Source organism: Mixophyes fleayi, chromosome 11, assembly GCF_038048845.1.
Source record: "Mixophyes fleayi isolate aMixFle1 chromosome 11, aMixFle1.hap1, whole genome shotgun sequence".
In the NCBI taxonomy this organism is placed as follows: Eukaryota; Metazoa; Chordata; class Amphibia; order Anura; family Limnodynastidae; genus Mixophyes; species Mixophyes fleayi.
Window position 1 is genome coordinate 53,656,549 of NC_134412.1, and position 72,089 is coordinate 53,728,637.

Here is a 72,089-nt window from a genome sequence, read left to right on the forward strand (position 1 = left end):
TGAGAAGAACAGGTAGGAGAGAGCAGCACAGTGTGTGAAATGTTGTGATTCTAGTAAGGACAATACCAATTTTTGGTGAATGTTGTGCCCAATGTAAGGTGTAGGCCAAGACTGAACTGTTTGTGTACACACTGCATTGTTTGTATACTACACTGTGGTGGTAGATGTCCTGAAAGTCAGGAGTGCTTGAACATATGTGACGCTCTGGCGAATTGAGAGCCTAGTGGTTTTTATGTTAGCCACGCCCCAATGGCACGTTTGCCACGCCCCCAAATGCATGACCACACCTCCCAAAATTTTTGCACCGCCATTTGGCTAGCCACGCCCCTGAATGTATGACCATACACCTAAATTTTGGGTCTTACTTGAATATGAGGGGGGCCCCATGAATTTGTTGTACCCGGGCCCTGAATTCTTCTTGGCAGCCCTGAATATGATCTCCCATTGGGCCAACTGTAACTCATAACCCAGGTCCCTTTCCCACTGTAACTGACATGGGGACTTAGAGGGCTCCTCTTTCACCGTTAAGAACTTATACCAGCAACTGATAGCTGCTCTATTATCTCGTTTCGTCTATTTGGCCAGAAAGAAGGGAGGGGCTTGGTGCAAGGAAAGTTGACAGGAACTAAAGGATGTAAGCCAATGTATAACTTGCAAAAATTTGTAAAAGTCACAAATCGGGAGGTTAAATTGTTCCTCAAGCTGGGTGAAGGACATGAGGTTCCCCGCGTAATAAAGAGACTGGTAATCCCGTTATTGGACCAGGAAGAGGGACTAAGATCTGGAATAAATTTAGCCAGTGCCAAGACCGAGATATTAGAGGTGGGGAGACAGATGCCCTTATCTAATGCAATGGCTTTATCCCAAAAAACCCATAGTAAGTTTGGGCAACATTCTCACGGGACCCACAAAAGGTCCACCATGGAAAAGGAGGGGTTAAGGACTTTCTTGAGATCCACCCTGGGTTTATAGGAGGCCGGCAGATACCAATCTTGCAGTTGGGCCAACAAAGATGCCTCCTGATGCCTTGCCAAGTCAGGGAGGGCAAGACCCCCCAATTTTCCCTCGCAGGTCATCCCGGAAAAGGCCATACACCATAAGCAAAGGAAAAAGGCAGAGAAAAAGGCAATTTACAGAACCAATACATATTTTTCGTAGCAATGTCATTTTAAATACAGCAACTGTACACAGTCAGAAGACATCATAGCACAACCCTGATGAAGTGAACTTAGATAATTGGGTTAAAAGGGGAGAATAATTGACATCAATCATAGACTAAACAGGTTGTAATTGAGATACTTAGGTAGACCAGCGAAGTAAACTTCCAGGAGTAAGTAAAATTTGCCTTTAGCCGAACTAGGGAAATGAACCGCTAGAGCGTCCGACTTTGATGTATTTAATTTATAGAAAGAAGCTTTACTGTGATCATCTAACACCACATGGATGGCTGGTAATGAGGTCTCAAGGCTAGTAATAAACTACACTACATCATTTGCAAATAAACACAACTTATGAGAAGTGTTGCCTATAGTAATACCCTGATAGGTGGGGGTCAGTCTGATCTTTGCCGCTAAAGGCTCAAGAAGCTGCCACAGTAAACTTGTGGCCAACATACAATGCCAAAATGGAAATAAGAATCTCATCCTAAAAGCCAAACCAGCCAGGACATTACGCATAAACTCCCAATGAAGTCTCTCAAATGCTTTTTCAGCATCCAATGACAGGTCAATACCATTGATCACGCATTGCATATTGTCAGAGGCTTGGTGACCAAAATGAAGCCCACTCAGTCTGCATTTATGAGTCCCGGTATGACGCGAGTCTGTTCACTCTCCGTTTGGCAAAAAAAATTATATCTGAGTTCAGTAAGATAATGAGCCCATGCGTGATTCAAGCATCTCTCGTGTAAAGCTCCTGTCACGGAGCCCGAGTTTGGAGTAGACCTCGAAGCCCCGCTCTAGATAGACTTACCCCCAGAGAGGTGCGGACTCTAACTGTAGAGAGGTATTCACCAGGGATCCCCACAAAGGAATATGGACTTAGCTGCTATCTAGCCACATGTCGCGGTCCTCTAGAGATTAGAGCAGTGTGAGATGGAACCGTGGAGTGGAGCAGGACTGCTGGATGATAAATGCAGAGGCTCAGGTGAACAGCAGTGAACTAAAGCGTTGAGGTCTTTAGAAAGCGAATAGCTGAGAACAGGACTGATTATGAGGCACGAGGTTCCTGCAACAATATTGCAGGTCTTGATCGTGGCACAGTTAACACAGGATACCAACTGAGAAGTGGTGAACTGCAGAGAACTGATGCACTCAGATCCCTGGAAAGCAAATAGCTTGAGGACAGTACCGATGATGAGGCACGAGGTTCTTACAATAATACCACAGGTTTTAATCGTGGAACAGGTAACACAGGATACCAACTGAGAGGTGGTGAACTGCAGAGAACTGATGCACTGAGATCCCTGGAAAGCGAATAGCTTGAGGATGGGACCGATGATGAGACACCAGGTTCTTGCATGTATACTAATACAACAGTAAAGTAGACATACACATATAGGTTACCAATGCAGGACCCTCAGAAAGCCCAGTCAGCACACCTTTACATTGTAGAGAGCAACCCAGCCACTTCTCAGCTGGAAACGTGAGGTTGATTCTCGGGCAGATGATGGTCAGGAACTATTTAAAGAAGTAAAAAAGTACATAGAGGGTCTTGCTCATCAAGCATAGAAAAACCTAAATAAAAAGAAACGAGACTACTGCAGGTCAATCTCCAGCTGCTTTTGAACACTCTCTCTGACTGTCTAACTAAGAGCCGGTGTTATGATTCCTAGCGATTCAGGAAGCGGCAGCAGAAGTATAGAAACCGAGTATGTTTATTTATGCAAAATATGCGAACAAGGATTCAGTTTGTGGAATATGCAGATTTCAGGTAGCAGAATAAACAGGTATACTCCAATACACAAATATGAACAGGTGTGATGAATGGCAGGAATAGTCCACAGAAGCAACATGTTCCAAGCAATTACAAATACAGTTAAAATGCAGGAACAAGTGTATTGAGTTACCCAATTGCCAGGAGGCACGAGGCTCCAGAATAAGGAGGCAGGGATCAGGATTCCAGATTGCCAGGGGCACGAGGTAGTCCAGACTAGCTGCGTCCAGTGACCAGGCAGATGTCAGGGCAATAAGAGTTCAAGTAGAATCCAGTAGCCAGGCAGAGGTCAGGGTCACAAGCAAACAAGCATAATCCAGTAATCAGGCAGCGGTCAGGGCAAAAGGCAAACAGGCAGGGTCTGGTAATCAGGCAGAGGGTTACAACAGGAGATCAGAAAGCAGCAAAGCAAAACTGGAACAGGGATAAACAAGAGACAAGTATAAACAATGAACTGCACAGAACACAGATTGAGGCAGGTACATAAAGCTGTGAGATAGGTGCTGGTAATCAGGTAAGGAGACTAACTCCTATAGGCAAGGTATAAAGTTCAGGGGCACAACAGCAGCACTTCTGCTGGAATTTAGGTACTGCAGCCACACACAAAATACAGGCAGAGCCCTAACAGCCGGATCAGGAATAGTGATCAGGATTTCGCAGGATCATAGAAGCTGGATTCCATCTTCCACAGCTGAAATGATATGAGTGGAGTTGTTGCGGAGGATGATGAGTTTAACCGGAATGCGTAATAAGGTCGCCAGAACGGGTGGAAGGGGTAGGCATATACAAACTGACATTATCATGATGGGAGCTTTTACTTTTAGTGGAACCAGAGGCTGGTGATGAAGTTTGTGGCTTGAAAAACTGAACAGAAAGAGCTGATTTGAGCATCTTAATCTTCTTGGCAGACGTGGCTCTAGACCAGAGGTTGCCAACCCGCGGCTCCCGAGCCGCATGCAGCTCTTTTAACTTGCAAACGCGTCTCCAATGCTGGCAGTGGCAGCTGAGTCCCCTGCCAACGTTCCGTTGCTCCAGATGCCGGCAGGGGCAGTTCGGTCCCCAGCCAGCGCAACTCCCTGGTCATGTGACCTCCTCTGCACAATGTAGGAGGTCACAAGTGTAATCAGTCCAATCACGGTAGGAGGAGGAGACAGTGGAGAGTGCTCTCCCTCCTTTTTTTTCGCGGGATCTAGGCTGTGTCTGCTGTGTGTAAGGTAAGTAAAGGGTAGTAATGTCAGCTTTAATAAAATTTGGGGAGGCTGATGGGCATGTGGGAGATCTTATGGCATATATAGGGTGCTCTGATGAGGTTTGACGGTATATAGGGGGCATGTGGTGTTGTCTGATGGGGCATCTGGTGAAGTTTGACGGTATATAGGGGGCTTGTGGGTGGTCTGATGTGGTGTATGAGGAATGTGGGTAGATCTCATGGCATGTGGGCAGGCTGAGTGGCATGTATGGAGCATGTGAGGAGGCTGATTGGCATGTGGGGAGGCTGAGTGGCATGAATGGGGCATGTGGGGAGGTTGAGTGGCATGAAAGGGACATGTGGGTAGGCTCAGTGGCATGAATAGGGCATGTGGAAAGGCTGAGTGGCATGAATGGGGCATGTGGGGAGGCTGAGTGGCATTAATGGGGCATGTCGGGAGGCTGAGAGGCATGTGGTACGGCTGATTGGCATATATGGGGCATGTGGGGAGGCTGATTGGCATGTATGGGGCACGTGGGGAGGCTGATTGGCATGTGTAGGGAATGTGGAGAGGCTGATTGGCATGTGTGGGGAATGTGAGTAGGTCTCATGGCATGTGGAGAGGCTGATGTGCATGTAAGGGGCACGTGGTAAGGTCTGGTGGGAATGTGAAGAGGTCTGAGGGGCATGTTGGCTATTTATGTCTTTTTTTATCCCCACTTGAACAGTTTTCTCCACAGTTATTGTGAATACAGAAACCGCATGAGCTACTGTAGAGAGACTGTAAGTACCCTTTGAACCTTCCTCCGCTGACACAGCAGCAAGGCAAGAGCTGAGTTGATTATTAATTATTATTATTATGAACATTTTGGCAATCCTATGATTTGGATATCCTATTTTTTACTTAGCGAGATATTGTAAATTATATTTTCAATGTATGTGTGTACGTTATGTATGTGCATGTTTATACTGTGCATATGTAATACACACATATATAAAAGGTAGAGTTGGCTTTTTGCCACTCATACAGTCTGCAATCTGTCAGTAGTGGGATTTATACTGTAGTTTATTCTTCAGAGCTATTTCAACTGGACATTCCATTGTTTAACCAATAAGTATTTAATTTGGAGTGTGCACCTCCCGATCACTACTAAATTGGAGTGAGATTTTTAATAGAAATAGTGCTGTTTTGCTATAGATGGTGGATTGTTTTATGTTATAATGATGGTTTATCATGTTTTATATTAATTTAATAAACTTGTTCTTATTACATCGTGGTTGGTTGGTGTGAAGTATAAAGAATATAAGTGCCCTCATGTCCTTTAAAGTTTTGTTTTTTTCTGTTATTGGATTGGTACACACTAATCCGAAAGAGGGCAGCTATTTTTCTCTGTCTATTTTGTTATTTCATTGCCTCCATTATCCTTATTGTATAAAATAAAAGAGTTTTGGTATTCACCTCCTGGCCTATAGAGAAATTGTAATAGATTATTTATAATATCCTCTTCCTATGATTATCAATATTTATATTACCCGTTAAAGTGCCCAATAATTCCCCTAGATACAGGTCTAGGGGTGTTCCCTTTTTTCATTTTTTAAATAGGCTATTTTTGAGTGGCAATTTTATTAGAGTATATTTTATGCATCTGCCTCCAATTTAGCAAATGGCTCTGTGTGTTTATTTTAGGGATTGGATATGTGTGTGTGTCCTTGTTATTGAGTGTATGCGTGCCAATGATTGTTCTTCATTTTAATTTACTTTTTTATCTTTAACTGCCCATGTATCAATTACACTCCTAGGGGTAAATGTATCAAGCTGCGAGTTTCCAGGGGGTTTGAAAAGTGGAGATATTGCCTGTAGCAACTAATCAGATTCTACCTATCATTTTGTTGAATGTACTAAAGCAATGATAACTGGAATCTGATTGGTTGCTATAGGCAACATCTCCTTTTTAAACCCTCTGGAAACTCGCAGGTTGATAAATTTACCCCCTAATGTCAGATAAAGTTTGGTTTCACATTAGAGCATGGCATAAGTAGCTTACAATTCCTTAAGAGAAGTAAAAATATTCTCAGGGCTTTATAATTTACAAAAAGCTCTATATAAAATAACAGTCAATTCAGGTTCTGATTCTTTTATGACTCTAGTTACATAGCCCTTGTTGGCTTTTTTTGGTCAAAATTCAATAACGGGAAATGTCCTAAGGAGGTCTCCTGGAAAGTTTTGGCGAGACCTTTTCAGAGTTCAGGACTGTTTTTCTATTCTCTCTTGCTCCAGACCTTCAAGATTACTTCTTGATGTGAACCTTTGCCAGTGAAATTGCTCTGATACAGATCATGAAGTTCTCCAAGACTGACAAGGCTTCTCCAGTTGTCATCTTTTTGTACATTTTGATTGCAAGAGAATATTTATTATCATGTTATGAGGCAGATAGGTTTCTGCTTCTTCTAAATCCAAAAAGACTGCAATTCCTTCAAGAGAACCTTCATAAATCAATTGTCTACATAAGTTAACATACCTCTAGAATACCAGGAAATGTTGTTAACTTCTTCCTACTTTGAAATAAGACTTGTATCTGGGAGATGTAGTGTTAGGTTCGTGTGATGTTTTGGCGGAAATTTTGACTTTCCCAATTGTTTGGGTTAGAAAAGTTTTTTCTGTATCTCTGGTCTATGGAGTGGTACTTGGAACACAAAAACAACTTCTCTGGGGGCTAAAAAAGTTATTTGTAATGTGGCAATAAGATTTTGCTCTTCACCCTACTTATCTACCAAAGATTCCATTTTTTTTTTACCAAAAGGACCTTCAAAGGGTAGAAAAAAATGTTTGTATTGCATTAGTAAAATATTAGTGCCATAATATCCTTTTGTCAAGAGGTGCTCTAGAGGTCATGCTCAAACTTTTTAATAGACAGATCACATAAATAATTTGACATAATACATAAGAAGGGATTTTAGAATATCAACTGAATAAAAAGGAACATTAGTGTATCTGAAAGCACTGAAAAGCACTTTAATATTTCAATTGAGAAGGAGGTAATAGCTCTTTAAAGCAGTTTTGGCACAGATACTAGTTATATTCTAATGACATCGCTACACAGAGCAGATATTTGGACTCCTAGATTTACTCTTGCGTTTAGAACTCTGAGTCCTCAATTCAGGAAGACATGATGAAGCAGAAAAGGTAAAATAAATACAGCTTTTCCAGTGAACGTGACGTCATTGTAAGCTTTGCTTAATATAGAGGCACATTACACAAACCTATAATGTAACTCCTTACAAAAATAAGCTTATATGTGAGCAGGGTTCTGTTTTGAATCCTGAAAAAGCAGTTAAAAAATATATATGTGTTCCCATGAAATTTTGAAACACTTTTTGAGCAGAGTTTTGAAAGTGCTACTTTCAAAAGCATGCATCCATGTTCATGTACAGTTCAAAAGTGAGGATATACAGACATCAGTGACCTGAAAATGATTATAATAGATGCTAACACCATAGTATAACATATCTAAAAGTATACTGAATTGTGTTTAAAAAGGCAATAGGTATCACACATATAATATTGATACTTTACCTTTTTTTGATTGTCAGAGTATATGTAAAACTCATTTATGAAGCTTAATGGATGGGCACAACCAAACACCTTGGTTATGCATCAGGCACATTAGAGTGCATGCACCTAGGAGAAGCCATAGAATTGGGTCTATGTATGGGGGATATAGTGGAAAAATCTCAAGAGACATTATGTAAGTGTAAACATTGCATCAAAGTCCAGCCTCTTAATACTACCAAACACCCCTTTAGTTAATTAATACCTTTCCTTATAGCATATGCCCCTTTTGTGTTTTTAAAACTTTTCCACTAAAGTACAAATGGAAGGTGCAAAATGCATCCCAATAAAATTCTAGGATGACACCCGCTCTGAGCTGGTGCAAAACTCAAGTCCTTTTGTGGCGTTCAAATGGCTCTGCAATGATTGTCCCCTAAAAATGCACCTTCTATTAAATTTCACCAATATTGCTCTGCAAAATTAAATCTAATTTTCACACCACTCCACAATACTAAGCAAACTGGTATGCTTAATCCATACTTCGTTTTCCCTACGCCTTCCATTAGCTAATCCAACATACTGCTCCTCTGCGAGCACAGCCATCTTTCTCTACCAACCCACGTGTTTCGGAGGAAGTCTAAGTGCTGCACATTGACCAACTCACACTTTGTAAATTACTGTCTCTGTTTACTCAGGGAATTACTTACCAGTTTTGCCTCTAGAGCTGTAGTACACTGCATGATTCCCAAACAAATCATAAACTGTCCTATTACAGCTACAGCAGATGTCTCTAATGGGGTAGAACTCCAATTTAGATTAATAAAAAAAAGTAAAAATACAAAAAAGTGACTTTAAAGTATACCTATCTGTGCTCCAGAAAATGCAACACAGGTATCTCCATGACATTGCATAGAGATTCCATTGGCTCTGCTGTATAATATGATGAGAATGTTGCAGCACAAGCTACAATGAAGAGCAGGAGGACCACATTTGGAAATTAGGTACTATTTTATTGATTTGCTGATTTATAGCTAGTTTTACTTTTTCAAGTGACTTTAACAAGTATTCTTTAAGGTGTTTTTTTTTTTAAGACCAGCAGTTTACTACACAGCAGCATAACCGGCAATGTCGGTACAGGGTTCCTCTGATTGGCCAATCCACAGTTGATGCCAGTTAGGAAAGATTAGAATGGGTACACACTACAGTGTTTTCAGCCTACCCTCGGGTCAATCACCTGATAAATGACTGTTCAGCCCGATATTGCATTAGTGTGTACACTTAGATGTTGACAATAGTCGTTCCAAAGCACCGACCATCGTGTTTTGATTGTTCAGCAGCACTATAAATCTCGTTCATGTATGGCACGACATCCTTCCAATCCTGCAATGTGTATGCACTCACAATCAGGATCTCCATTGAGGTCACAGAGTCATGATCTTTTCAGTCGGCGGTTATGACAGTTGAAGAGCACAGATCTGAGGGAAAATCTTTTAAAACATGTATAGTGTGTACACATGGATCGGTATGCTGATCAGCGCTTTTTTTTTTTTTTTTCAATCGTTCGTAAAATTGTTGTCGATAAAACGTTGTCCAGAAAATTCTGTAGTGTGTACCCAGCCTAAGTGGTGCTATGAGTTGTCATTACGGTTCTTTGCAGCTTTTGACTCCTCCAGTTGCAGCCTGTTGTATTAGAACTTTAGCAAGATGTTACATAGCTAACAAAGACTCTGCAATTCTTGAGTTATGTGTTAGATCTGAGCAGGGCCTGATCAACCACTAGGCTGACCAGGATGCAGCCTGGGGCGCTGGGTCCCGGGGGGCGCGGCGCTGCGGGTATTTATTTATTTATTTATTTTTCTTCATTCATTTCTTTTTTCGGGGTGGGGAGGGGGTCGCCACGGGGGGGTGGAGGGCTCGACGATCAAAAGCATTGGTGGTCAGTGGTTAGCAACACACAGCCAATCACCAGGCTGCCTCTTGCTGTGCAGCAGACAGGAAGCAGGGCGTCTTCACTTCCTATCTGCTGATCTGAGGAGAGGAGCGACGCTGGCACAACTACAGGTAAGTGAAGGGGGGAACTGCCCTACATATCTATAGGGAGGGGTGGGAACTGCCCTGCATATCTATCAGGAGGGGGGGGAACTGCCCTGCATATCTATAGGGAGGGGGGGAACTGCCCTGCATATCTATAGGGGGGGGAACTGCCCTGCATATCTATAGGGAGGGGGGGGGGAACTGCCCTGCATATCTATAGGGAGGGGGGAGGGAACTGCCCTGCATATCTATAGGGAGGGGGGAGGGAACTGCCCTGCATATCTATAGGGAGGGGGGAGAACTGCCCTGCATATCTATAGGGAGGGGGGGAACTGCCCTGCATATATATAGGAAGGGGGGGGGGACTGCCCTGCATATCTATAGGAAAGTGGGGGGAACTGCCCTGCATATCTATAGGAAGGGGGGGGGAACTGCCCTGCATATCTATAGGAAGGGGGGGGGGGGAACTGCCCTGCATATCTATAGGAAGGTGGGGGGAACTGCCCTGCATATCTATAGGAAGGGGGGGGAACTGCCCTGCATATCTATAGGAAGGGGGGGGAACTACCCTGCATATCTATAGGGAGGGGGGAAACTACCCTGCATATCTATAGGGAGGGGGGAACTACCCTGCATATCTAAAGGGAGGGGGGGGACTACCCTGCATATCTATAGGGAGGGGGGGACTACCCTGCATATCTATAGGGAGGGAGAGGAGGGACTGTCATGCATATGTATAGGGAGGGAGAGGGGGACTGTCATACAAATCTATAGGGTGGGAGGGGGGGGCTGCCATGAAAATCTATAGGGAGGGAGAGAGGTTGATATGTATGAAGGAGGGCAGAGGAGGGGGGCTGATATATGTGACTGGGGGAGTTTTGATGTGACGGGGGGGGGATAGCTACAGAGTGGAGGTAAGGAAAATAGCTGGAAGGGGGATGAATGCAGGGTGGGAGGTAAAGAAAATGGCTGCAGCAGGGGTTAAGGAAAATGGCTGTGGGGGGTTGTGGTTAAGGAAAATGGCTGCAGGGGGTATTTAAAAAATAGAGCAGCTTTGGGGGGCAGAATCTCATGATTGTGTGGTGGTCACATGGGTGGTCTCAGCAATCACTAGAAAACTAAATATTAGTGAGATGGGGCTGGTAGAGGTTTGTATTTGATTGACAACAAATATTCAGATATTGCTTATATATGCCTATCCAATGGGGTACTTTTAGCTGGCCATAATGGAGTGTTTTGTTTTAACTAAAGGGCCTAATCATTCAGGGTTTGCATTATAATACATTTTCAAAACAGGACGCCAACTTTCCAGAAGCCAGCGAGAGGATAACAAAGTTGCAAGAGAGAAGAGCAAGAACAGGTAAGAGACAATAGCACAATCTGTCTAAATTTGAATGCTGGAGAATACACCTGAACATTCATATTCAGGAGTGTTCCTATACACCTATATATTCGGAGGAGGGGGGGGGGGCTCTGCGGCCGTATTAGCCTAGGGAGGCCAGAACCCTTAATCAGGCCCTGGATCTGAGGTCCATTACCCTGTCTTTCTGTGTTTTATAAGCCTAAAACTGCTGCTTGGGTTTGAGTTTGTGAATAGTGTGCTGGACTTATATAAGGAGTATTGCAGTTGTGACATAAAAGGAAATATGGATGTGTACCCTGATAAAGTTCCTGCTTATGCCACATTACAGACGAAAACCAAATTCCACAGACTAACAAATATTAAAGATACAAGTACACAACGTTTCACATTTCATTTCTTGTATTTACATTTTTTTTCAAAACCCTTTGCACATTTTCACTGCTTTAATAAAAAAAAATAAAAGAGAAAAAGCCACACTCACAAAAAGATATACAGAGGAAGAGACATCACTGTACAGAGACATTACACTGCACCAACCCATTGCTTCTGCCCACCTTATACATCCCCTACTGGCAATGTCCAGATTTGGTTTACAACTAGATGATAGATAATTATGGAAAGAACAGTGAGGAAGGGTGAAGAGAGAGAAGTTGTTCAGAATATTAAAGATGGGCGAGTCAGATGGTGAAGGTGAAATATGAAAATAAGAGAATCGTGAAAGCTCAGAAAAAGTGATGTGGGAGACACACGAATGTGGGAGACATTAAAAAGACTTTGAAAATTAGAACAAGTCAAGGTTGAAGTGTAACATTAAGGCCTCATACACAATGGCCACTTTCAAACACTTCAAGCTGCACCGTCTTGCATCCAAATTCCAGCCATAGTTCACTGTACATGCCTACTGGTGTTAACAGTGTTCACCAAATGGATCTTAATTTTATTTTTATCTCTGGTGTACAACAGACACTTGAAAAGCACACTTGTGTATGAGGCAAAGAAGTTTTAAGAGATTAAAAACAAAGGATAGACACCTTCCTCCTCACCCTCGTACTTGTTGTAATTGTTATGTTAGATTTGGTTTTATGATTTGTTATACCCACTGTCCAGCGTTGCAGAGTTTTGGAGGGACTTACTATTAAAAAATAATGAAAACGGATTAGACGTATTTAGCTTTTGGAAAGACTAGCAGACAGAGCTGGCACAATAAATGAAAGGTTTATGATGATAAAATGTAATATTGATACAGTACAGGTAGAAGTGAAGAGAATTCAGGGGGACAGAGGAGACAGTAAAAGAAAACACCTTATCAAGGAAAGATTCTAAAGAGAAGCAAGACTAACTGAAAGAACTGGGACAGTGGAGAGGGGACTGAGGGGAAAGGTACTGATCAAAGGAGAAGTTACTAAAGGTTAACCTTTGAAAGTGAATTTTAGCAGGGAGAATGAGGTTGGTGCTAGCGAGTCTCCGACATTAAAATGGTAGGTGTCCAGGTCCTGGGATGTAAGTATCTAAGGATACACTGCGCTGTCTCATTTGGTGTCCAACCATCATGCTTTGTTGTCCATGCAGATGCCCTCCAAGAACACCCTGTGGTGACAACATATTGGCACTCTGTGGGTACATCTCCCCTGACACACTCCGTTGCTTCATAAGCATGAAGTTCTGCTGCGCCATCTGAGGTGGAGGCGCCATTCCTGTCCTACCCATAGGGTGCATAGGTGGCACTCCCAGGGTTCTCTGTGGGCCTGGAAGACTTGGGCCTGAACGACCCGAATGTTGCTCTACCATCATATTTTGCAGGCCAAGAAGGTGCATATTAGTGGGGTGTGGTTTTGGGTGTTGTGTACTTCCTTTGGGAAAGTACTGCAATGTACTACTAGGCTTCTCTGAGGGCATGATCCGGGATAAGTCAAATTCTGGAATACCGCTGGCTGATTGTCGTATTACCTCTCCCAGATCTGGGTCAGTGAGCAGAGATGGAAGACCCGGGCCATAGGGATCTGATAATCTAGGAGGCAAGCGGGGTTGATTTGGTGTTTCATCTGGATAGTGTGGCTGCATGGAACTGCCTCCCCCTCCTTGTGGTAAAGGTGGATTGTGGGGTGTCCCAGGCTGAAGACGTTGTGGGAAGACGAGCTGGTTAGACGACATCATTTGTGACCCAGGACAAGGGCAACAAGGATCCTGGGTTACCGAGGAAATCATCAAGGAGTTCTGAATAGGACCAATTGGTGGATGCATCGGAGGACCAGGCGAACTAAGCATAGGAGGAGGAGGTTCATGGGATAGAGTTGGCTGTCCTTGGAGTCTGATGTTTCCCATTGGGCTTTGTGAAGCATTCAAATTCAAGTGCAGAGAAACAGGAGTATTCATCCCAGGACCTGAAACACATAATATATAATAATATATAGCCAGATAAAGCATGTTTCAACATGTGGCCTATGCCTAGACTTTATTTAAACATTAATTTGCTTCCTTCTCTTAAATAAATCCCCAAACTTATATTATTTGTAAGAAATGTCTTTGGTGAAAATTTGGAACAAAATGTAAACTTAGTTATGAATTGTTGCCTTTAAAATGAGAAGAAAGCATTCTGTACACCGTATTCTAATGTTTGAACAAGGACTATACAAATTTAACATTTTGCACCATAAATTCACTAAGCACACAATTAGTATATGCACTTTTGCCACAGCATTAAGTGAAGAAAGTTGTGTTTCTTCTGATGTTGCTTCTGTTCTTCCTCTGTATCCTACTTATCTGCTCTTCTTTGGGGAGTTCTAAAAGCCTCTCTGCTGCATTGTGTACTATGTACATAATGAGCATAGATCTCCCTAACATTGTATCAAGCTTTAAGAATGTGTTAAACACATATTCCCTAGTTTTCCGATTAATTTCCTCTTGCACACTGACATATACAGTGATAACTCGATGCCCTCACCTTGTAGACTACCTGGTGGAAGAAGAACACGCTCTGGCAATAGCTCATCATCAGAGGTGGCAATCGTTTTGATTGCATTGTGATACAAAGGAGTGGAACTAGGCATGGCATACTTGGACATCTGTGACATCATCAAGGACAGAGGATTCTGGGATGGAGTTCCATCTGAAAAGAAGAGACATCTATGTACACAAGTACAACCATCCACAAAGCATACAGAAACGCTTGAAGAATGATTGTGCAAAACAGCTGGAGGAAAACAGAGAATGGGAATGGAAAATATCTTACAACAGCGATACTTCAAGCACAGGGAATAGGAAATAGGGGATTCCATTGAGGAAGCAGTAGCTTTTTCAACTGCTGTTTTTTTACTTTAGCTATTGTAATAGAGGTTGTTTCATTCTGCCCTTGACAAAGTTCACAGGTGAGACTACGTGGAAAATCAATGCAGGACAGCCTAATAGAATCCACTTGCCTACGTTTCCAAGAGTCACATATACCTGAATAGCGTGACACAACTAAAAATATACCTATACACACTAATTCTGTAAGCAGACACATATTGACACCTATCCACAGATATGTAATTACAAAGTGATGTAATTAAACATTCAGAAAATATTTAATTCATACCCTGTTCAACGACTCCATGTGATGTTGCAGAATTCATGCCTATTCCCTGTTTTCCTTGTGGAATACCTGGACTAGGAATGGCAGTTTTAGGAGATGGTACCCACGCTGGAGAGGGTACATTCATCTGAGGTGACTTTAGTCTGCCAGGGGAGCTGCTGGGTGACCGTCCACTTAAGGATGAGCCCAGTAATTGAGGAGACTTGAGAGAACTTGGGGGATTGGAGGGAGGGAGCACAGCCATCTGACCTCCTGGAGTTTGGGGAGACTTTAGGTTAGCTGAAGGGGATGAGACAAGGGGTGAATTCACTTGTCCAAGTGTGGGAGACTTAAGGTGACTCATAATAGGTGATCCCATCTGATTTACGCTGATTGTCAGTTCTGTTGGTCTGCGACCCATACTCCTGTTGGTAGCCATATGCACTGGTCCAATACCTGCTGGATTGGAGCCAGGTGTTGAGGGCATTGGCATGTGGCTGAGTCGTGTGGTGCTCCCCACAGAACTGTGCTCTGGTCCAAACATGTCTATGCTCATTTCCTGCTGCATGCTGGTATATGGACCCTGCCCTGGGGGAAACCCTGTCTGCCCCTGAGGGAACTGACCTTGAATTACCATCTTCTGGCCACTTCCTGTCATTCCACTGCTGTTTTGTGCTTGTGCTGCCCGCACCAGCTCCTCCGATCCCACTCCTCCTTGAGAACCTATTAGGTCTCCTCCACTCCTCATTTTCTGTGACAGTAGCATGTGTTGGTGGGGTGTCATTTGAAGATTTAGGTTCATATTCATATTGACACTCATGTTCATATTAAGGTTAGCTCCTCCTCCTATTGTTTGATCAAGTTCTCTTACTGGCTGCCCAAGAGTGGGGCTCAGCATACCGCGGGAACCTCCAAAGTCCATGCCCATGGGACGGCCACCACCCATGCTATCACCTTGGAACATTGAAGAGTCACCTTGACGCTGTTGCATCATCATTCGTTCCATATCAATGCCTTGTCCACTGGAAATTGACAATTGTCTCTGCATACCTGCAGGGCGCTTCTCCAATAGCTGTTGTCGCAAGAACTCATCTCGTGAATGAGAATTTAAAAATCTCTCTACTTCTCCCTGACCTCCCCCAGGATATGCCATTCCCCCTTGTGGAAAGCCACCTTGCCCTCCTCCCATTGTTGTCATATCTTCAGGCCACCTGCCTTGTCTCTGCATAACCCCCATTGTGTCCATTGGTAAGTTTTGCATGGCTCCATATCTGCCTGGAAATCGTGAGCCTTGAAATGTGATCCCTCCACCTCTTAGCTGCATTGGCTCCTGCCCCTCTAAGGGTACAGGTAACCGATTACTAATCCACTGTTCACCAGGCTTGCTATGGTAAGGTGGAGGAGGTCCCCTGAGCATCATATCAGGTGCTGACCTCCCATGTATGGACATGTGCTCTTCCTTTCTCCGCTTTTCTGCATAATATTCCTCCTGAAGTTTTCTCCATGCAGCCTGCTCTGGTGTAAGGCTGTCTTGTCCCAACCTTTGCATCATAAGGCTCATCTGATGGCCCATATCAGGTCCAGACTGAGGACCTCCCATGTCTTGTTCCATCCCTGGACCCCCCAAACTTTGGGTCTGAGTGATCATGGACTGCAAGGGCTCCTCATACTTTTTTACTGGGGTTGGAAGGTTTGAAGAGGCATGAGATGGAGGATGAGGAGGTAAAGGTGCCTCTACTGGACTTGGTGTGTGCTTTGAAAATGATTCATTACCAGCACCACTGTGAAGCAACAACCTTTCTATGTCCCTCAAGGTCTGGAGGGATCGTTCCCGATGCTCAAGTTGCTCTCTAGAAAGTCCATCTTGGTTCAGTGTCATACCAGTCCCTTGTGCACTTTTGACAAACCCAGGATCCTCTCCTGGTATTGGAGCAGAAGCTAATGGTGGAGGATTCGAATGGCTACTGACAGGACAGCTACTGCCATTTCCCAGTGTGTTAGGGGTTAACTCTTGGTTTGTCTCCTCAACAACTGATTCAGTTTGCAGTGCAGCAGGAGGGGTCTGATTAGAAGTGGTTGTTGGATGGTTGGCTGGTGTGGGTGAAGCAGAATGGGGTAGAGTGGGCACAGAAACTTCTGCTACTGGATCTGGAGTACTGGAGGATTTCTGGAGAGCATCCTAGATAAATGAGAAATGTTTAAAACATTAAAACCGTTAAAAAATGACCATTCTGAGTTTGAGCCAAATGGCCAGATCCTATAAAGCATAATTAGCGTGCTCAAATGAGGATTGCTGACTCAATCAGATCAGTCATCATCCACCACTTCTGATCATCATCAGATATTTACAGATTAAATTTTGAACAGGATTGATAGTCATTTTGTGCCCATACACTGCAGCCAATTAGTTCTAAAATGACATAAATAGACTGCGGAAGCACCTTAAATTGTTTCAGATGGCTTCAGACACAACATCTGGACTTAGGTTGCAGTCAAAGATCAGAATTTTAACCTCTAATGTTAATTTTTTAATAATATATTACACAATAAACTTCTCAATAATGTAGCTGCTAGTGATTCTTAGCTTGTCCCAATCCTAGGTTTATGTAATCTTTTGTGCATTAAATATGTCAATGCTAACGTGAAAATGTTTATGGACAACAAGATAGGTTAGGTCTATATTTTCACTGCCAATGTAAAGAACAATAACATTTGCTGATAAATTATGTGTATTTTTTTTTTGAATACAGGTAGTCTCATTGCTAAATTAGGGGTTTTAGGAGTAAATTATACTAGCCAAACAGAGCAAGGGGAATTCCAAATTTAGCATACAAAGTCTTCAGTAGTCTGCACTGTGAGTTGCTAATAAACGGCATGTAAGATGATAATGATCTCTTTGCATCACTCTGAAGTGCAATCAAAATAAGCGAGCAACTGTACGAAAAAGTTGATCTGTCATATAATAAACATATATGTAAAGACAAATGAGGACATTTATGAAAACTGGTGCAAAGGAAATTCATGAAAGTTTGCCCTCCCAACTATTGGATAAGGATCGACTACAAAAAATGTGGATGTGTATATGCTATTTTATCACCTTTTTGTAATGTTAGGCTCCTATTCTTGTGCTAATGCATAAGTTTATAGAAGACTGTACTTAGATTAATATGTTTTCCTATTAAAAAGGATGGTAATCATATTTCTGACGCTAATAACACTGACACAAAGAATACCGACACTAAAATGCTGACACTGAAATACTGACAAGTAGGAAATACCCAACGTTGAAAATACGGACATGCAAATATTACCAACAGCCTAAATACCTACATGTAAGAAATCCTGACACAAAATACTGACAGTGTGATTGCAGACAGTGGAAATTTCGACAATCACACTCCTGGCATTAAGAGAACACTGTACAGGGGTTTCCCACACTGTCATGGGAATCCCCGTACAGTATAAAAAGACCTTGCGTCTGTTTATTTCTTATTCTGCGGCAAGATAGTCTTCCATAGAAAACCATAGTGTGCTTGTGTTCTCTTTTTTTTGCCAAGCCTGTTGCAGTGGATTTATTATGGGGTCCTTAATAGACAAGCAGATTTCTCAAGCCACTTTGGATTACAAGTTGGGGTCTTTTGACCAAAGAAAAGAAGATTGTTTACATGGACTTTTGTATACAAAAGGAGGTCTTTATGACTGCAAAAATGATTTTTCATGGAGTTCATGGGGTTCCTTTTGGATTACAAGGTTACAAGATTGCAAGCTTACCTTATAGAAGAAGACATAACAAGGTAAGTATGTGGGATTTATTATCATCATCATCATCACCCTGTATTTATATAGCGCCACTGATTCCGCAGCGCTGTACAGAGAACTCATTCACATCAGTCCCTGCCCCATTGGAGCTTACAATCTAAATTCCCTAACATATACACAGACACAGAAAGACAGACAGAGAGACTAGGGTCAATTTTGATAGCAACCAATTAACCTTAGTATGTTTTTGGAGTGTGGGAGGAAACCGGAGCACCCAGAGGTAACCCACGCAAACACGGGGAGAACATACAAACGGGAATGGAACTCTGGAATTGAACTCATGACTTCAGCGCTGTGAGGCAGAAGTGCTAACCACTTAGCCACCGTGCTAAGTGGTTAGAATGAGGGGTGTGTGATTTAAGGGTTTTTTTGTACTTATTACAGTAATGTGGTATTAAAGAGGGTATTGTGTTTTATTTAACATTTTACTTTGAGGTTCTCCAAGTGTTAGCATGCCCTGGGTATGCTGGTGGTTGTAGTTTTACAAGCACTAGCATGCCCAGACTGTTAATGGCAGCCCTAAAATGGTGTTTTATACTTTTTCATTCTATCCTTTCACTTTATTACCCTACTCCCACCGCCGCAGGAGTGTAGGAAGAGACCTAGTGCTTTCACCACAGGGCTGGTTCTTCCTAAAGGGAGGGCCCTGTACAATTTTTTTTGCAGAACCCACTCCCTAGGGAATCCAGACCCGTGCTGAACAGCCAGGGGTTGGTAGTCATTATGGCAGACGGACCCCTGAGGCGTGTTCCTCTGCTATCGTGCCACCCACCCTTGCTAGTTGGCCTAGTGCTGATTTTCATGAAATCTGAGGGAATCCCACTCACCCCCCAATTTCACAAATACCAGCAGTAGGCGGGCAGCACTAGGGTTAATACTGTTTATAGGGATTTTTAACAGTATATAGCCCCCGGACTCGTTCACATTGCCCTCTTAATGTCGGCAGTGTGATTGTTGGCATTTTCACTGTCGGCAATCACACTGTCAGTATTTTCTATGTGGCAAGATTTCTTACATGTAGGTAATTAGGCTGTCTGTATTTTTTGTATGTCAACATTAGGTATTTCCTACTTAATTAGGTATATTAAATGTTGGCATTTTAGTGTCAGTATTATTTGCGTCGGAAATACATACTACACCCATTAAAAGAGGTTTAGCAGATCAGGGTATTCCTTTCTGAATGTGGGCTAACTGCAGTAATGAACCTAATATTGCTCCTTATTGGAGACAGATTTGTGGGGCGAGATATTTAAGGGAGCTTCAAAGGGTTAGAATTGTGTATATACTGGAAGGCATTCCCTGTTTAATGGGTTGCTCTAGTGCCTTTTTTTATGTCTGCTAAACTACTTGATTTTTTTTTATACTTCCTGGGAGGTGGCCAGTTATAGATATACTTAAGGTCAATTATTAATTCATCTAACAGTATGGCTTTTGCTCCATCCAGGCACATAAACACAGGAAAAGCTCATCTATATTTGCCCATACAACCAATGCAAAAAAAGCTAAATGTCCAAAATTTTTGTCCATATATATTACATGAATTTAATACAGAACCAATATCCCCTCTCATGTCTTAAAGATGTAAGTGAGGCTTCAATAAGCAAACGCTTTCTAGTCCTTTTTCATTTCTTGAATATTGTATGTAATATGTCTGTAACATGACTTCATGACATAACACAATTTTTCATTACTGTCCGCTGTCAGTATGCTTACAATGATATTAATGGATAAAGAAAGCATTTGGCATGTTGAATGACCAGGTTAATATACCTCATCAAGTTTTGCTCGGGGTACATTCTGCTGGTGATAGAGCAGGATGGAATCTGCACGGCCCTGTAAGACAGCTTCGGCAGCCCTGTATGGAAAAAAATTAAGGTAAGAGGAAGCAATGTAAAATGAATATCACTTGAAATTAAAGTGTAATAGGATATATGCCAACAAATGTATCTCCTTTTTTTATTGTGAGTTCCAAAAATACCTTTATTTGTAGGGAAATCACTTCTGAGCATATCAAACATGTTACTAGTAGTTCATGCCTAGCCAGAGGCAATGGAACATTTCTAAAAGTTGTGCACAACAAAAATTGATGTTGTAAATGACGTAGTTGTTGTGGCCATAAGTCAAAAATTGTTAAGCACCTTTATGCTAAACCTGTAACATTAGTGTTGCCACCACAACTATAGCAAATAATGCACATTTTGGGGCAACACTGATTTGGCAGGTGATCCAGTCAGTGTAATGCTATTGGGTATAGGTGACGTACTACACACAAATCTGACAATGAGTGCTGTTCATCTATGCCTCAGCTGAAATCAGCAGCATAAAACCCAATGCTATAGTACAACTCAATGGTGCTTAACAATTTGACTGTGACATGTGACTCATGGCAACAAGACTATTTTTCATCATTTTCCTTTAGGGAAAGCCATTCCAATAAGCAAAATGCCATTAGGTAGGGGTGTGCTAATAATAAAAGCATATGTGGTATTGTCAGCACAACCTACTGTCGTAAAGTAATTGTGCTCAACAACTTTACTTTGGTTTGTTATTTATTGCAACAAAACGATCTTTCATTTTCCTCCTATGAATGCCATACCAAATAGCCAGCGAGAGCAGCTATATAATTCTACTATCATAGCCTCCATGAACTCAGTTTAATTTGGAAGTTGGTGCATTGACACATCTCATAGGAAAAATGTGCACAAACCTGTGGGGTCAGGACCCCAGATGGGGTCTATGAATCTAGTTTTATGGTCCCCTGATTGTTATATGCAATGCATTATACTGGGAACCAGGGGTGTCAAAACAATGGCACAATTATACTAGACAAAAGGGCACACTAACTCTTGGGGTCCCAGGCATGAAGAATGAGTGCTACTCAGGGCCTGATTATCAAATATGCTGGCTAGCTGGCAGCATAAGGAGCAAGGCTTTTGGGGGGCACAAAATATTGGGTTGTGCAAAATTGTGATGGGAGAGGTAAAAAATGAATTTCGTTTAAAAGATAAAAGTTTTTCAACAAAGTAAAAAGAAAACATGGAAGAAAAATGTAGTAAGGTTTTAATCTTGTTGTTTTCCCATGGTAAAGGCTGAAGACATTGAGTCATCCTTGGGCGGGGGCTTGATGATTATATGTGAGTTGGTGAGACAGGCATAGGCTGACAGCTTCCTCCCCTCCACCCTCAGAAGCGCTTGTTCATTCCTCTGTTCCGCTATACAGTTCTGACTTTAACAAAAATGAAATGAGTGACATAGATTGTCATGACGCGGAGTTTAGAAAATACAGGAGCATAAACATTAGTGGGTGGGATGAAGGAAGTCGAATTTTTAAATAAGGTCGAGTTAGATTTCACCTCCAGCGTATTAGCCTGGCATGGAAGGCTAGGGAGCGTTACAAGCATATGAGCATAGGGCAGCCCAGGCACTACAGCCATAGGGAATTGACATGGAGTTGCATTTCAACATTAAGTTACCGCAATCATTTTTTTTATATACCTAGGTGTATACATCTATTTGCTTATCTGAAGCACTGTAAATGTTGTACACTGGTTCAAATTGTGTTTCTGGTATAATGATCCCTTATTATTACTATTCAACTGTCCATAATAAACTATTGATGATATGGATGTAATTAAACTCTCTTAAAAAAAAATGTCTTTCGGATCCTTTAAGTTGTCCATTAACATAGAATTAGGAAGGCATAAACCATTCTGAAACAATCATTGAATTTGAATTGAAATTCATTGACATTCAATTGTTTTATTTATTGATTTAAAATTGTGTCCTAACAGTTTTATTTCTGTATTATTGTATTGTATTTGTACTGTTATTTTACTTGCTGAGTGTTATGGAGGAGATCGCTCTATGGCTACCTAGCAGGGAAAACAGCACTCACGTGTTTGCCAAATATGTTGTGAAGACATAAACATATTGGGAGGGAGTCTTAGATGGGCCTCCTGGCCCTCCTCCCTCACCAAGCAGACTTTGGCCAGCCCCATGTGGCGTGCTGGAAGAGCTGGAGTCATTGAGTCCTGGAAGGGAAGCAGATCCTGATCCTGGCACTGTGGAGGCGGACATCACAGAATCACCAGCATTACAGTCTATCAAGGTGGATAGAGAAAATAATACAAAAGGAAAACAGAGAAGGGACAGGCATAAAGATACAAAAGAAAAGTTAAATCAAATGAAAACAGGTGAAAAAGAAAACAAGACAATTAAATCAAGAAAGTGGAAGTAGATAAAATCAGAGACATTCATAAAAGCATTATAAAAATGGTGGGCAAAAGTATAACACTTAAAAAATATTACAGGGATAAACAAAAGCGTTTGGAAATGAGTAAACAGTAAGGAGGGGGGAGAAAAAATAGATACATGCAAAATATTTTGCAATAGACACTGAAATACTGCCAAATAATATCTCTTTTAGGAAATGCTCATACTAGCCAGCAGATGGCGGCAGTGTTCAGCAACAACTTAAGAGGAGAGACTTTAAGGGTCTCCCTATGTATCAAAGGGAGAAAAACCTGAAGTTTAAATCAGATTTAGAGCTTCCCATATTTAACAACGGTCACTGGCCAGTGAAGACCAATGCCAGTACTATTTTAGACAGGGAATACCCATGCAAAGAGAGTACTAGTAACATCGCTGTTGTCCTATCGCTATTGCCACCTCAGATTGGCAATAGCAGGCTATCTAAACATGAAAAAATGCTTCATTATTGAAATAAATAGCAAGTTGCTTAATTTTACTATTTTATTATTTTAATTTTGGCGAAAGTGGAACTGGAAGCCTGTCCACGCGCATGTGTGACCCATGCATGCTCAGAGAGACACCACACTGGCTGGTAAAACGGCGAGAGGTTTGTCAATGTTGCCAGTCAGTATCGCTGGGGAATGGAGCATGGCTCAGCTGCCCTGGCTAACTTTTACAGTTAAATTTGGCGATAAATCTTCCATAATCGCCCAATATTAATAACTAGACACCTCAATCTAAATATACACTTGTAACTATATGTATACATTATGTTTTAGTTTCCAATGTCACATTTTTACCTTTTATCTAAAAATATTGTTACATCAATTTATAGCACCAGTTGGACTGATAATTTCATCTGTGGAGTTATTTTTAAAAATCACCATTAAATTATTCCTACTAAGTGTACCCATGAAGAGGCAAAGAATTCACTTACTGTGTGGAACCACAAGAGTCTTCTCATCCTCCTCACTGTCTGGTCCTGAGCACCACTCATCTCCACTGTATGGCTGCTTCCGTTCCAAGACACAACGCCTCTTGCTACGGGGGGCTAATTCTCCTGGAACAGTGCATGGAAGAGCTAAACCCATTGAAACAGTAAAAAAAAAACTTAATTACAAGTGCTTAAGAAGTGCTAATTATTATACACAGTATTAGGATGACACCTCCTCTACATGAACTATACTCAAAGTTTTTCTCTCCAAAATGTGTCATTTTTAAGAAGACCCGAAGAAGAGAAATCCTGAAACTTGTTGGCTTTACTAGCCAAGACTATTGTTTTCCTGTATATTACTGTAAGATCACAAAAGGCAAAACCAACCAACAGAATTTTATGTCCCTGCTCAACGTTTTATGACATTCCATGGCTAACCAGTTGTGTAGCTGCAAAGCCACAAGCCTAGATTACACTAGTATTGGTTACATATATCATCAAGTATATATATAGTATCTCAAATGTGACAGAATACCCTGCACTTAAACCATATTTTGTTAGAAAACAAGAAACTGTTACTCTAATTAACATTACAATACATAAAAAGCCTAATACTATAAATAGTTTTATAAATAGGTTTGTCTATATTCAGTACCTAGTCAAACACTAAAATCCCCTAAGCGGCACTTATATTGTGTATCTCACCTTTCGGTTCTGGTTCCACTGAAGGAGTTCCCGGCTCTCTCTGCTCTCCGGCCTCTCCAGCTGAATCTCTCTGCCCTTTGCCATGGTTTGGACCCTGGTTTTGTGTGGTCTTAAGGCCCACACCACTTGGGGACATGTGATTAGCTTTGGGGCCGAGCAGCCCTGTCCCTTTAGGCCCCTGGTTCACATTTGTGAGCTGTGATTGTCCACCATTGCTGGATGCCTTTCCATGATTGGCCAGTTTGCTTTCAGGGTGCATTTGCTTAGTCAAGACTTACACAGATGTCAATGGACGTCAGAGAACCTGCACAAAGAAATGAGAACTCAGCAATATTGTAATATATTCATATTAATTATGACACTACAATAATCTTCCAAATAAATCCATTAACAAGTAAACAATGTAAAATATTGCAGACATAGTATGAAAACATAGATCCTAAAATAAACATGCTACATAATACTACCACTGCTACTAGTACAAGCTAGAGGTGTTCACTGACTCCCGTGTTTGGTTTTGGTTTTGGATCTGGACTAACTTCGTGTTTTGGTTTTGGCAAAACAACCCTTGTGTGTTGTGGTTCCCGTTTTTTTTCTACAAATCCCTTTTTTTTTTTTTTTTAATAAAATCACATAATTTGGCTCTTATTTTATCCCTACATTATTATTAACCTCAAAAACATTAATTTCCAATAATTTCCAGTAAATTTTTGTGAAGTGACAAGAACACTGCTACCCCTCCAGTTTCTGTATGAGCAATGGCATTGGAGAGTGAGAAGAACACTGCTACCCCTGTTTCTGTGTGAGCAATGGCGCTGGATCTCCTGAAGAGGGAGGTACTTATGGAATCCAAAACCCGCAAGATCCGAAAAAGCAACAATGATGTTTGGCCTTGATTCAGATCCGAGAATGCGCGGAGATACCGAGCTGGCTCGCGAGCTTACTCGAATCCCCTAAAGTTCGGGTGGGCTCGGTTTTCAAAAAAGCGAGCCTAAGTATCTCTAGTACAAGCCAGTGTGCCAATTGGCCTATCTGATCTTTCTCTCCCTTTCATTGGTCACTGGTTGTAGCTATATTGGCTACAACCAGTTTCACATTAGACCTGGTGGAAACAGAGAACTCATGAACACATTAAGGGCCTATTTATTAGGCATCCCACCTTTGCCCCATTAATTGTCATCTGTCATTGCAGCAATCACAGATAAATTAACGTGCCAATTTACTATTGAAGTCATGTAGGGACAGCGCATCTGACAGGAAGCTGTCCCTGCGATGACTGCTCTCTAAAGTTAACTCAGAGTTCTGACCCGGAGTCTTTACTGCGCATGCTTGACCCAAGGTTGCACATGCAAAGAGGTAATTTACATAAATGAACACCAAGGAGAGCAGAAAAGCTGCGAACAAGGAACCGATGATCCCTCTACCGAAATGCTCTACCCATAAGATTGAATGGCTAACACCATCCTCAGGTGGCATTGGGCATCAGGTTCAAGTCTCGAAAAGCTAAACTTTTTGGAGCTTAATACATTTGCACATTGAGTATTGTGGGAACTATGGGCCTGATTCATCAAGGTACGCAAACGCATACGCATCTGTGTTTCATACTTTGAGTGACGCAAACCGTTATATTTGCGTTGGAGTTTGAGATTGAGTTGACTTTGAGTGCCGTATCTGCTCTGTTTGCGCTGCGTATGTGGTGTTTTACGTAGCTCAAGTCCCATTTAGCAGATGCGTATGCGTTTGCGTACCTTGATGAATCAGGCCCTATGGTATTAAGCAGTAATTTGCCTAATGCAATAGATCTCCTAAATGTTTTTTTTTTTAAAAAAAATGTTAATTTACTTAAAAATGCCTAAACTATGCGAAAGAGGGTAATTCCGCATGATTTAGGGCTTGATAAATAGGCATTTTAGATCTATGGGCAAGAGGTTTGTTAAGAGTCAGAAAACCAGGACTATCCTGGATACAATGGCTGACCTACTGGTGACCATTACAATCTCACACTACAGAGGAGTATCACAATAACATTTAGCTACTGCATTAAAAAAATAAAAAATATGAATACTATTTCTTGAATTTTACAGAAAGATTACATTTGACAATGTTTGTTATACTAGTTTAGCAATGTCTTTTTTAAACGTCTTTCTTCCTCGGGGAATAGAAGCTCATTTTGTCCTTTATTAGGACCAACCCCACTTAGCTAAAATAGGATAATAATGATGATAATGAAAAATATTATTAAGGTAATGGAATATGTCAAACTTTAAATTTCTATGGTTGAGTAACCTGTTGGGTACACAAATGAGTAGACAGATTAAAGCAAGCACCTTTGTACACACATATATATATATATATATATATATATACACACACACACACACACACACACACACACACACACACTGTATGGACAAAAGTATTCGGATGATTCACCATTACACCAACAAGGACTGTAATGTCATTGTATTCAATATACATATACTTTAATATGGAGTTGTACGCCCTCTTGCAGCGATAACAGCTTCCACTCTTCTTGCCTTTCCACAAGAAGTTGGAGCGTTTCTGTGAGAATTTGTGAACATTTTTACTAAAGAGCATTTATGAGGTCAGGCACCGATGATGGACAAGAAGGCCTGGCTCACAATCTCCATTCCAGTTCATCCCAAAGGTGTCGATGAGGTTGAGGTCAGGGCTCTGTGCTGGCCAGTCATTTTCTTCCACACCGAACTAATCAAAACCATTACTTTGTAGTCATTGGTTTGTGTACTGGGGCACAGTCATGCTGGAATAAAAAACGGGCCTTCCCCAAACTGTTGCCACAAAGGTGGAAGCATAGCATTGTCCAAAATAACTTGGTGTGCTGAAGCATTAAGATTGCCCTTAACTGGAGATAAGGGGCCTAACCCAAACCCCAAAAAACAGCCATTTACCCTTATCCCTCCTCCACCAAACTTCACAGTTGGCATAATGCAGTCAGGCAGGTAATGTTCTCCAGGCATCCTCCAAAACCAGACTCGCCCATCTGACTACCAAGCAGAGAAGCGCGATTCATCACTTCACAGAACACGTTTCTACTGCTCCATAGTCCAGTGTCTGTGTGCTTTACACCACTCCATCCGACGCTTGGCATTAGGTTTTTGTGATGTGAGGCTTGCATGCAGCTGTTCAGCCTTGGAAACCCATTCCATTAAGCTCCCATCGCATAGTTTTTGTGCTTACATGAATGCCAGTGAAAGTTCATAACTCTCCAGCTATGGAATCAGCAGAGTGTTGGCAACTTTTACACACCATGCGTCTTTGCAGTCATTGACCCCACTGTGTGATTTTATGTGGTCTTCCGCCTTATGACTGAGTTGCTGTTGTTCCTAAATTCTTCCACTTTCTAATAATATCACTTACAGATGAAAGTGGAGTATCCAGGAGGAATGAAGTTTCACGAACTGTCTTATTGCAAAGGTGGCATCCTATCACAGTACCATGCTTGAAGTAACTGAGCTCTTCAGAACGTCCAATTGTATCATAAATGTTTGCAAATAAATGTTTGCAAATGGAGACTGCATGGCAAGGTGCTTGATTTTATACACCTCTGGCAACGGCCTCAATTCAATAATTAACAGGTTTGGCCCAATACCTTTGTCCATATAGTGTGTGCGTATATAATATATACACACACATACACTTAAATTTGCATTGTTATTATATCTCTGTGAAGAGCATGAAACTAAAGAAGAAGGATTTCATGACAATACAAAAAATGTGTGAATTTAAAAATAATGCCATGTATTTTTAATGACTTTATAATTTTCACTATTATGTGTACACATAATATTACTTTGATAGTCATTCCTTTAAACAACAATTTACATGAAACATCACAACAGCAGCATTTGAGGGTATAATAATCTGTGTGATTTCATGTTTTCATCTATGAAATCAAAGTTTTAAGATCAACTTATGCATACATCCCCACATTTGGGTATCTGATATCAGGACAGGGAGCAGGGCCACATCATAATGGGGCATGGCCACACTCCAGGGGAGTGCTTAGCCCAGTAGAAGTGTTAGGCTGCCCCTTACTCTCCTCCCCTACCAACACCTCCATTGCCGTGCACAACAGTGCGAGCGACACCCATCCATCCATCTACTAAGCAGAGCAGCAGTGAATGAGTTTTCTACATGTGGGACAAAGCTGTCTGGATCGGGCTGGCAGGACAGAGCCCGCAAATTGGGACTTTGCCCGTCTAAATTCGGTTGGGAAGAATGATTTATGTCATACTTGCCTACTCTTCCAGAATATTGGGCAGACTCCCAAATTTCAGGTAGTCTCCCTAGACTCCTGGGAGAGAAGGCCACTCTCCCACATCCCTAGTTAAGTGGGCAGGATGGGGCTAAGATAATGTGAATTGCATCACCATGCTCCCTGCACTTGCCACTTGAACATCTCCACCAGGATATTCCAGAAGGGAAGTAAAAAAAAAAAAATCAGCAAGTATGAGTCTTGCATATTACTGTATTCAAATACAACTGTTCTGAAACTGTACAAATAATATTTCAATATCATAAATAATTTGTTTACAGAAGTTTCTGGAAAAATTGATTCATTAGAACTCACTGTAAGCATGGTAGGTTAGGTTTAAAAAAATATATATATACACACAGTATATATTTTTATTGACACTTCTTACAGCCACCAATTTTTACGGACATTGGTTTTATAATATAATCATCATGTATCCTCACTAACATAGTCAGCAATGTAGAGGTCTAAGGGTCTCAAACTACTGGATTTTTGTGCTCTATTGCAGTGGTTTTTAAACCTAGTCCTCTAGGTGCATGTTTTTCATATCTTCTAGCTTTAGCACAGGAGTATTGATTACTGACTGACATAGATCCACAGGTGGTATCATTATTTTCCTTGTCATCTGAAAAACATGCAATGTTAGGGGTCCAGAGGACTGGGTTTGACAAACACTGCTCTGTTAGATTAAAATCTTGTGACTGTGGAGGCCATTTGAGTACACTGAACACATTGTCATGTTCATGGATCCAGCTTTCTACTGCAGGCAGCCATTAGAAGATGACTAGACTGTGGTCAATGAGGAATGCACATGGTCAGCAACAATATTCAGGTAGGCTGTGGAATTTAAACAATGTTAAATTGGTATTAAGGGGCCCAATGTGTGCCAAGATAACATTCCCACACCATTACACCACTACCAACAGCCTGCACCATTGACACAAAGCAGGATGGATCCATGCAGTCATTATTACCCTACCATTTACATGTCACAGCAGAGATCAAGATTCGTCAGAACAGGTGACATTTCTACGAACTTCAACTGTTCCGTTTTGGCAAGCCTGTGCCCACTGTAGCCTCAGTTTCCTGTTCTTAGCCGACTGGAGTGAAATTTGGTGTGTTCTTCTGCTGCTGTAATCCATTCACTTCATACCACTATTGTAATGCATGGTTATTTTAATTAAAGTCATCTTCCTGTCAGCTTGAACTAGTCTGGCTATTCTCCTCCAACCTCTCTTACGCTCTTCGCACTCTTCGCTTACATTATCTTTTGGTCTATACACATCAAAGTGTGTTCAATAGGCTTTGAGAGTACACTTTTAACCCTGCCTAAATGAGAAGGATCACCGTTAATACGGTAATTTTGTCGCTGGATTTCAGCTCGCAGCTCCCTGAACCGCGAGCTGAAATCCAGCTAACTACTACCGTAATAACGGTAAATCACCTGTGGTTCTACATGTTGAACTACAAGTCCCAGCAAGGCAATGTTTTCGTAAGTCTACTTTAACAGCACATTCTTTGTGGACAGCGAAATTCACTTAAAGTGGTTTTCTAATCAACAAGTACCTCTGCAAACACAGCTGCCAAATGGCAACTGCTGACTTTCTTTACTCTAAAAGTAACAAATAACTTTTCGCGGCGCGGAAAAACAAACAAATGAACGCACATAAGAAATTACTTTAAACTACACTAAATAAGTTTCTTAAATAATTTGTAAGATCTCCATCTGTCCGTGTCAGTCCATTCTTTCACTCACTTATTTTACCATCTTGTCAGTTTTCTCCATTTCTCTAGTGAGAACTCTTCCCATTTTTAACCTTCTTCTGTTAACATTCTAACACTCTCTTTTTCTGCATTTGAGCCAGTTCCCTTCGGATTTCTTCCTCCTCACAGTTTTATCAACCTCTTTAGTATCCCTTAGTTTACCATTTCACCTCCTATCATCGTCATCCTAGCTATTTCTGTCTCCTGTCAATCTCTTTCTTAAGGTCTCTATATATAGCTATTGCCAGCTGTACACCCCTAGGTCAGACTTTTTGGGATATAAACTAATCTCTGACTGTTCCCGACACTGGTCAGCCAGTAGAAATAGATTTTATGGCAGAGAAAAGTAAATTCATTCTCAGGATAAAATGGTATTTTCCCCTGACATTCTTATATTCATCTGCTGAAATGGTAAATATTGTATGTGCTTATTACATCCCACTTTCAGTAAAGTTAACTGCTCTTTACATAAATCCCATCCTTTACACCAGTGTTTCCCAACTCCAGTCCTCAAGGACCCCTAACAGTGCATGTTTTCCATATCTCCTTGCTGGAGCACAGGTGTATTCATTACTAACTGACACATTTTGAAAGATCCCCAGGTGGTCCTAATTATTTCACTTGTGACCTGGAAAATCTGCACTGTTATGGGTCTCTGAGGACTGGAGTTGGGAAACATTGCTTTACACTATCCAATCCTGACATTTAGATTTATGGTTCCAGTTCATCAAAAGCCAATCAAGAAATGGCAAAAACAGATTTATGTCAGGCACAAGTCTTAAAGTCATTTTCCAATATATTGCTTTCTGTGTTTTATTTATATTTTGTTACTCTTGGATATGACACAAATCTGCTTTAGGAGGTGTAAAAACAATTATAAATGAAAGCTATCTGAAGGCAGAGAACAGCTTCAAGTTATTGCATTAAATCCCAATTGCAACACTCATTGCCCTAGAACCGCAGTAAATCACCTGTGGTTCTACATGTTGAACTACAAGTCCCAGCAAGGCACTGTTTTCGTAAGTCTACTTTAACAGCACATTCTTTGTGGACAGCGAAATTCACTTAAAGTGGTTTTCTAATCAACAAGTACCTCCGCAAACACAGCTGCCAAATGGCAACTGCTGACTTTCTTTACTCTAAAAGTAACAAATAACTTTAGTCAACACCCTCTTTTCTCATCTAGCATAACTTTGGTGATCCACCGCTTATGGGAGGAGGAAGGTTGTTCCTGACTAAGGGGCCTATTTATGAATCATTAAATTTTTTCCCGTAAGGTCGCATCTCTGATCGCTGTTTTTCACAGTGATAAGAGATGCTCTTCGTAGTGTCTCTGATAAAAGACTGCCCTGGCGAAAACTAACTTCAGTGTTAGCCTTTTCTGTTCACCTCGACAAAAGGCAAAGCTTCCAGGTTTCTCCCACCTGCCCCAACACTGTGTATGCGTCAAGTAAAAAGAAAATGCCCACTGCTGAATAATATGAAAAGAAATAGATTCCTTAACAATAAAAAATAAATGGATAAATGCATAATGAATAAAAAAAATGATGACAAAAAAAAAAAAAAGCATGCATGCTTAACGAAAAAATAAAAACATGCCCAGATAGTGAAAAAATTAAGGATGTCTTTAGACAAAAAAAAAGTAAAGAAAGATATGGTGATGACATGGTGATGTGTCCCAAAATTTAGGGACTGAGACATTAAGGGGAGCAAAGCATAAAAAAAAGAATAACTTTGCACCTGGGCAAAACCATGTTGCATTAGAGGGGAAGGTAAAGTTAAAATGTGGAGACAGATTTATAGTTGGGGTAGGGCATGTCCTAGATTATCTTTAAACTTCAGTGTAAAATTAAAGCTATCAAGTATTTGTGTTACATGAAAAAACATCCAGTATTTAACTTATGTGCAAAATAATAAACTCACTTGCACCCCTTACATTGTAACATGGTTTGTCCCGGAGAACATTTACTCCTTTCTTTGCCATAATTTCCTTAATGACTAAGGGCTAGATTTACTAAGCTGCGAGTTTGAAAAAGTGGGGATGTTGCCTATAGCAACCAATCAGATTCTAGCTTTCATTTATTTAGTACCTTCTACAAAATGACAGCTAGAATCTGATTGGTTGCTATAGGCAACATCCCCACTTTTTCAAACCCGCAGCTTAGTAAATCTAGCCCCAAGTCCCTAAGTATTATGTTAATAATGTTACACTCTGATGGTACTACAAACAGAGCAAAACAGCAAGTCAAGCTGAAGTACAGTATATACTGTCATACTGAGACAACTTGACAAAAAGTATGAGTCATTATAAGTTATAGGAACCAAATAAAACTATACAGAAGAAACATAAATGAAGAATTGTATAATTTGCCATATAGCATAGCGAGATATAAAAATCAATCTCTTCCTTTAATGAGAAGGCTGAACATTTGGATGTGCCATGCAAGGCCTTGCTCACTCCTCCTCCCTTATCACACACTCTTCATTTTCCCCTTGTGCCTAGCAGAGTAGCTGAAAGAAAGTGTATGCAGGGAGGTATCATTATGACCTGAAAGTCATTAGAAAACTAATAGCAGAATAGATAAAGGCAAAAAGCATAAGAGGAAAGTACAATCTAAAAGCACTGAAAACCACACACAAGACATTCTGAGATTCATTAAGGAAAGTAAGGGAAAACAGTAGTAAATGTTCTCCAGAACAAACCGAGTTACAATGCAAGGGGTGCAAATTAGTTTATTATTTTGCACATGAGTTAAATACTGGCTGTTTATTCATGTAGCACACAAATACTTGGTAGCTTTATTTTTACACTGAAGTTAATCTAGGACATGCACTACACAAACTATAAATCTGTACCCACATTTTGGGCCCGATTCATTTTCACGCACCTCTCGGGCTGAGAGTAAAAATCCAGGTTAAAATTACTATATTAAAGGTAATAGTACTAACGCCGCATTAATTCTAGACTAACGTGGCTGAATTGAATCTGCCCACAAAAGTTGATCTAGTACATGCTCTACCTAAATTATAAATCTCACATTTTAAGCCTAGAATCCACAATAATGGCAGAACAGTTTATAGTAGTTGAAATACTGTACGGTTTAAAGCATGACCTAAGACACAATCTCAAGACAATCAGCAAGAAAGTCAATCCAGGGCCTGGAAAACGCGTCCGTACAGTGCATTCTATTTTGCACAAATTTGCCGATTTGTCTACCTTGTGCATACATGGCCACGCTCTAATTTTGGTTTGCAAAATCACCCTTGTGATCATGGTGGAAAGAATAAACACATGTGTACAATGTTTCAATTCCACAACTTTAAAAGTTGAGAGGTAAGAATTTGAATGTTTAGGTTTCTGCAAAAGTAATCTAAAAATGTGTTTTACCAAGTAAAGTGCTTCTGGAGAGTGAAGTGAAACAGAGACTGAGTCTCAATCTTTTTCATTTCCAAGGACATGAAAATATAAATTCCTTCTTTCAGGAGAAAAAGGTTGCCAACTGCTCTTCCTGTTGCAGCGATGGTTTTTGCTTCTTAATAATCAACTGAGCATATGCGGTAAAAAAGGCACTATTCAAAATATGTAAAAAGCTCCAGCTGCATAAATGTAAGTTTATAGGGGTACCTGAATGATTGGGTACCTAAAGCCATCCTGAGATTTTAAGCTTTGAATATTGGATAATTTAGCAGTTTACATATTAATTTATGGGGTCTTAATTAAAAAAGGATAAATGGGTAATGAATCCTTCGCAAATACTGCGATGAACATTTTATGGAGAAAACTGAGGTTTCTCCACGTGTATGGCCCATCGCACTTTTGTAGACAGATATGTTTATGTTTTACAGTTGTATGCAAAAATTCCAGCACTTCTGGTCAAACTGCATGTTTCACTTACAGGAATACTTGCCAAAGGATGAAAAGCTCTTTTTCTATGGGGTATAGTGTTTTTTTCTTTATTGGTTTTTTTTCCCCGCTCTCAACATTATTTCCAGCGTTGACGCTGCTTTTGCCAGCAATCACTTTGCATGATCTCCCACCAGGTCAGGTCCATATTTCACTTATAATGCTAGGCTACCAGTGAATAGTAAAATTATTTGGTAGGGCAGGAGTATCTTTGCCGGGGCTCCCAGAGCAGCCCGACATAGTAAATATCTGCGATACATCATTATGTATCGTAATGTTATGCTGCAATATGTGTCTGGGACTATGAAAATCAATTCAAAACTTTAAGTTTAAGTACTACATGGTTGATTTTTGAGGTATGTTTAGCATCGATGTCTTACGGAATATCTATCTTCATCTTAGCTTTAATTTCTTCACCAACTCTGGGACTTCTAGGATTTGTTAATATTTAGTTGAATCCATTATTTCTTGCACCAAGAAAGTATTTCCTGTGCCATTGGCTGCCACACAATCCTAATGCATATGGAATTCACCAACATGCTTAATGGTTGGCCAGGTGTTTCCAGCAAATGTTTCACCTGTTTTACTCCAAAAGCTTATTTTGTGGTTGTGGACAAAAAGTTACATTTTGTTTCATCAGTATACAGCACTTTGTTCCATAGAGTTTCTGGCTTTTCTAAGTATATTTTGCATAGTTCAGACAATTACTTTTTTGAAGAGGGGGGAAGGAAATACTATTGAAAACTCTTCAATGCAGATCATTTTTGTGTAAGCAACACTGTACTGCGTACTTGTGGGCCACTACTCTGGTGTCAGCAAAACCTACCTGCTGGCCCTCTGCAGTGTGGGTTCTGCTTAGCATATTTCTGAATGATGTTTCTGACTGTAGAAATTCCAGGCTGGGAGCATTTAGATATCTTTTTATAGTCTTCCTCTAATTTGTAACAGTCAATGTATTTTAAGTTCTCACTCAGCTGGTTAGAACAGCTCATGGTTGCTGAGAGGTTAGGAGGGTCAGATGATATATTCAACTTTGGAATTGTCCTTACTTTGCTTAATTTAAGGTCTAACAAGTCAATCAAGTTTGAATACTCCAACTAAAGTATCCCCAAACATTGGAAAATAAATAAAACAGTTTATGTGACATGTGCAATCATTTATATTCAGGAAGGAACAGTAAGTGTGCATTAAAATGTGCAGAAATATGTAATGTTTAAGTTTTTATCCTCCTTTTAACTTCTTAAAAGCATGCAGACTGCTGCCATATTTCTGTGAAAGTCTTTTCTGCTACTCTAGTCAATTACTTTAATCAATAAATACATCATTAGCAACAATGTATACTGCATTATAGCTTTTTTTCCCACTAACCGGTTGTTTACATAATGTTTTTTTTATTATTTGAATTTAGCTTCAGGTAAAGCCTAACTTTCCATTTACAAGGTACATCAAATCATCAAACAAAGGGGAATTCAATTCCCCGCAAAGTTTTTCAGAACAACGAGGGCCGTGCACTATTACCGTTACTACGGTAATAGAGGCACATTATTAACAATAGTACGGTAATTCCGCGTCCCTTCACAGAAAAAAATTGCCTTAAAACATTCAAGAGACACATTAACATTCTGAAAACATTTGAAGTCATCACTTGTCCAATTTGGACATAAACTTAAGTGGGCAGATCTAACAAGATCAGGCCATTTGATACTGTGCAGCATGACATCTTATGATGTCACTGGAGCCTGTTATTGCAGACAGAATACAACAACACACAGAGGACTTTGATCTGCAGACACTTTCTGACTTTATTTGCCAACATGTTTTGTATGGTTTCTGAGTTTTATGGAATACTGATTGTATCTATGTACAACAATCTCCTTCACACAATTCTGGCTGTCTGTGTGAAATTCCATATTCAGCTGTCTCCTGTTAAGGACTCTCGGGACAGTGTTGAATTTATTAGTATTGACATGTCAGCAACGTTGAAAAGTTTTATTTCGCAGTGCATGAAGAAATATCCATGTATTTAAATAAATAAAGCATTTATTCATGTGTTACTTCCTACTATCACCATCCTGAAATGGTGACAGCGATAAGGGGACTGTAGAAGTAATTGTACTGCCTGAGTCCATGGTAAATCCCAGCAAAACTGTTCACCGTCAGTGGTAGCTCGCTTTAAGTCCTTGATAGATTGGAAGAAGACAAATCTCTGTCGAAAACACCACGGGCCTGAGTCATTAAGGAAAGCAAAGCAAAAAAAAAGGAGTATATGTTCTCTGGTACAAACCATGTTACAATGTAAGGGGTGCAAATTAGTTTATTATTTTGCACCTAAGATAAATACCGACAGTTGTTTTCATGTAGCACACAAATACTTGACAGTTTTATTTTTACACTGAAATTTAAAGTTAATCTAGGACATGCTCTATCCCAACTATAAATCTGCCTCCACATTTTAAATTTACTTCCCCCTCCAATGCAACATGGTTTTGCCCAGGTACAAAGTAACTAATTTTAATGTTTTGCTCGCCTTAATGACTCGGGCCCCACATCTCAGAAAAAAGGAGTTATCCCCAAATCAGAAGTAGTCCAGAGAATGATGCAGATGAATGCTGTAAGGAGTAAAGATGGGTACACACTACAGGTATTTTTAGACCAATTATCTTGTCAATAGCACGAGAAACGACTGTTAGGTCCGATATTGCATTAGTGTGTATGCTCGCTCGATCATGTTTTATCGTTCCAAAGCACATCGTATCATTTCATTTGATTTTATAAACTGACTAACAGGCTCTATCAATGATGGAACGATGTCAGGCAAATGGCACTCACGACTGGCCAAGTAGGCAGATCTCTACAGAGCATGCAGAGCCACAATCTTTTCCGCAGATGACAGGTGAAGAGCACAGATCTGAATGTAAATCATGTAGGTATGTACACATGAATCTGCATGCTCATCGGTGCTTTCAGTTGTTGGTACAATCATTACGAAAATCGCATCTGCAGTAATTTTCTGTATTGTGCACAGTACCCAGCTTTAGAATAGATAGGGTTTTGTTAAGATAAATAACAGTGTTAGGATAGGTACACAATGGCCCGATGATTGCATGAAAAACCTCCAATCAGCCGACATCAGACCGTTTGATCGGATATCATGTGAGTGTGTATAGTGACACGATGAGCTAAAGTAATCCCAAAATGCCGATCATCGTTTTATTGGGTTGGTCGTACTATTTCATTTTCTGACCAAACACTGAACGATCATATAGTGTGTATGCACTCACGCTCAGGATCTCCATAGAGTTTACAGAGTCATGTTCTTTTCAGCTGATGCTAGCAATGAAAGTCCCGGTGAATAACTGTAGAGAGACAGAATGTTTTGTTTCAGAGTAACAGAAGCTAACAAAATTCGTTAGGACATAACGTATAGCTTTAACAAGGCGTTTTAATTAGTGACAATGTGACAAAAATGAATGAATTAATATTGTGCTGTCATTCTCTGAAGACTAGAGGACCAGATGAAGAGCACACATCTGAAGGTAAATCGTGTCAGTGTGTATGAATGAATCGTCAGTCGTAAGTACAATCGTTTGAGATAACAGGTCGGTCGGAAAATTCTTCAGACGTAGCCTTATTTATCTAGACACAGCTTTGTTCCCAGCATATCCTGTAAAAGACTTCTATTAGCCAAGTGATAAATCAGGGTCAGCAAGTGACATGGCTCACATTACCTTATACAGAGCTGTGTTCAATTACTTACATATGTAAAAAAATGATCATTCACGAATGAGCAATTTAGTCAGTGAATATTCAAAGTGGATGAACATATTTGTGTATTGGTGGTCAAACACTGCATCCAGCACATCATGCCCAAATTTGACAGGACAGGTTACAAACTATTGTCACTGGTCCAATAGTGTGGCCAAATTTTCAAAATAGTTATGATCACTGAAAATGGAATATGGTTTAGCAAGCAAGTCCTTGAGTGTGTGTAATTATTTAAATTAGCTGGACAAATATGATTAAATGAGGACAAACCCCTCTTTTGCTTTGCCATTCCGCGAAATGGCCAATCCACACTATATTTGTAAATTCTGCATATGCTGTATTTAAAATCTATACAAAGAGGTGGAACGCTGATGGTGTTATTCTATTCTGTTCTGTGGTGTGGTTTGATCTCCAGGCAGAACAAACATGATGGGGGAATTCCAAGTGAAACACAAAGCCAAATTCTTCCAAAGTAAAATGCAAAATTCCTTGCCCACAAGAATTTTCCAAAGGACAATTTTTCAAAACTACTAAATCTTTTCTGATAAATATTACTGATCTGACTCCATATCAGTTACCTTGCCTAGGATACACCCTCACTAGCTCACTCACTACCTAAATTTTTTGCAGCAAATTAGGCCAGTGCAGACCTAGTTGGATGAAAATCATATGAGCCCAACAAGACAGACAATCAGGATAGATCAGATATAGATCAGTATGGATGGTAAATCCAGTGTATTTGGTCATCCAACAACGCTAATGGTGTCCCGCCACCTATATGCACTAGATGAAATTATTATACAAGACTGGCAACGCACATGAATTTTATATGACAGTGGTGAACAGCTCATGGGATGCTAACCCACCTAGGGCCACAGAAATATTGTAGCTGACAAGCAGGAAACGCCCCGACCATGTAACAGACAATGCCCAGCTAACAAGCAGAATGGTCTGTAACAGCTGAGGCCATTAACGACCTTACTTCTTCCACTGTTCACGGAAAGCAACAGTTGCTTGTAGCTTCCTGTGAGTCAGCATCAGAAAATGACTGTCAACCTTTGTGTGCAGTCATCTTCTGACAGCCCTAAAAGATCCCAGTGAAAATGAAAACTAATCTTGCTCAGTCCACGTGTTGAATAACTAGATTTCATCACATGAATGGCAAAATTTGACGTTTAACCAGTCACTTAGCCTCCAAAACAGGCCAATCCTCTGCCAACATGGGTTGTTCCATTAAAATATATATTTCTCTTCTCTTTCATACTGAGTTCCAGTAAAATAACTAGAAAAGAAAAGGGATTTTTTTTTTAATAGCACAATTGTTTTTATTTCACAATTCTATTGATCTGAAGTGCTTTGTGCAGTTAAAGTACTACAAATATTGACTCTCCTTTCCCACCTACTTGGCTGACCTTCTGTCACTTATTTGTTTACCATTGTATTCACCATGACTCTCCCATCTACTTGATTCATTAAATATTATTGTCAACAGATGGAATGTCTAGAAAGCAGCACTGCAAGTGTTAACGAGGTGGGTGGAATAGGGACACCACAAGCACACATTTAGCAGGCACTTCTAGTCAAGACACGCAGCACTTCTACAGCACTTACCCTCAGCAACTTAGTAATAATGTTTTGTTGTTTGTTTTTATTTCTGAATTTACAACCACTGTAATTGGCTTATTTTCAGTGGTAGTATTGTACTCCTGGAACATCACATCCCTACTGGAATCCGGATGTAGTGTGACTAATACACCCTGGACATATGGTAAATGCTCATGTGCAGATTTCACACACAAGAAAAGGTTGCACAGTGTTGACAGCAGGGCCACAGTAACACTACAATGAAAAGTTCATACCTTTCCGTACATGCTTCTTACTAATATAATCATGAACATACATTGTCCTGATGTGATTATTCCCATCCAATCTGAAGATGTTTAAGCAATCTGTCACATAGATGCTATTGACTAGACACACAAGGGAAGTTGAGAGTAAACATGTTTATCTGTGCTACTAAGCTGGGTACACACTACAGGTTTTTCAACCAACTATCCTGCCAATCACACGATAAAAGACTGTTAGGTCTGATATTGCATTAGTGTGTATGCTCCCACAATCATGTTTTATCGTACCAAAACACATTGTATAGCTTGATTTGATTTTATAAATTGACTAAGAATCACTATCAACAATGGAACAATGTCAGGCAAATGTGGAAGTGTGTATGCAGTAAAGGACCAGCAGTGTAGGCAGATCTCCATAGTGTTTACAGTAGTCATGATCTTTTCAGCAGATAGTTTTGACAGATGAAGAGCACAGATCTGAAGGTAAATCGTGTAAGTGTGTACATATGAATCTGCATGGTCATCAGAATTTTCAGTCGTTGGTAAAATCCTTACAGATAACTCATCTGCAGTAATTTTCTGTAGTGTTCCCAGCTTTAGTGGCAAGCACAATTCAGCAACAATAAGTTTATGTGCTAATATTAATGGTAATGCTAAGCACATGGCTACTTGCAACAGCTTTTTTAAATAACTTTAATCGCTATATTTGGAAAGTCTATTAACAGACCCTTAAAGGATAACTTTACCTGAAATTCAGTTTTGGGTTTACAATAATGCAGAATATTACAAAACCATGGTTCGACATTCCTCTTTTCCTGGTGGGTCCACTGCCCTCTACTGTAATCTGGCAATGCTCTCCTCACTCCTACCAGCATTGCATCATATATGGAGGACACAGTGCCTCTGCAGTAGATCACATATGCCCTCCTAGCTCCCGCCAAGGCAGGCTTTTATCATACAGACATGGCAACACACTGCCAGAAGGAAGCATTGGTGGACCAGCCATAATGGGTGGAACTCTGAACTACATGTAAGTAATGTTCTGCTTTACTGTGGAACTTATGGGATTCTCCCCCAAAATGAAATTTTCAGCTTTATGGTAGAATAAGCATTTAGAACATTTTAGCACTAGTCACCATCACACACACACAAAAAAAACAACACTTTAGACATGGATTGCTCTTTAAAGTCCCCTATTTATGTACGACCGCATTTCATACACAATTGATTTCAATCACCTTTCCATAAATAAGGGTTGAAATATTGTGCATAATTATTAAAAATCTTCAACAGGAACAGCAGTCACGAAAAACTGCTGTTCCTGCAAAGTTCAAACTCACCTTTTCACTGCCTCTTCTCTCCCGAAGACTGCTGTTGGATCCACAGCAGTCTTGAAAGTCTATGTGCGCATGCCCCGTCCGAAAACCTAGGGCAAGTGCACAAACATATCTCAGGAGGCGTGCGGCATGTGAGAGGGCAGGATCATATGATCCCTCTACACATGCGATGTTCAGCTCTGCTCTGTGGGGCATAGTTGAAAAGTAACATATATGGCTTGAGCTGTCATACATTAACGTGAACAAGTTCACATTTTTGGATCTTGTTACATTGCGGAATATAACAGTCCCCATAGACATCAATGGGGACTGCTATAGAGTTTGAAAAGGAATGCAAAGCAGCAGATATCTGCTGCAAAACACTGTTAATAAATGTGCACGTTACTTCAATGCGTGTCTGTCCCCTGAAAATAGCTGTTTTCTTGGTATTTTCATGAAAAAAAAATAAAAAGAGAACCATAAATAGGTCCCTAACATAATTAAACTACAATAAAAATCACCCAAGTGCTATATAATCTGTCCACAAACTAACACAAATTTGGTCTGGATAGCTTGCAGGCATGTGAATGAATATGTAGTCGAACTGGCACATGTGATCTAAAGAGATCTGGAAACATGAATTGTTGGAGAGGTGCTTTTAGTACAACTCTGAAAACCCCTGCAGTAGAAGGGAGCAATTATTATGAACTACAGATCACTGTAGAGCTGTAAGACAAAGTGGTACAGTAGTAACGATACAGCATGGCTCAGTGACCAATTCACCCACAGTAAATATAAAATAAGCAATGTTCTTAGAACCAGTGACACAAATTTATCAGTCACAGAAAAAAAAGGTGTCTTGAAGAAAACATATGGCACAATGTACTGTACCATATGTTTGTAAATTATATGATCATATGTTTATATATTGTTTGCAAAGAAGCCTAGACAGAGAAGTTTTCAAACTGCTAATGTCATTTCTGGATATATCATAAAACCACATGGTATACAGTATGCGTATTACTATAGTCTCTAAACTTACACTTGTGGGTACTTGTCCAAATGCCTATAGTGGAGTGCAGGAGAGTGCATAGAATTTCTCATATCCGTCACGCATTACAAGGGATGGTAGATTCCAAATACGTGGAGCTGGAGATTTACAGCAGTTATAAAGAATATTTATTCAACCCCTTTGCTGATTTTCACATTTAAATTTCTTACATCCTAGAATCAAAATGGATCTAGTTTTGAATTCTTAGGACTGATCAACAGAAAGTATTTGTAATGTCAAAATAAATATAAAAAAAACAATTGTTTTCTGAATTACAAATGTAAAAAAAAAAAAAAATGCAAAAACTGTATTGCATAAATACAAACAAAAAGACGTCCCTTTTGTTAATATACAGCCAACTAAACCGTGGTGCAATCAGTCACATAACGAATGGATATTGAAAAGCACCAGCGGAAGGATATAGATGATTTTAAAGAATTTTCTATTCCACAGTGCATTACCAAGTCCATATTAAAGAAATGGACAACTGTGAATTTGTCTAGAAGAGGCTCTCCTCCAAAGCTGAGAATCCTTGCCAGAAATGCACTTGTTAGGAACGTCACTAACAGGCCTATGGCAACTTTGATGGAATTACAGACTTACATGGCGGAGATGGGAGAAACTCTCCATGGAACAATAGCCTGGGCATAAATATCATCTTCAAGTAATTGGTGAAGACAAATCAAATGAAATCTCACCTAAAGTTTGTCATACCCACATACCAAGTGGCGGAAGATTCTGTGGTCTGAAGAGAGCACGATTGAACCTTTTGGTATTGATGCTAGATACAAGCTTAACTCTGTGCATCATCAAAAAAACACTATCTCTACCATGAAGTTTGGTGGCCGGAGCATAATAATGTGTGGTGCTTCTCTGCTTCAGGGTCTGGAATACTTGTCAAAATAGTGGTCAAAATGTCTGGAGCGATCTTGGAGGAAAAGCTGCCGTAGTCTGCAAGAGATCTACACTTGGGAGAAAATATATATTCCAGCAGGACAATTACTCAAAGCATACAGCAAAAGCCATGTTGGAATGTTTTGAATTAAAAAAAAAACAATGTCCTGGAGTCAGGATCCAGACTCTAAATCCCAACCAAAATCTGTTATAAAATTGCTGTTCACCATCAGTCTCCAGCCAACCTGAAGGAACTCCAGCACATATTGCAAAGAATGGGACATTTTGCAGTGTCCTGATGTGTAAAACTGGTAGACACTGCCCAAATAGACTCAGTGCTGCCACGGCAAATAAAGATGCTTCTACCAAATTTATATATATATATATTAGAACGACAAACTGTGCAGTTGTTTTTTATGGCATCAGACTATCAGAGTATTTTGTTTTGTAGTAAGAGTTACCAAATAAATCAGTTCTGGGTCCATGAAATAAGTACTCAAAATGTGAAAAAAAAAAGTGTATAAAAGCACAGTCCACATGAAAGTATACAAATGAAAAATGTTTCTTGAACTGCCAATTTTGTAGCATAGGTTACAGTTAATTTTGTTGTCATTTGTGAAAACGTTAAAAGTATTATAACGCGTACGATGCTGTCAGAATTTCTAAACACAATCCTATCAATCTGATCAGTTGTTAAACAAGTTGATTGTTCTATAAATGTAAAATTGCTGATTGGTAGTTATGGTTTGGGTGCAGTTTTGCACTTTTGAGTAAGATGGTAGATATCCCTTTTTGCCTTTTGTTAAAAACGACTGGACGTTACCAGACTAAGTTGGGTTGCATAGACATTATCCAATTTTTAATGCAGTGGTATACATGATGTTCGACTATGTTCACAGCATCTTGCTAGAGATCATTGACCTCTATGAAGAGCACACTGATGTTATACAAATTGTCAATGTGTACCAACAATGAGTTCTCCATAGAGATCAATAGTCTCTATAAAAGTTGTGGCAGCTTTCACCACATGAAGAACAAAGCCGAATGTCGTTACATGCACAGACATGAAAAATCTCTTATGCATACCTCCCAACTGTCCAAAATTAAGCAGGACAGTCCTGATTTGAAGACAATTAGGAGGTAAGACCACAAGTTCAGGCCCGGCCAACCTGTGGCTATCCAGCTGTTGTGAAACTACAAGTCCCAGCAGACTCTGCCAGTTGATAGTTGGCATGGTATGATGGGGACTTTAGTTTAACAACACCTGGATAGTTGTAGGTTGGCCAGGCCTGCACTAGGTGATGCCCCTGGTATGCCCAGCATACTACTCTGTCCTGAGGTATGGGAGGTATGCTTGTGTGTTTTCTAGTCAGAAAAATGTTGTGTTATAAATGACCAAATGCATTGCGACATTGAGCTAAATAAGTTATGTTTTCCTCTCACGCCAGAGTACTTTGGCTATCAAAACTGCACTAGTGACAGCAAAAATGTTCTGGTGTGACAGAGGAACTGATTTTCCAATCATTTTAAGGTCATTTCAGAATTCTAAGTCGCCCTTATGACATAATTCTAATGAAGCATTTTAATCTTGTAGGTAAATATTCTGATGAAAATAAGAGACACTGTAATAAAGTGGAAAAACTTTCTCCTAAAACCCAGCATTTTAAAAGCCAAGACAACTTGAAAATAAAATTGCAACATTTGCTCTACCAATTTAATCAACTAAAGTCTGCCCACTGTGTTTTTACTGTGGGTGAGACTGGTGGATATTCCTAGCACAGTCTTTACGCAAATGACAGATGCATGCTCCTGAGTACTGCTGCATGTGTGGAACTGTGCTGTAGGGCAACATCCCACTAGAGTTGACCAATAACCATTATTAAACTAGTACCTATTTTTTTCTCTAACATACAGTAAACAACATAAGGGACCTAAACAAACAAAGTAGGGGAATACATATCAGAGTATATTTCTGGTAGCACATTACTTCTTTAGAAATAATCATGATTAGTGTCCTGAAAAAGTATGTTTTTGTTACATCTTTGAAAAATGAAATGACTAATTAAAAAAATTATACCAAAGATATCAAAGCAAATCAACAAATCTAACATTCACTTAGGTTGGGTACACACTACAGAATTTTTCGACCAATGTGTTACCTACATTGATTTTACCAAAGACTGAAAAAAAAGTCTCTATCAGCCTGGCAATTCATGCGCACACAATACACGTTTTAAAAGATTTACCCTCAGATCTGTGCTCTTTATCTGTCATAACTGTCGGCTGAAAAGATCAAGGGGTATAGATACCAAACTGCAGGTTTGAAAAAGTGGAGATGTTGCCTATAGCAACCAATCAGGTTCTAGCTGTCATTGTGTAGAATGAACTAAATAAATGATAACTAGAATCTGGTTGGTTGCTATAGGCAACATATATTTAGTTCATTCTACAAAATGACAGCTAGAATCTGATTGGTTGCTATAGGCAATATCTCCACTCTTTCAAACCCGCAGTTTAGTAAATATACCCCCATGACTCTAAACTCTATGGAGATCATGATTGTGAGTGCAAACACATAGTTGAATGAGATTTATAGTACTGCTGAAAAAGCGAAACAAACAATGATCAGTGCTTTGGAACGACTATCGTTCATCTAAGTGTACACACTAATGCAATATCGGGTGGAGCGGTCATTTATTGGGTGATTAACCCAATAATTGGCTGAAAACACTGTAGTGTGTACCCAGTCTTACAAATAATAAAAAAGGTGCTTTGTCTTTTTTTAACCAGATAATAAAGAATATAAAAATGTGTCTGGTTTCGAGGCAACAAATTACCACAGTCATTAAAAAGTTCCTGATGCAATGGTGTTGCATTAAACACCATTTGTCAGCCGGTGCTTGCACTTGCAGGGGTCAAAGGAAAATACTCATTTTGTTCATTTCGGGTGAATGAAATAAAAGAAGCAGGCATTGCCAGAAAAAACATTCTACATAACAAAAGCTCCCACTAGTGCACACCTGACCAACCTGTGGCTCTCCAGGTGTTGTGAAACTACAAGCTCCAGCATGTCTTGCCATTAGCTAGCTAGCTAATAGCTTGAAGGGCATGCTGGGAGTTGTAGTTTCACAACACCTAGAGAGCTACAGGTTGGCCAGGCCTGCGCTAGTGGGTATGGGGTCACTGAAACCAATGAGTTCCACTCCCCTGTCTACATGAATTTACTAGCATTAAAAAAACACTAGTAAATGCATGCCTTTTGACAGCAGTGGGTATGGCCCAAAGGATATACAAAAAAGCATAAGGAATTATCAGCGCTATACTGATCTGCTTCCTAGTATGTACACACTAGAAGGTGGTTCTCCCTCTTCTCAATAAGACAAAATATATAAAACATACTCCCAAGAGAGTTGAAACGCGTTGGCGGTAGTGGGGAGCTGACTACCTGGTTAACGACAGACTTTGGACATAACATCTATGCCTACTTTCTGGAATCTTCTAGTGCGAGTCCCTGCATTTATCTGATTGTGGATCTATTTTATTTCAATTGCTCGTTTGTTTTTAACTTTTTTATACTTGTCAAAAAGATAATGCACTAGATTTCTTTATGTCTGTTATTTCATTATTTTAACGGAGGAAAGGATGATCTTTCAGTGGAAGAAGGAGGAGAATATTTGTTATCTATTCTGAAGGCTTATACTCACTGGAAACATTGTAAGCATATGTCTTTTGGGGACAAGGTGAAACAGAAGACACACAAAGTTTGCTATTTCCTGGTGTTATTTTTTCATCTATTATCACATGGTGCTTATATGGACGACTTCTAATCCAACTGTATTTTATCATAAAATTGGAAGGAACTTATTACAGTATGTTAATTTAGTTTTAGTGAGACGTGAATTTTATTATCGGTGTTCACTATAGAAAAGGAAACTGCCTCAAACTCTGATGTGCTCAAAGATTGGCGCCTTATGTAAGGCCGAAAGGATGTTCACAAACATGGAAACACATTTAAAGCTTTTCTAAGTGTTTATAAGCAGCAGAAAAATGCTGCTTCTAAAGTGTAAGTGTGACACTATTATAAAAATAAACTTATTTTTTAGGTGAGTGAACTTCTTTTTTGTCCGAGTTGTATTTATTATTAAATCATTACATTGAGTGAACAAACAGCGATATTTCATAATGCACAGCACGCTAAATCGCAATACATATACTTAATTGCTAAATGACAACACTTTCAGGGATCTCATGTTGGTAATAACTTGAAAAATTAAAAAAAAAATCAATGTTATTGCAAAGTGCATAATATAAGCACCAAAAAAACTGGTACTAAAAACCGTTACCCTGTAAATCCAAAGTACAACACATGAATTTATCTTTTTTGTTGTTGACTTTATTTTTAGATTTTCAGCTGCCTAATTTATTTGTATTTGTTTTATTTATATTTGTCTTATTTATATTATGATAGAATGTGTTTCTGTTAAATGGTTTAAATATTTTAATAAAATGTGTTGCAAGTAATTTGTAATAATGACTAGAATACACCAATCAATTTTTATTTCACTAGGCCTGCGAGTGGAATCAATTACTGCATGTGTTACTCTTAAGGCACAACAATAGTTACAAGAGGTTTGCATAAAACGTCACTTGTGATACTATATCACTGATGCACCATGGGTATTGTCAGCAATTCATATGATGATTCAGTGTTTGAGAAACACCAAGCAAGACAGGCATACATCTAAATGACAGCATGACAGATAAGCCCCGTGCAGAATTTAATGTGAGATCCTGGTTGCAATTAAAATGACACACTTGCATTGCAATATCTCCCATACATCTGGAAACTGTAGCTTTGACGCTCAGGCTGTCACAGATGTGAGATAGTGTGGTTTGTACAGATGGCATGAAGAAACAGATGGGCACTATGCCTGATAGAGCTGGAATGAACAAGGATAGTCCAATACACCTGGGGTACAGCGTGTCTTATTCACCTGGGTATAGAGTAGTCATGGTGTGAAATGATTACATAAGTCGTTGTCCTTGTCACATTAGTGTCTCCCTTACCTCTCTCTTAGGATTCTCCCCTGCGGCCTCCCATGGTCCCTCTCTCTCTCCGGCCTCCTGTATCGGATTCTGAGCTTCCCCTCTCTCCCACTCAGCATCCACAGCTCGGGGGCTGAGGGGGAGAGAGAGTCGCAGCTGAGGCGAGCAGAGTGCCCCCTCTCATCCTGCCCCCTCTTCTGAGTTGCCGGGCACAGCGGGCATGTAACCAGTCTGCCCCGCGGTTGCTCTCCTTACACTCCGTGCATGTACCGGGGTTAGAACCGAGGTGGACGCTGGAGTGGATGGGTGCGCTCCTTCCCGCTAAACCCCGCGACACCGGTCTGATATCCCTTTCCTGGGGGTTTATTCTCTCGGATCTGGGAAGACACAGGATCCTCCAGCCGCTTAGGCTGTCCGCTGCCAAAATAAGAGCCTCTCCCCTCTAACTGCTTCCTGCTCTCCCTCCCTCCCTCTGTCTCTCCTGTGCAAAGTCCTTCCCAGCCTCCCCACACACCTGGGAGACAGAGAGAAACGGGAGACAGAAGAGGAGACATGGAGACAAGGGGTATATTAAGAAGATACGGGCAGGGTCACAATGGGCAATTGCAGAGTAGATGACAGCGTTTCCAGAAAAGGAAGCAGAGACCCACAGTGGAAGACCGAAAAAAGAAGCATGACTGTTCTGGCATTTATACTGTGGCATGCTTACAGTATAAATGCTTAAAGTAAGGAGGGACTGCAAGAATCGAGTTCATGCAGGAAACTATTTGCAGGAACAGAGTTCTCTTAAGACCTGCATATTTTATGATATGAAAAGGCCAAATGTATCCAGTTTTGTGACATTTCCTGGTTTCAAATGAAAATAAAATATAAATGTGTTAAGTTCTTTAGATCCATAGAGGGGATTCAATTAGCCAGGAGACGCCACAGGACATCGCCTCAATGTGCAGCGGAGCACATTGCCTGCCCGAACGGTACAGAATCTCTGCTTATTTTCTCCTCGCATCTCTATGGGAAAATGAGTTGAGAGACGAGAAGAAACTTCTGGCAATGTGTCGCCACAGACTGTTCCAGAGGCACATTGGGGAGAATTCAATTGACTGCAGGTTTTTTTTTTAACACCGCGTTAATTCATTTTAACACATTTTTTAATCATTTTGGAGCAGGTTAACTTTACCCGCGATTCAATTTAATTTTTAACACACTGTTTTTTTCTTCAAACGGTCCAATCGCGCTCAAGTAGAAGATCTATTGAAAGTATAGGGTGGGCGAGATGCAGGCACGTTAAAAGCTATTTAATTGTTTTTTAATGCGGCGCTTTAAATAGGCCAAAATGCTGTTTAATCTCGCACCACTTTAGGGTGTGCTAAAAATAAAAAAGTGTTTTAAAGTAAAAAAAAAACCAGATAATAAAGGTTTAAAATTGAACAAAGTTCTTTCTTATTATATTTTTAAATAAAAAGGATGAATTATATTTTATAAAGCATAATAAAAAAATATTAAAGTTTACTTATTTCCCCTTAGAAAAATAGCTTAATGGTGCAGTGCTTTATTTTAAATAGAACAGACACACTTTTTTTTTCTATTCACTTGAGTTGACAGTGGTGTAGGAGAGTTTTTTTGAGAAAGAACTGTTGGCTGAGTGATTTTTTTGGGGCAAACCACCTTCTGCATTTTACTGAAGTGATTTCTGCTGGATTATCGAGTATTTGCAAGGACACGTATCTTATTGTTTGTTTTGTGTTGTTTGTTATTTAATTAGCTAAATATACATATAAATTAATCACTTCAACCAAAGTAATATCCTAGTATACTAGTGCTTCTCATAGGCTCATTCTTCCCCTGCACAAACAGACCTGACTCCCTACAGCTTGTGGTGTAAAGAAATAGTTAATAGTTTACTTTAGTTTATCCTTTATTATAGTTTTGTGTCTCTTTTTCAATGGAGCCATTCATGGACACAGTGTGGATGTACATCATACTTGCCAACTTGCTGAAGTTGGCTTCCGGGAGCGGTGGGTGTGATGGGGGCGGGGCTCTAAAATTTGCATCATTTTGGCCCTGCCCCTGTGCTGTAATGACGCATCATTTGGCAGCAGGGGGCTGGGCCAAATGCCACTATTCCCTGTGAATTGCTGCGTTTTGGTCCTAATTCTGTCCACTTCACTAGGAAGTGGGCAGAATTCTGCCAGATGCGGGAGATTGCCACACTCTCCCGGGAGTCAGTGAGACTCTCGCGAAATACGGGAGTCTCCCGGACATTCCGGGAGAGTTGGCAAGTATGATGTCCATGTATGGAGGAGACTGCTTTGGATGCAATGCAAATGTAGGAGTGGCTGGAGTGAATGTTGATGCATGTGGTGTGAATATGAGTATGGAAAAGGGAGAGCCTTTGAGAGGGAATGGTGGACAGGCAATGGCAGCATTGTCAATTGAGGCAACTAGGACTAGAATCCCCAACAGGCGCTTGCTTGATGAATTGCCCGAGGAGGAGGTGAGAAGACTTTATTGCCTATCCTCAGCAATTTACAATTTGTATGAGATTGTAAAAGAGGACCTGGAACCTCGTGCCCAGGGCTGCCAAGAAGAATTCAGGGCCCGGGTACAACAAATTCATGGGGCCCCCCTCATATTCAAGTAAGCCCCAAAATTTTTTTGCGCCGCCTTACGGCGGCGCAAAACAATTTAGGTGTATGATCATACATTCAGGGGCGTGGCTAGCCAAACGGCGGTGCAAAAATTTTGGGAGGTGTGGTCATGCATTTGGGGGCGTGGCAAACGTGCCATTGGGGCGTGGCTAACATAAAAACCACTAGGCTCTCAATTCGTCGGAGCGTCACATATGTTCAAGCACTCCTGACTTTCAGGACATCTACCACCACAGTGTAGTATACAAACAATGCAGTGTGTACACAAACAGTTCAGTCTTGGCCTACACCTTACATTGGGCACAACATTCACCAAAAATTGGTATTGTCCCTACTAGAATCACAACATTTCACACACTGTGCTGCTCTCTCCTACCTGTTCTTCTCACTTTCTCCACCTGTGGCTGCTGGTTTCTTTAGTTGTGGCTTGTCCGGATCCAGGAATGTTGAAGGACCTATTTTGAAAAAAAAATGGCTACATTTAGAAAATTACAGCCAGCCCCGGCGTTAAATCAATAGCACCCACAATTAATAATTAGGCCTTCCTCCAGCCCCAACATTAAAATAATACTATTCACATTTAATAAATAAACTTCCTGCAAACAGCCCCAGCAGTACCTATTTCTTGCAACCATCACTGCCATTAAATAATTCAGTCACATTTAATAAATAGACCTCATTCTCCCTAAACTCACCCCAACATTCAATAGCCCCCAAAACTTTTTTTCTCCTCTGTTCCTCTCTCCTTTTTTTCCTCCACTGTTCCTCTTTCCCACTTTTTTTCCTCCTCTGTTCCTCTTTCCCACTATTTTTTCCTCCACTCTTCCTCTTTCCTACTTTTTTTTCTCATCTGTTCCTCTCTCCTTTTTTTCCTCCACTGTTCCTCTTTCCCACATTTTTTTCTCCTCTGTTCCTCTCTCCTTTTTTTTCTCCTCTGTTCCTCTTTCCCACTTTTTTTCCTCATCTGTTCCTCTTTCCCACTTTTTTTTCTCCTCTGTTCCTCTTTCCCACTATTTTTTCCTCCACTCTTCCTCTTTCCTACTTTTTTTTCTCATCTGTTCCTCTCTCCTTTTTTTCCTCCATTGTTCCTCTTTCCCACATTTTTTTCTCCTCTGTTCCTCTCTCCTTTTTTTTCTCCTCTGTTCCTCTTTCCCACTTTTTTTCCTCATCTGTTCCTCTTTCCCACTTTTTTTTCTCCTCTGTTCCTCTTTCCCACTATTTTTTCCTCCACTCTTCCTCTTTCCTACTTTTTTTTCTCATCTGTTCCTCTCTCCTTTTTTTCCTCCACTGTTCCTCTTTCCCACATTTTTTTCTCCTCTGTTCCTCTCTCCTTTTTTTTCTCCTCTGTTCCTCTTTCCCACTTTTTTTCCTCATCTGTTCCTCTTTCCCACTTTTTTTTCTCCTCTGTTCCTCTTTCCCACTATTTTTTCCTCCACTCTTCCTCTTTCCTACTTTTTTTTCTCATCTGTTCCTCTCTCCTTTTTTTCCTCCACTGTTCCTCTTTCCCACATTTTTTTCTCCTCTGTTCCTCTCTCCTTTTTTTCTCCTCTGTTCCTCTTTCCCACTTTTTTTCCTCATCTGTTCCTCTTTCCCACTTTTTTTTCTCCTCTGTTCCTCTTTCCCACTATTTTTTCCTCCACTCTTCCTCTTTCCTACTTTTTTTCTCATCTGTTCCTCTCTCCCACTTTTTTTCCCTCCTCTGTTCCTCTTTCCCACTTTTTTTCCTCCTCTGTTCCTCTTTCCCACTTTTTTTTCTCCTTTGTTCCTCTCTCCCACTTTTTTTTCCTCCTCTGTTCCTCTTTCCCACTTTTTTTTCTCCTCTGTTCCTCTCTCCTTTTTTTTCTCCTCTGTTCCTCTTTCCCACTTTTTTTTTAATTCCTCTGTGGCTCTCTGCTTTTTTTCCCTCCTCTGTTTTTCTCTCCCCTTTCTTTATAGTACTGTCCATCTCTGTTTTCCTCCCCTTGCCTCTCCGTTTCTTTACTTACCTTTTGTCAACTTCTTTCCTTTCTTTTCTTCTCTTCTGTCAACTTCTTTCCTTTCTTTTCTTCTATCTCCTCTTCTGTCTTCTTTCTTCATGCTGGCTGCAGCGTTCCTCACTGACTGACGGGCGTGACTTGATGACGTCACGCCCGGCAGTCAGTGTGAATGGAGAAGAGGAGAGGAGGGACACGGCGCCGCGCGATCACGTGAGTATCGTTTTTTTTCTTTTTCTTTTTTTCTTCCAGCTCCCCCCACCAACGAATAACCCCCCCCCCCCCCCCCCCGCGGGAAAAAAAATAAAAATAAATAAAAATCGCAAAAAAGAAAATTATAAAAAAAAAAAAAAAATTTAATTAGCGGAGAGGGCCCGGCCCGGGCCCCCTGGCATGGCCGGGCCCGGGTAAAATGTACCCGCTCCCCCCCCCTCTCGGCGGCCCTGCTCGTGCCACTACTAACCGAGCAGTCCCTGGACTTGCCAAACTGCTTGGTGCTTTGCATTTTTTGGCTTCATCAACATTTCAGCCCACCTTGGTACCTATTGCCGGGTTTTCCCAACCCACCTTTTCTAGAATCCTGTTCCGGGTCCTAACAGCCCTCAAAAAGCACACTGCACATTTTATTAATTTCCCGCAGTGTGCCAACGAGTGGCGTAAGCTCAAAGCAGGTTTTTATGCTTTGGCTCAAATGCCCAATGTGCAATTAATTGCACCCACATTGCACTTACACCACCCCACCGAATGGACGAAAGTTTTCGCAATTGAAAATCCATAAATGTTCAGATGGTTTGTGATGCCAAACAAAAAAATCACCAATGTTGTCGGTTTTCCAGGTTCATCGCATGACTCCTTCATCTTGCAATAGTCGTCATTGTTCCTAAATTTTGAAGCAGGATCCTTTCCACATGGTTGGCTACTTGGTAAGTGCAATTCTTTTTTTTTATTATTTTACAAATGTACTATTTATTCAAAGAAAGCATAATAAATTGAGCTAAAAAAAAAGGTTAAGATGATGACAGTGCTAATGTTAAGGTAATGTGTAATCAGGGGCGGGCTGGACAGGGGGGCATGAGCCCCCCGGGCCGCTCAGAATCACGGCTGTTAGGGCCGCCCGCTCCCTGGAAGTAATATCATTGATGACGCGGCCGCATCACGTGTCATGTGATGCGGCGTGTGCCCCCCGGGCTGACGTCCGTCAGCCCGCGCCTGTGTGTAATTATTATTTTTTTTAGGAGACGCAGGATATGAAAGCCGGTCCTGATTGCTGACTCCATTATGTAACCCTGTATCTCCAGAAGAAAAAAGGTAACAAGCAGCACACAGGGGTGTTATTGAAAGAACCTTTGGTGCCCTTAAAAGCCGGTTTCGCTGTTTAGACAGGCCCGTGGAGTGTAAAAGTAAAAATAGGTGTAATTAATATATAAAATATAGAAATTAACTTCGGCACGGACAATATATTAAAACAACTTTGCACATCAATTTCAATAAGTCACATATGTATACCAAAAAAAGAGAAATATATACAAATAAATATCAATAATCTGAAAATATATAAATCCCTGTAAAAAAAGAAGAAAAAATCCGGATAAAATGATTTGATGATGTTATGTATTATACAGTCATTTAATATCCAGTAATTATTATATTTCACGTCGGGAATCTAGTCCTTGCAAAAAATGCACAATGGTTAATATAATGCCACCTTTTGTTTGTTTTTTTAACCTATATTAGCTATGTAAAAGAACTTATATGTTACCCTAAAAAAAAAATTTTTGTTAAACAAAAACCATGTGTTCTTTGTTGTTCACAAAACTTATATTTTAACATTAATTGAGAAGTGGCGAGCTATCCTGTGCGTTCACATCTGGTAGTGGCATTACATATGTATAGATATCTCTATTTCTAATACATAAAACTTTACATAATTACTACCTTCAATCGTTACATGCCTTCAATGCTGTGTTCCAGGATTTTTGCCATAAAAGATAAAGTTGATAGTCGCTCTCATTGTAAACAAGAAAAGAAAAATGAGCGTGTGAGAACTGTTTTGGGTATTTTTTTAAAAAAAATTGTTTGAAAATAAGGAAGGATCAGTCTCGGACTCAAAGATAATAATTTAATATATATATATATATATATATATATATATATATATAGTGATATATAGAGATAGATAGATAGATAAATAAATAAATAGATAGCTAAAGACAGAGATAAAATACCTTTGCAGTAACGATGTATGATTTCAAGGGGTTGATGGTATCTTCTATCTTTCTGTCCATCATGGGTCTGGTCAGCGAATTATCTTGTTTACCTAAAATAAATGTAAAAAAAAACAATTAAGAGGATACATTAACACTAGAGATGAGCGCATTCTGATTTCCTGAATACGAGCCCACCCGAACGTTGCCGATCCGAGTCGGATCCGAGACAGATCCGGGTATTGGCGCCAAATGAAAAATTGAAACCGAGGCTCGGAATCATAATCCCGCTGTCGGATCTCGCGATACTCGGAACCTATAAATTCCCCGCTAGTCGCCGCCATCTTCACTCGGGCATTGATCAGGGTAGAGGGAGGGTGTGTTAGGTGGTTCTCTGTTCTGGTAGATCTCGTGCTGTGCTGTTTAGTTCTGTGCTGTGCTGTGTTCTGCAGTATCAGTCCAGTGGTGCTGTGTGCTGTGCTCTGTCAATTTTGAGTTCAGTGGTGCTGCTGGGTCCTGTGTGCTGTGTCCTGTTCAGTCCAGTGGTCCTGTGTCCCGTGTTCTGTGCTTCTAAGGGCATAGTTATTTCCCCAATATTCCCAAGTGTTTAAAAAATTTTAAAAAAGTTAATAAAAAAAAAATACAAAAAACTAATTACATTTTTTTTTAATTACAACAAAATTTGCCAAACCAGTCCTGCAGTATAAGCCCATTGGTACTGCAATATTACCAAGTTCACACATTCTGCAGTATCTTGTGCTACATATAATGGAGAGCAAAAATTTGGAGGATAAAGTAGGGAAAGATCAAGACCCACTTCCTCCTAATGCTGAAGCTGCTGCCACTAGTCATGACATAGACGATGAAATGCCATCAACGTCGTCTTCTAAGCCCGATGCCCAATCTCCTAGTACAGGGCATGTAAAATACAAAAAGCCCAAGTTCTCAAAAAAAAGCAAAAAGAGAAACTTAAAATCATCTGAGGAGAAACATAAAGTTGGCAATATGCCATTTACGACACGTAGTGGCAAGGAACAGCTTAGGCCCTGGCCCGTGTTCATGACTAGTGGTCCATCTTCACCCAAGGATCTTAGCCCTCCTCCTCCTCCCCCCCCCTACAAAAAATTGAAGAGAGTTATGCTGTCAGCAACAAAACAGCAAACAACTCTGCCTTCTAAAGAGAAATTATCACAAATCCCCAAGGCGAGTCCAAGGATGTTGGTGGTTGTCAAGCCTGACCTTCGCATCACTGTACGGGAAGAGGTTGCTCGGGAGGAGGCTATTGATGATGTAGCTGGCGCTGTGGAGGAACTTGATGATGAGGATGGTGATGTGGTTATTGTAAATGAGGCACCAGGGGGAGAAACAGCTGATGTCCATGGGATGAAAAAGCCCATCGTCATGCCTGGTCAGAAGACCAAAAAATGCACCTCTTCGGTCTGGAGTTATTTTTATCCAAATCCAGACAACCAATGTATGGCCATATGTAGCTTATGTAAAGCTCAAATAAGCAGGGGTAAGGATCTTGCCCACCTAGGGACATCCTCCCTTATACGTCACCTGAATAACCTTCATAGTTCAGTGGTTAGTTCAGGAACTGGGGCTAGGACCGTCATCGGTACAGGGACACCTAAATCCCGTGGTCCAGTTGGATACACACCAGCAACACCCTCCTCGTCAACTTCCTCCACGATCTCCATCAGATTGAGTCCTGCAGCCCAAGTCAGCAGCCAGACAGTCCTCTCCAATACGGGATTCAACCGAGGAATCCTGCAGCGGTACGCCTACTACTGCCACTGCTGCTGTTGCTGCTGTTAGTCGGTCATCTTCCCAGAGGGGAAGTCGTAAGACCGCTAAGTCTTTCACAAAACAATTGACCGTCCAACAGTCGTTTGCCATGACCACAAAATACGATAGTAGTCACCCTATTGCAAAGCGTATAACTGCGGCTGTAACTGCAATGTTGGTGTTAGACGTGCGCCTGGTGTCCGCCATCAGTGGAGTGGGATTTAGAGGGTTGATGGAGGTATTGTGTCCCCGGTACCAAATCCTGTCGAGATTCCACTTCACTAGGCAGGCGATACCAAAAATGTACAGAGAAGTACGATCAAGTGTCCTCAGTGCTCTGAAAAATGCGGTTGTATCCACTGTCCACTTAACCACGGACATGTGGACAAGTGGTTCTGGGCAAACGAAGGACTATATGACTGTGACAGCCCACTGGGTAGATGCATCGCCTTCCGCAGCAACAGCAACAGCTGCATCAGTAGCAGCATCTACAAAATGGCTGCTCGTGCAAAGGCAGGCAACATTGTGTATTACAGGCTTTAATAAGAGGCACAACGCTTACAACATATTAGAGAAACTGAGTGAAATTATCTCCCAGTGGCTTACCCCACTTAGACTCTCATGGGAATTTATGGTGTCAGACAATGCCAGTAACATTGTGCGGCATTAAATATGGGCAATTTCCAGCACGTCCCATGTTTTGCACACACCGTTAATTTTTTCGTGCAGCATTACCTCAAGAGTGACAGGGGTGTGCAGGAGATGCTTGCGGTGGCGCGCAAAATTGCTGGACACTTTCGGCATTCAGCCAGTGCCTACCGCAGACTAGAGGCACATCAAAAAAGCATGAACCTGCCCTGCCATCACCTCAAACAAGAGGTTATGACGCGTTGGATTTCCCCCCTCTATATGCTGCAGAGGATGGAGGAGCAGCAAAAGGCCATTCAGGCCTACACAGCCACCTACGACATAGGCAAAGGAGTGGGGATGCGCCTGAGTCAAGCGCAGTGGAGACTGATTTTCGTGTTGTGCAAGGTTCTCCAGCCGTTTGAACTTGCCACACGAGAAGTCAGTTCCGACACTGCCAGCTTGAGTCAGGTCATTCCCCTGATCAGGCTGTTGCAGAAGCAGCTGGAGAAAGTGAGGGAGGAGCTGGTAAAGCATTGCGATCCAACAAAGCATGTAGCTCTTGTGGATGAAGCCCTTCGTACGCTTTGCCAGGATCCGAGGGTGGTCACTATTTTAAAGTCAGAGGAATACATTCTGGCCACCGTACTCGATCCTCGATTTAAAGCGTATGTTGTGTCTCTGTTTCCGGCGGACACAAGTCTACAGCGGTGCAAAGACCTTTCGGTCAGGAGATTGTCCTCTGAAGAGGACCGTGACATGCCAACAGCTCCACCCTCATTTTCTTCCACATCTATGGCTGCGAGGAAAAAGCTCAGTTTTCCTAAAAGAGCCGCTGGCGGGGTGGCTGATAACATCTGGTCCGGACTGAAGGACCTGCCAACCATTGCAGACATGTCTACTGTCGCTGCATTGGATGCTGTCACAATTAAAAAAAATGGTGGAGGATTATTTTGCTGACACCATCCAAATAGACATGTCAGACAGTCCATATTGTTACTGGCAGGAAAAAAAAGGCAGTTTGGAAGCCCCTGTACAAACTGGCTCTATTTTACCTGAGTTGTCCCCCCTCCAGTGTGTACTCGGAAAGAGTTTTTAGTGCAGCTGGGAACCTGGTCAGTGAGCGGCGAAGGAGGTTGCTTCCTCACAACGTTGAAAAAATGATGTTTATAAAAATGAATAATCAATTCCTCAATGAAGTACAGCACTGCCCTCCAGATAGTACAGAGGGACCTGTGGTTGTGGAGTCCAGCGGGGACGAATTGATAATGTGTGAGGAGGAGGAAGTACACACTGTAGGGGGAGAGGAATCAGCGGTTGAGGATGAGGACGACATCTTTCCTCAGTAGAGCCTGTTTAGTTTGTACAGGGAGAGATGAATTGTTATTTTGGTGTGGGGGCCCAAACAAACCAATCATTTCAGCCACAGTTGTTTGGTAGGCCCTGTCGCTGAAATGATTGGTTTGTTAAAGTGTGCATGTCTTATTTCAACAACATAAGGGTGGGTGGGAGGGCCCAAGGACAATTCCATCTTGCAACTATTTTTTTGGCATTATGTGACCATTCAACAGTCGTTTGCCATGTTCAAAAAGTAAAAGAAAATGTCAACAAATTCAAAAAATTTAATCAAAAGTTAAATGCCCTGTCATTATTTAAAACAAGAGGGTTTGACGTGCTAGAATTAGTGTAGTGTTAATATGTTATAAACACTACACTTGGAACTTGGAGGAGGTATTGTGGCCCAGGTATCAAATTTAGTACCGGGGCCACCCCACTACACAGTCCAGATTTTTTTGGGGGGAAATTCAGAGCCGTGGAGGGTTTTTTATTAATTATATTGTGGTGACCACTCCTCTACGCAGTCCAGGTACATTTTTTGGTGCGATTAAGACCAGTTGATGGTTTTCTTATTATATTGTGGTGACCCACTCCTCTACGCAGTCCAGATACATTTATTGGTGCGAATCATACAAGTTCAGGGTTTTTAAATTATATTGTGGTGACCCACTCCTCTACGCAGTCCAGATACATTTATTGGTGCGAATCATACAAGTTCAGGGTTTTTAAATTATATTGTGGTGACCCACTCCTCTACGCAGTCCAGATACATTTATTGGTGCGAATCATACAAGTTCAGGGTATTAAATTATATTGTGGTGACCCACTCCTCTACGCAGTCCAGATACATTTATTGGTGCGAATCATACAAGTTCAGGGTTTTTAAATTATATTGTGGTGACCCACTCCTCTACGCAGTCCAGATACATTTATTGGTGCGAATCATACAAGTTCAGGGTATTAAATTATATTGTGGTGACCCACTCCTCTACGCAGTCCAGATACATTTATTGGTGCGAATCATAGAAGTTCAGGGTTTTTAAATTATATTGTGGTGACCCACTCCTCTACGCAGTCCAGATACATTTATTGGTGCGAATCATACAAGTTCAGGGTTTTTAAATTATATTGTGGTGACCCACTCCTCTACGCAATCCAGATACATTTATTGGTGCGAATCATACAAGTTCAGGGTTTTTAAATTATATTGTGGTGACCCACTCCTCTACGCAGTCCAGATACATTTATTGGTGCGAATCATACAAGTTCAGGGTATTAAATTATATTGTGGTGACCCACTCCTCTACGCAGTCCAGATACATTTATTGGTGCGAATCATACAAGTTCAGGGTTTTAAAATTATATTGTGGTGACCCACTCCTCTACGCAGTCCAGATACATTTATTGGTGCGAATCATACAAGTTCAGGGTATTAAATTATATTGTGGTGACCCACTCCTCTACGCAGTCCAGATACATTTATTGGTGCGAATCATAGAAGTTCAGGGTTTTTAAATTATATTGTGGTGACCCACTCCTCTACGCAGTCCAGATACATTTATTGGTGCGAATCATACAAGTTCAGGGTTTTTAAATTATATTGTGGTGACCCACTCCTCTACGCAATCCAGATACATTTATTGGTGCGAATCATACAAGTTCAGGGTATTAAATTATATTGTGGTGACCCACTCCTCTACGCAGTCCAGATACATTTATTGGTGCGAATCATACAAGTTCAGAGTTTTTAAATTATATTGTGGTGACCCACTCCTCTACGCAGTCCAGATACATTTATTAGTGCGAATCATACAAGTTCAGGCTTTTTAAATTATATTGTGGTGACCCACTCCTCTACGCAGTCCAGGTTCATTTTTTGGTGCGATTAAGACCAGTTGATGGTATTCTTATTATATTGTGGTGACCCACTCCTCTACGCAGTCCAGATACATTTATTGGTGCGAATCATACAAGTTCAGGGTTTTTAAATTATATTGTGGTGACCCACTCCTCTACGCAGTCCAGATACATTTATTGGTGCGAATCATAGAAGTTCAGGGTTTTTAAATTATATTGTGGTGACCCACTTCTCTACGCAGTCCAGGTACATTTTTTGGTGCGATTAAGACCAGTTGATGGTTTTCTTATTATATTGTGGTGACCCACTCCTCTACGCAGTCCAGATACATTTATTGGTGCGAATCATACAAGTTCAGGGTTTTTAAATTATATTGTGGTGACCCACTCCTCTTCGCAGTCCAGATACATTTATTGGTGCGAATCATACAAGTTCAGGGTTTTTAAATTATATTGTGGTGACCCACTCCTCTACGCAGTCCAGGTACATTTTTTGGTGCGATTAAGACCAGTTGATGGTTTTCTTATTATATTGTGGTGACCCACTACTCTACGCAGTCCAGATACATTTATTGGTGCGAATCATACAAGTTCAGGGTATTAAATTATATTGTGGTGACCCACTCCTCTACGCAGTCCAGATACATTTATTGGTGCGAATCATACAAGTTCAGGGTTTTTAAATTATATTGGGGTGACCCACTCCTCTACGCAGTCCAGATACATTTATTGGTGCGAGTCATACAAGTTCAGGGTTTTTAAATTATATTGTAGTGACCCACTCCTCTACGCAGTCCAGGTACATTTTTTGGTGCGATTAAGACCAGTTGATGGTTTTCTTATTATATTGTGGAGACCACTCCACTACACAGTCCAGAAAGATACCTCGTTGCAACGTTTTGGACTAATAACTATATTGTGAGGTGTTCAGAATACACTGTAAATTAGTGGAAATGCTTGTTATTGAATGTTATTGAGGTTAATAATAGCGTAGGAGTGAAAATAAGCCCAAAAACTTGATTTTTGAACTTTTTATGCTTTTTTCAAAAAAAATCCGAATCCAAAACCTTAAATCCGAACCAAAACCTTTCGGCAGGTGTTTTGCAAAACAAATCCGAACCCAAAACATCGCGAAAATCCGAATCCAAAACACAAAACACGAGACACCAAAAGTCGCCGGTGCACATCCCTAATTAACACGAACATTGAAAGCATAAACAAGGTTTAAACATTTGTCAAGATGTCAAATATATGTTTTAATCTATAAATAATATATATTTTACTTTAGAAAGCACAAAATAATAATACTTAAGAAAGGACAAATATATATAGTCATTTAACCTGAAACAAAAAAAGTCAAGATACAGTTTATTTAATATTACTTTCTTCACGAACAGCCTTCTTCCTTTTCTGACACCGGGTTGATGGTTTCCTTATCGGTCTCTTCTTCCAGCAATCTTCTTCTTGCTCCCTCAGGTCTTTTTAACTCCACCACAGGGGTGTTCAGTTCCATTGATGTCCTCTGCTGTGGTGTTGGGGGAACCAGTCCTGTAGGGTTCAAATCGGGGAAAGGGAGTGAAACATTCCCCTGGTCTCGCCGGACCCTCAGCTCTTCCAAAATGAATTGAAGATGCATTGACATGACTTGCAAATGCACTGTTTGTTGCTGTTGTTGATCATTCATCTGTGCCATGGACTGATTCATATGATAATGGAGTGCTGTATTCTGCTGCATTGACAGTGCCATTCGTGCTTGAATGGTGGTATTCAAGCGCAGAGATGCTGCAATATCGTCCTGGATTGAGACCATTCGCTCCAATAATGAATTGGTGGCATTACGGGAGCTTCGTCCCTCTTCCACAACAGACCTCAAATGGTCTACCGAATCACCAATTCTCTGGACTCTGCCTTCCATATTTTGCTGAGATGTTTCCTGCCTTCCTTCCATCTGTCTAGCAAAGTTTTTATGGAATCAAACCAAGTACTTTCTTCTGGTAGACCGTGCACCGCTTGTGTTGGAAGACTAGTGCCAGTGAAGGGTACCACTGCTTGAGATGGACCTTCACCTGCGGTGGCTGGAACTTGAAGGTTGGTGAAGGTTTCTTGTAGCAACTCAAATCTTGTTGCAGCACCTTCATGGACTGAACTTGCAGCTGGCGAAAATGACAATGACTCTATATCATGGTCAATTTCTTCTGTAAAGACAAACATGAATAAAAAATGAACTATTAAACAATGAAATACTGTTTAAAATTAAATAACTTACAGTCCAATGTATTTATTAGACCATTTCAATAATTCATCTTATATTCACATGTTTGTGAAACAACAGATGCTATATCTTCCATGGCATCAGGCAACTGATACGTGGTACATTCTGGTGGAATGGATTCTAACCCCCCTTCCCCCCAAAAAAAATGTAATATATATTTTTTGTCTGTGTATATCTAATATATATATATATAGATCACTCTTGGCTAACCTGTGACACTCCATGTGTTGTGAAACTACGAGTCCCTTCCAGCAATAAGCTATATAGTGGCAAAGCATGCTGGGACTTGAATTTTCACAACACCTGGATGTCACAGGTTAGTCAACACTGGTATATATATATATATATATATATATATATATATATATGTATATATATATATATATATATATATATATGATATATATATATATATATATATATATATATATATATTCCCCCAAATTTGTAAAAACAATACCTTCTGGACTTTCACCATACGTGGTTGATGTGCCCCATTCTGCTGGCATTTCTTCAACATGTCGGTCTTCTGTAAATAATAATAAATTAGAGAGAGATTATTTACATTTCTAACTAAATACATGTTATTTCCTGAAAAGAAATGGACATACTTGTTATGAAATATTGCATGTTAACATCACCAAAAGAATACAAGCTTAAATTAAACAATTACCTTGATGGACATCTAGAACTTGCTCCGACACATCTTCCTCAGTCACTCTTCTCTTCTTGTGAGCTGATTTTTTGGGGAAAAAAAAAACATATTATTAAAATTATTTAACAAAGGATGTAGAACAAGGAATTTTTAGTTGGTGTTTGTCTGCTACGAGATAAAAGCAGATTACTATTTATTAATCTAGGTTATGTGCTTATAATATTACAATTGCCTCTCTAGGAGACATCTTTTGAACTAAGAATTTAGTAATGGTAGACAAACAATGTTGTTTATCTACATTAACCCATAATTTACTATATTGAGGATGAAATTGTTATTAATAAATATATATATATTGCAAAAAAACAGCAGATACCACAAGGGGGCGCAAAACCCAATACTGCAATGTGAATATAAATGCAAGTGATTATGCCAAGTGTTCAAAAAATTTATACACAAAGTCCCATTGACAGGAGGCAGCCAGTCCCGAATCAGATGGTGAGTCTGGAGAATCTATAAAAAGGTAAAGAGAACAAGGCGCCACATAGTGTATTACCAAAAATAAAAAGGGGCAATCGCTTATCAGGGAAGAGAAAATGAAGTGACTCCCAGATAGTGAAGTCAATAAGGTGCAAAATGCAATTCAAGTGATTCAAATCCCAAGTGCAATCACCACTAGTAAATAATCTGCGTACCAGATATATGACTTAACAGGCTTATCTGCAGAACTGTTGGGTTTGATATCTACATTTTCAGCGATATATTTTTCAGTTAATTTGTATAACTTTATAAAAACAGTATAGATAAATTAAATTTTATACATTCAAACCTACAACAATTCAAAATATTCAAAGAACCTTTCCATCAATGGCACAAATGTGATGAACTTAGATATCCATCCCATATTGATTAAACTACAAGTAAGAGGTCTATACAAACATAGTTATTGCATAGTTATATCAATAAAAATCATACATCTACACAGATTTTATATATATATATATATATATATATATATATATATATATATATATATATATATACTTGTGTGTCCACCTCTATTGATCTTTCCACCAGTGTGTTTATTATTCTATTTTTATAGTATTGTAAAGCAAAACCTAATATATTTGCGGTATAGGACTAAATTTTGATGCTGATGACTTAAGAATCTTTATAAACACATATAGGGCTAGATTAGGGCATCCAATACATAAATATTATCTATATATTGATATACATTTGGACCATAAACTATGTTATCTAAGTTGGCAAATACATAAATGACTATTGTGTATAATGTCATATCATATTGTTGAAAAGTTTTAGGATCATACCTTCTCCTTCTCCACTCTTCTGGCCTTTCTGTCCTCGAGAAGAACCCAAATCTAAAATACATATAAAACACATTTGGGGGGGGGGGGGGGGGGGCGGATTTCAAAATTGCGCCTAGGGGGCCGGGGATCCTAGCACCGGGCCTGATATTACCTAATCTGCAATATAAAAACAGATACTATACTACAATTGTACAAAATCCTAGCCTAGACTACAATGGTTAAATTATCTAGAACTAGGTTAATATATATATTACTTTGACCTATATACAATATAAAATCCTATCCTATAACAATGGTAAAAGTAATTTGCAATAGGTTAAGAAATATATTACCTATTACCTTGCCCCATCTGAAATATAAAAACCTATCCTATAATACAATGGGACAATTATTTTGCAGTAGGTTATAAGAAATACTTGGCCTATCTGAAATTGAAAAAACTATCCTAATGCTAAACAATTAATTTGCACAGTTCAGAAAAATACAATAAAAAAACAAATTCAGATTTGGTGGGTATGTATGGGGTTGTGTGACTCCAGCAATAAATACACCAATATAGGCATACAAATTATAGGTACGTACGTACGTACGTACGTACGTACGTACGTACGTACGTGGGGTGTTATGTGTTAGTAAAAGTGGGTATGTATGTATGTACTAATGTGTATGAAGTGTATTCTATAAAAATTGAAAGAAAAATCTATATGTATTTAAATAGTATGCTAAAAAAAAATTTTGCACAGTTCAGAAAAATACAATAAAAACAACAAATTCAGATTTGGGGGTAGATTTACTAAGCTGCAGGTTTGAAAAAGTGGAGATGTTGCCTATGGCAACCAATCAGTTTCTAGCTGTCATTTTGTAGAATGCACTAAATAATTGACAGCTAGAATCTGATTGGTTTCTATAGGCAACATCTCCACTTTTTCAAACCCGCAGTTTAGTAAATCTAGCCCTTGGTGGGTATGTATGGGGTTGTGTGACTCCAGCAAAGAAATACACCAATAGAGGTATACAAATTACAGGTATGTATGTATGTATGTATGTATGTATGTATGTGTGTGGGGTGTTATGTGTTAGTAAACATGGGTATGTATGTATGTATGTATGTATGTAATAATGTGTATTCTATTAAAAATTAAATAAAAATATATGTATTTATTTAAATAGTAGTAAGTGTGTAGTGTAATGCTAATCTATACCAATTTCAATTGCAATGAGGAAAACTCACAAGCCAGATGCTATGCAGTTACCAAACCAGTCAACAGCTATCAGCAAATGACAGTTTGCTGGTAGCAGCTTTACTTTTTTTATATTCAAGATGGCCGCGTTAAACCTTCCCCTCCGCTCCCATGGAAAAACTCGCTTTGACCAATGGTTAGCACGCAGGGGCGCGTTTCCAAGATTTCAAATTGAATTGCATGAGTTTTAACACAGCGTTAACTAAAATTGGTCGCTCTAGCGGGTAAAAACTTGCGCATGATTTTTTTATTTTTAATGCTGAGGGGAAAAAAACCCCGCTGTCAATTAAATTACCTTCATTGTGGCACATGCGGCTAATTGAATTCTCCCCATAGAGTGGATAGTACATTAGTTCATTTGGACCCCTAAAGTTATTATCATGTATAATTTCTTCACACCACCAATGCAATAATAATCCATCTGTGATTAAACATTAGATGAGCTGTATCCACACCATTTAGCAATCTATCGGAGACACTGCAAAATATGAACTATAAACTTGATTGTACATGTTTATAATTCTTTATTAGTGGTAGGCAACGTATGGCTCTTCAGTCTGTTAGAGAATGTGAGAAAATGTATATGTCCAAATCAACAGCCCAGGTTTACTTATGTAAGAGCATATATTGTTATTTTGTGCCCTGTGCAGAAGAGGATAACATATAAAATGTCCAAGTGGCATTAACCCTTTTCCACACAGGTCATAGGCAGCCTCACAGTGGGAAACCTTGATAGCTGATGATATACATATGCCATACTTGCCAACTCTCCCGGAATGTTCGGGAAACTCCTGGATTCCGGGTAGGTCTCCCGGACTCCCAGGAGAGTGTGGCAGCCTCCCGCATCTGCTGGGCAGAATTAGATCTAAAACGCTGCGATTCTCAGGGAATCGCAGCATTAGGTCCCGCCCCCCACTGTAAAATTCTGCATTTGCGTCATCACGGGAATGGGGCCAAAATGGCGTAATTTGCATAGCCTAGCCCCCAAAACACCCACCTCACCAGGCAGCTCCCGGATACTGGCTTAAGAAAGTCGGCAACTATGACTTATGATACACCTAAAAGTGCCTATAAACCCAGACACCCACTGTCAATGAAAGCTAGAAGTCCAGTGTTGTAGATGCCATTTGTTAAGAGTATAAACATCAATCAGCCACAAAATTAAAACCACTGACAAGTGAAGCGAATAGGGTTTGAGGCAGGGGTGGGGGAAGAACATGTGTGTCATTATGAGGAGGGGAAGAGAGAACGTGTTCTTTTTTGCTTTTTGAAAATACAGAGTAGGTATATTAAAATAATTATTTGTCAAGCGACATATGCCCAATTCGATATTACTGGGGGGGCCCCAGGTGTCAGAATACACATTGCATCAAAGCTTTCTATGTATGGGGCTGCATATCCTCACACTAGTCAGAGTGCCCCAGCTGACCCCTCTCCACCGCCGAAAGCGCTTACAATGCGTACATGAGGGCCAGAACGCAACAGTGGAGCAATGGATGAAGATGGCCTGGTCTTATGAATGACGTTTTCTTTTACATCATTTGGACAGCCGGGTTTGTGTGCTTTGTTTACCTGGGGAAGAGATGGCACCAGGATACAATATGGGAAAAGGGCAGGCCAGCAGAGGCAGTGTGATGCTCTGGTTAATGTTCAACTGGGAAACCTTGGGTCCTGGCATTCACGTACCACCTACCTAAACATTCTTGCAGACCAAGTACACCCCTTCATGGCAACGGTAGTCCCTGATGGCAGTGACTTCTTTCAGCAGGCTAATGCGCCCTGCCACATTCCAAAAAAAATTCAGGAATGGTTTGAGGAACATGACAAAGAGTTTAAAGTGTTGAGTTGGCCTCCATATTCCCCAGATCTCAGTCCGATCGAGCATCTGTGGGATGTGCTGGAAAAACAAGTCTGAGCCATGGAGGTCCCACCTCGCAACTCAAAGGGTTTGCTGCTAACGTCTTGGGGCCAGATACCACAGGACATCTTCAGAGGTCTCGTGGAGTCCATTCCTTGATGGGTCAGAGTTGTTTTGGTGGCATGAGGGGGGCCTACACAATACTAGACTGGTGGTTTTAAAGTTGTGGCTGATCGGTGTATATCAAGTATTCCCGCGCTCAGGAGAATTAGATAATCATATTTCGAAGTAATTTTCAGGGGCTGCACTAAATGTATAAAAGTATCTATGGCAACAATTCAAGAAAAGTGTATTTTTTTGTGATTATGTCCATGTTTCCCCATGTACTGCACATAGAATATAAAATATATTTAAAGCCATGTTCTGGCCTTAAGACTTCCGAGAAAAACAATCTAAGATTTACTTAGTTAAACTTAGAAATATAAATGTATTACTCGCAAAGTAAATGCAGCACTAACACACAAAAAACTATCAGTCATTACAAACTGCAGGGTTTAAGAAACACAGGTTAATTCCACTCATATTGTGCATTCAATGTAAAATGTAGCTTTTAACTACAGTCTTCTGAATCCTGCAGATGGGTTCCTTACACTGCTTTTCATGGATGTTCATTGGAAAAATAAAAAGTTGAGCTTGTTCAAGTTCTCGAAGCTCCAAATCATTTGGGTTCATATATTAACTATTCATATTGATCAAACCTCGGTTTGACTATTAAAGATATCTAGATCATAATATTTAAAAAGTATTAAAACTACATTAGGATCTAATGTTGGTGGACTAGATTTGGGGACCTTTCACTTCTGAAGAGAATTGCCAATGATGCTCTGAAGATCTGTATATGTACTGTGGTAAGTCTGGTCACTATGTAGCTAATTGTCTTAACAGTTTCAAAAGGACAAGTTTTATAGCAGATCGAAGAAGAATAAGCTCTTATTGGTTTCTCTAGTTTCCTCCCACACTCCAAAGACCTACTGGTAGGTTAATTGGCTCTGACAAAATTAACCCTAGTGTGTGTGTCCTTGTCATAGAGAATAAATATACTTTTACTACAGTATTATATATATGCATAAATAAACAATCTAATATATTTTACTAATAAATGAATATGGATTGGAACCTTAACAAATATGAACTATATATGTGAATGTGTAAGTGCGAGTGTATGCGTGCGTTATTTAACGTGCGATTGTGCCATGACACGTGGAGTCCTGATTGCAATCGCACGGTAAAACAATATTTATCGATATGCTTTCCTTCATCCAATAATTCGACTTTGACAAAAATATATATATATATATATATATATATATATATATATATATATAGAGGGAATAGATTGTCCATAGGTTTACATAGAAAAAGTAGTTCTGAGATAGAACTGCTAATATATGTTTGTAGAGCTGTGGGGTTACAAAAATGTGTTTTGAGTGATTATTGCAAAACTGTATGTATGAATGTGAATAATCATTGTGATAAGCAGTTTCCATGTTCAGGGTCCTTTGATAAAAATATTTTGGATAATGTGCAAACAGAAATTGAGAAATTGAAAAATCAGACAACAAAGTTACTTATGAAGTATTAGTTGGCATGGTGGAGTGCTGCGTCTGAGTAGTGGAAGATATTAGGAGCTTTATAAAGTGTTTAACAGTCACCTAAATCTAATCTAGGTGATTCTGAAACAGTTATGTCTGAAAAGACACATGATAAAAATAAAATAGCTGGAAAATTATTCCAGTACAGAAAGTGATTTAGATTACTTATAGAAAAATCAAATGGTAGTAATAATTCAGATTTTTTTAGATGCAAATAATTGAATAGGAAGTGGCTGCAATACCAGAAGTAACCAGTAGATGATGCAGGGTTGCATTTGTATATCAGAAACAGTTAAATTTAATTTCAATCCAAAGACAGATTTGTTAGGTTGTCAGAAATTTATTAGAGGAATTGGAAATACACATGCTCTAGGGACTAAAAACTGTTCAATTTCATGATACTTCTACGCTTGCGAATAATAAATGCTGTGCATGAATGACATTAATCAGACTAATGCTGATTAATGCTGAGGGTATTATTTATTATATCCTGTGAGTTGATAAGTAGAAACTTTTCAGGATTAAGCTAAAAAATAGTAAATGTGCTAAGGATTATTATGCAGAAGATTGTGGTTAAAATGTCACATTAAATGGATATATATATATATATATATATATATATATATATATATATATATATATATTAATATATGGACATAGCAGATAAAGTTTGGGGTTGAAGGGTTAGCAGAAACAGGCTTCAAATTGGAACCATAAGGTGCAGAGGTAAGACTTTTGTGAACATTATAGAGCTGATCATTAATCATGATATATTGATATTAAAAAGAAAAAAGAAGATTTGAAGCACAGATTATTGACTGTTCACTTAAAATATTTAGAAAAGCAAATAATTAATGGTCAGTGATTTAAAATACTCAATTTGATTGTGATCCACACTTTAAAATTGGCTGGTCACTAATTTAAATTTGAACGAGAATTATTCCTATCATTGTGTTTTTTGGAGAAAGTAAAACAGACCCATCCCTCACACCTTTCACTTACAATGGAGGGTCCTTCGTGTCTTCAAATTACAACCAGCAGAGAGAGAAGGAGGGCCATGTGCTTTGAAAAAATTGATTTGCTGAATTTAGTCAATTTGGAAACTGACATATCTTTCCTCGGAAAGAGTGCAAGTTATTCTGCATATGTACTTGCCGTTAAATAAATCACAAATGCACATCTTTCTAGTGGTGTGCAGCTGGCGTTTACATGGTGACTATCAAAGGTCTATTGTTTATTATAGTGCCAAATTATTGGCGGGAAAAAAGGAGAATGTCTAGTACTTGGCCATGAATTAACCCCTGTATACCGTAAGCCTTTTTGCTCTTAATGAATATCGAACCAACACAACATGTCTTTACTGACAGATTTGTAAATTGGAAATTAGCTCTTGTGGCTTTACTTCATCTTACCATTTGTTGGTGTATAATCTTTAATACTGATATGTTCTTACTTTGTGTGCATGAGCATGCACAAGGGGTGGAGGTTTATCAGGAGAGTACTAATAGGTATATTCCTGCTGAATTAATGCCCATTCATGACTGTATGGAATTTTTGGACTAGAACCTTTACTGCTAGATCTGACATTGAGGATACACACTTACTAGAAGGAGATCTCTTTTTTTATACAGATAGTAGACTACTCTGTATAGATGTTTTACTGTTTTACCTTGCGCTAACTCAAGGTAAAACTACTTGCATATCCTATACATAACTCTACAGTCTCAATTTATCTATGATAACTACCATCTGTATAAAAAATTAGATCTGCTACTAGTAAGTGTGTATCCTCAATGTCAGATCTAGCATTAAAGGTTCTAGTCCAAAAATTCCATACAGTCATGAATAGACATTAATTCTACAGGAATTCAGCAGTATTCCATGCATTGTGGTGGTTTAGAGATTTTCTAACTGCAGTAGGTACTCCGATAGCACATTTTCAATATGTAAAGAAGTTGTTAGATGCCATTCAGATGTCATTGCAAGTAGCAGTGATTAAGTGTTAAGATCACACAAATAATACTGATCCAATTGCATTGGAAAAGGCCAGATGAAGTTACAGTAGGTGATGTAAAAAGTCCATTACTAATTAATATTTCTTCTAAGGACATGATTTTTTTGTTGTTTCAGTTAATTACTGATCAGAAATTAATCAGAATGTAAAAGCTTTGATATCCCCAAGAAGTGGCCCTCTGGAAGTTGAAGGGATGTGTACAAGATACCAATGGTATGTGAAGAGGTGGTAAAGATAGATCAGTGGCCACAAAGGCTTACCTACCAGCACTGGCAGAAGCAGCCTATGGTCTGACTCATTTAGGAAAGGATGGTATGTGTGGACTTGTTGAGGCCTAAATGCTGGTTCATGCTTTATTTGTCTGAGGAAGAATCCAAGTGAAGCAATATCTGTAGGAAAAACATATCCTTCCTGC

General features: G+C 40.0%; 1 protein-coding gene across 6 annotated transcripts; it reads right to left on the reverse strand.

The window, feature by feature from the left end:
• Positions 1-11,451: 11,451 nt before the first annotated feature.
• Positions 11,452-48,674, reverse strand: BCL9L (BCL9 like). Of its 6 annotated transcripts, none has more exons than XM_075190490.1 (8): positions 48,235-48,674; positions 24,330-24,633; positions 23,628-23,750; positions 22,335-22,539; positions 20,210-20,294; positions 15,245-16,799; positions 14,012-14,176; positions 11,452-13,451 (listed from the first exon to the last, which is right to left on the reverse strand). In XM_075190490.1, exons 2-8 carry the CDS (start codon positions 24,586-24,588, stop codon positions 12,541-12,543), a joined length of 3,303 nt encoding a protein of 1,100 aa, XP_075046591.1. In that variant the 5' UTR covers positions 24,589-24,633; positions 48,235-48,674; the 3' UTR covers positions 11,452-12,540. The 6 variants fall into 6 exon arrangements, with proteins under 6 accessions (XP_075046591.1, XP_075046588.1, XP_075046589.1 ...); XM_075190487.1 differs by having other exon boundaries at positions 14,645-16,799; XM_075190488.1 differs by having other exon boundaries at positions 14,645-16,799; positions 22,335-22,500; positions 23,628-23,771; positions 48,235-48,673.
• Between the last annotated feature and the right edge of the window lie 23,415 nt (positions 48,675-72,089).

Excerpts from the sequence above, each read along its gene's own strand:
- BCL9L (XM_075190485.1), bottom strand. The coding sequence starts at position 24,588 with ATGCACCCTGAAAGCAAACTGGCCAATCATGGAAAGGCATCCAGCAAT. Across the intron at positions 22,540-23,627 it reads GACTCTTGTGGTTCCACACA|ACTGTAATGCTGGTGATTCT; the intron begins GTAAGTGAATTC and ends CCACCTTGATAG. Across the intron at positions 13,452-14,011 it reads TCCACCAGGTAGTCTACAAG|GTCCTGGGATGAATACTCCT; the intron begins GTGAGGGCATCG and ends TATGTGTTTCAG.